Source organism: Ilyonectria robusta, assembly GCF_021365365.1.
Source record: "Ilyonectria robusta strain PMI_751 chromosome Unknown BGZ61scaffold_52, whole genome shotgun sequence".
Taxonomy (NCBI): domain Eukaryota; kingdom Fungi; phylum Ascomycota; class Sordariomycetes; order Hypocreales; family Nectriaceae; genus Ilyonectria; species Ilyonectria robusta.
In genome coordinates, this window is record NW_025764486.1 from 116,974 (window position 1) to 180,619 (window position 63,646).

The 63,646-nt window shown below is 43.8% G+C and overlaps 11 protein-coding genes and 1 pseudogene across 12 annotated transcripts; 5 read left to right on the forward strand and 7 right to left on the reverse strand.

The window, feature by feature from the left end:
• Positions 1–1,797: 1,797 nt before the first annotated feature.
• On the forward strand, positions 1,798–3,249 carry BGZ61DRAFT_434578 (uncharacterized protein; the record flags this gene model as incomplete). Its single annotated transcript, XM_046243956.1, has 6 exons — positions 1,798–1,968; positions 2,035–2,139; positions 2,195–2,285; positions 2,346–2,442; positions 2,498–2,758; positions 2,813–3,249. The coding sequence occupies 6 exons, from the start codon at positions 1,798–1,800 to the stop codon at positions 3,147–3,149; spliced, it is 1,062 nt and encodes a 353-aa protein (XP_046094805.1). The 3' UTR covers positions 3,150–3,249.
• A 232-nt stretch (positions 3,250–3,481) lies between these two features.
• On the reverse strand, positions 3,482–4,368 carry BGZ61DRAFT_466857 (uncharacterized protein). The gene is made up of 2 exons (XM_046247714.1): positions 4,078–4,368; positions 3,482–4,012 (listed from the first exon to the last, which is right to left on the reverse strand). Exons 1-2 carry the CDS (start codon positions 4,294–4,296, stop codon positions 3,677–3,679), a joined length of 555 nt encoding a protein of 184 aa, XP_046094806.1. The 5' UTR covers positions 4,297–4,368; the 3' UTR covers positions 3,482–3,676.
• A 5,176-nt stretch (positions 4,369–9,544) lies between these two features.
• BGZ61DRAFT_541031 (uncharacterized protein) lies at positions 9,545–10,907 on the reverse strand (the record flags this gene model as incomplete). Its single annotated transcript, XM_046254992.1, has 4 exons — positions 9,545–10,132; positions 10,189–10,289; positions 10,392–10,566; positions 10,629–10,907. The coding sequence occupies 4 exons, from the start codon at positions 10,905–10,907 to the stop codon at positions 9,545–9,547; spliced, it is 1,143 nt and encodes a 380-aa protein (XP_046094807.1).
• Positions 10,908–12,101: 1,194 nt separating this feature from the next.
• BGZ61DRAFT_372473 (fungal-specific transcription factor domain-containing protein) lies at positions 12,102–13,713 on the reverse strand (the record flags this gene model as incomplete). Its single annotated transcript, XM_046242176.1, has 2 exons — positions 12,102–13,340; positions 13,390–13,713. 2 exons carry the CDS (start codon positions 13,711–13,713, stop codon positions 12,102–12,104), a joined length of 1,563 nt encoding a protein of 520 aa, XP_046094808.1.
• A 2,017-nt stretch (positions 13,714–15,730) lies between these two features.
• BGZ61DRAFT_570690 (uncharacterized protein) lies at positions 15,731–17,601 on the forward strand. Its single transcript, XM_046256049.1, is given in 4 exon segments — positions 15,731–15,981; positions 16,119–16,279; positions 16,298–16,479; positions 16,540–17,601. 2 exon segments carry the CDS (start codon positions 15,927–15,929, stop codon positions 16,223–16,225), a joined length of 162 nt encoding a protein of 53 aa, XP_046094809.1. The 5' UTR covers positions 15,731–15,926; the 3' UTR covers positions 16,226–16,279; positions 16,298–16,479; positions 16,540–17,601.
• A 156-nt stretch (positions 17,602–17,757) lies between these two features.
• BGZ61DRAFT_570694 (ABC-2 type transporter-domain-containing protein) lies at positions 17,758–23,325 on the reverse strand (the record flags this gene model as incomplete). Its single annotated transcript, XM_046256050.1, has 7 exons — positions 17,758–18,705; positions 18,761–19,812; positions 19,871–20,113; positions 20,167–20,378; positions 20,437–20,711; positions 20,827–22,652; positions 23,165–23,325. 7 exons carry the CDS (start codon positions 23,323–23,325, stop codon positions 17,834–17,836), a joined length of 4,641 nt encoding a protein of 1,546 aa, XP_046094810.1. The 3' UTR covers positions 17,758–17,833.
• A 52-nt stretch (positions 23,326–23,377) lies between these two features.
• BGZ61DRAFT_466863 (uncharacterized protein) lies at positions 23,378–23,909 on the forward strand (the record flags this gene model as incomplete). The annotated part of the gene is made up of 1 exon (XM_046247715.1): positions 23,378–23,909. A coding segment is annotated over exon 1 (462 nt), but the record flags the coding sequence as incomplete, so codon positions are not given.
• Positions 23,910–30,979: 7,070 nt separating this feature from the next.
• BGZ61DRAFT_570708 (uncharacterized protein) lies at positions 30,980–33,179 on the reverse strand (the record flags this gene model as incomplete). Its single annotated transcript, XM_046256051.1, has 4 exons — positions 30,980–32,150; positions 32,220–32,376; positions 32,440–32,817; positions 32,934–33,179. The coding sequence occupies 4 exons, from the start codon at positions 33,177–33,179 to the stop codon at positions 31,180–31,182; spliced, it is 1,752 nt and encodes a 583-aa protein (XP_046094812.1). The 3' UTR covers positions 30,980–31,179.
• Positions 33,180–40,510: 7,331 nt separating this feature from the next.
• On the reverse strand, positions 40,511–40,582 carry BGZ61DRAFT_t209 (annotated as a pseudogene). Its single transcript has one exon. The product of its transcript is annotated as a tRNA-OTHER (tRNA).
• A 14,314-nt stretch (positions 40,583–54,896) lies between these two features.
• Positions 54,897–55,142, reverse strand: BGZ61DRAFT_372557 (uncharacterized protein; the record flags this gene model as incomplete). The annotated part of the gene is made up of 1 exon (XM_046242182.1): positions 54,897–55,142. A coding segment is annotated over one exon (246 nt), but the record flags the coding sequence as incomplete, so codon positions are not given.
• A 541-nt stretch (positions 55,143–55,683) lies between these two features.
• BGZ61DRAFT_570727 (uncharacterized protein) lies at positions 55,684–56,673 on the forward strand (the record flags this gene model as incomplete). The annotated part of the gene is made up of 2 exons (XM_046256052.1): positions 55,684–55,812; positions 56,119–56,673. The coding sequence occupies 2 exons, from the start codon at positions 55,684–55,686 to the stop codon at positions 56,671–56,673; spliced, it is 684 nt and encodes a 227-aa protein (XP_046094814.1).
• A 55-nt stretch (positions 56,674–56,728) lies between these two features.
• On the forward strand, positions 56,729–57,562 carry BGZ61DRAFT_190884 (uncharacterized protein). The gene has a single exon (XM_046237798.1). The coding sequence runs from the start codon at positions 56,797–56,799 to the stop codon at positions 57,316–57,318; it is 522 nt and encodes a 173-aa protein (XP_046094815.1). The 5' UTR covers positions 56,729–56,796; the 3' UTR covers positions 57,319–57,562.
• Positions 57,563–63,646: the final 6,084 nt, after the last annotated feature.

Sequence of the window (63,646 nt, forward strand, 5' to 3'; positions counted from 1 at the left end):
CTAGATGCGAGGGCTAAAGTTTGCCAAGTTTTATCCCGGCGGCGCGTTGCCATATTCGTACCTTTTAACTTAGTTCGTACCTCGTGCTTAGTATTTTACCCCGGAAATATTGCTGTGCTTGTGATCCTCGTAAGCTAGCCCGCTCAAACAAGCTTGGCTCAGACACCACCTCTTGGATCATGAGTCAGGTTGGTACCCATGGATGAGAGAACATGGCATGGCTTGATTCTCAACTGACACAGAAATTGTGACGAGAAAAGTATCACCCCGTGCCACGGCTGCTGTCTGTGCTACAAGCACCAGCACCCAACACACTGTTTCTCCAGCCTTTAATCAGAGCTAGTAGTCAGCATCCAAGCTTACCATGCTACGAGGCTACTACCATAGAACAAGAAAATGCACCATCTCTCTCGGAAGCCCTTCACGGATCTAGCTCTTGTCAAGTCACGCAAAAGAATATGCCTATATCACATCTTTATAGGCCTCAGTTTGCCACGATCCACATCATTCCATTGGGTATAAGATTCAGCGCTTTGATCAACATGCAACCTGCCAATATATGTTGCATCTCCTCATCCATCCCATATCAGACATGATTCTTCCGCCTATCGGGGTAACCGAAAGGCTCGCACCCATCCTGACCAGCGATATGGGACTGACCAAGTCTTACACAAGGCTTATTCATCCTTTGTGTAGCAGTACCAAACCCTGCCACGTACGGAGTAGTCTCCCATTCCATAAAGCCTCCAGCAGAGCGGAATGCCTTTGTCGGCTCCCCGGATGTCCCGGATCCGCATGGTTGCCCGAGCCGAGTTCGAGTTTCGGCGGTTCGGCTTCATGCTTCAGTCCGACGCCAACCACTCCTAGCTTGGACATTTCCATTGGGCTAGTAATCTCCACTAGTTTCGGCGGTTCGGCTTCATGCTTCAGTCCGATGCCAACCACTCCTAGCTTGGACATTTCCATTGGGCTAGTAATCTCCACTAGTTGGTACGCGGCACAGGGCTATTGCCAAGGTAACCCGCTAGACCAAGAAAAGAGCACGTCCTCTGTGACAGTCAGAAGTAAAGGTACATCTCAGCCTTGAGAGCTTCACCCACCACCCCTCGGGGGTCAAGGCGCATCTCCCGAGTCAGTTTGCGCTCGGAAGAGGTCACGGTCCTCTTCTCCACTCCTCTCGGCTTACCAAGTACTAAACATGCAGGCCGGGCTACCACCACCCATTTCACATGGAACGTAGGAGAAATGGCCTTCCTTCCTAGTCCACACGTCGGAGGGACTCTGAAGGGATAGAAGCATCTCAGTTGGTCTGCTAAGACTTCAATGACAAATGGAAGGTATACACAAAACTCGATTGCTTTTCGGGCCACGAGAGGAACTGGATCTCACTCGTTGTTTTCAGATGGCAGTGGAGGAATAGATGGATGTTTAAGTGTGGGCTCTATAGATGCCAAGTAGATGCATTCTCAAATCTAGTCCGCGCTGATCTTAGAGAGGAAAAGGCTCCTATCCGGCCCCTGTCCCGTGTGGAGGCTGCCAGGTAAGGGGGTGGCGGCTGATAGATCGGCCTGCAAGTACGTACCTGAATAAACTGAGATCCCTCCGTACTAAACCCGTATCATTGTCTTAGCCCCTCGTCGGCCCAATTTCACTCATGAGTGATGCACGACATTGTCCGCCTCTAGCTCGAGCAGGTTCCTCCATCGTCGACTTCCATGAAACTCTCGTGATGAAGGCGGCCTGAGAATCCAACCAGACGACACGGATGGGCTCAAGAAGCACCACAGATACGCCATCATGAGCCATACCTCAGCCCCAGAGGGAACCTCGTCACGGGGCCAGCTAATACTCGGCATCAACGCTGCCCTCATTGTCATCACATCCATTGTCGTCCTAGCGAGATTATATGTCCGGCGCTTCATGTTGAAAGCTCTCGGACTCGACGACATCATAACTACTATAGCATTCGTATGTTATGAATCTGGACAAATCGTCTAAGTCTTCCTCTGCTGACAGATATTCGTTGACCATTAGTCACTCTGCGTTGCCGGATCGGCAATAGACATCGCCCAGGTTGACCACGGATCCGGAATGCCGATGCAATACGTATCGGAAGAAGACCTGAATATCTTCTTCATGGTATAAAGTCTATCCGCCACAGTTGAATGTATTGTACTAATGCTTACAACCACAGCTGCTAGCGGTCGCCGAACTCGTGTACTTCCTCTCATCAGGTTTTGTTCGACTGTCAATCCTGGCATTCCTCCCCCGTCTATGCAGAGAAAGTATGTGACGCTCAGAAGAAGCCCGCAAGCCCATTGGCCAACCACTAACACTAGGATTAGCCTTCTTCATGCGTTGGATTTGGACCTTGGTCGCCATCATCGTCAGCACCAGTATCGCTGGCTTCTTCTTCACCCTGGCAGAATGCAAGCCCATTAGGTATGCTGCACCGACCAGTCTAATATACTAGTACTATCCATTGACCGCAGTGCAGTGACACCTTCAATTACAGAAAGCCAAACCGAAACTGCGTTGACAAAGATATAGAGACGTACGTCATGTGCACACACGCGGTCCTAGGAGTATGCATCGATATCATCCTCTTTGGCCTACCAATTTGGGTCATCCGCAGGAACATGAAGTTCAGTACAAAGGCTATTCAAGTTATCCTCGTTTTTTCCGTGGGTCTGTTCGCTATCATCACGGGCATCTTACGCTTGGCATTCGTCGCCACCATTGACTTTACAATAAACACGTTTGTCTATTACTGGATAAAATACGATGCTATAAAAACTGACCTATAACTTAGGACATACAATACTCTCCGTGTAGGTGCATGGACAACGACCGAAGTTCACGTTGGCCTCTGGTGCGCCTGCTTCCCGGCTCTCCAGCCCCTACTCCGCCTCGTCTCCTACAAGATGGGCCTTCGAAGTGGCTTGGACAGTACAGTGAAGAGTACGAAGAACAAAAACGGTGTACTCGCTCAGTCTTGCAGTGACCGGCTTGGTGCCAACGGCTACTTCAAGCAGGACAGTCGCATTGATAGAGAAGGTGATAATGGGAGCCAGACAGCCATTATTTCAGGTGGTGTTTTAACAACAGAAGACATACTGCTTGACGATATACATGGGAGAAGCAAGTGAGCTATTAAATGGGTTGGGAATTAATACACAGAAGAGAGGGAACAAATGAATGACACGTCTCAGGCATATCCCGATTAGGAACCTTCTGGTATTTAGAAAGAAACCGGAAGGTTGGGTGTAAGGTTGTAATTACACCGGGAACAGTCGTCTATGCCCAACGCTCACCCTAATAAAGTCATGTGGCTCTCACTTATCCGTCATTTCTAATCCCTGACTCTGCCGCGACATCAAATAAGGCCGATAGTGCACTATGAAAGCTTTCTCGCGTGCCAATTGGATGCAGGAACTTACTGAGAAATGGCATCACAACTCTACAACAATGAACGCATAACTTGTCGAGCTTAACTTTTCTGCCTACTAGTTTCTGAAGAAACCTCTCTATAAATCTTTCATATTATCAAATCGGGCAATTTTCCAAAAGGAGCGAGACATGACTGCGATGGCCCGCCGAGGCTGGTCAATCGTATATCAGACCTCTACGTGAAACACTGCGGGCTCAGAGCGTTACACTAATCAGTGAGAACAGCCTACAACCTTGCACCTTTCTTCATTCGTTCTTGTTTCTCCTTGTCCCTCAGTAATCGTCTCAGGACCTTGCCGCTCGCGGTTTTCGGTATCGCTTCCACAAATTCCACTCCGCCCTCCAGCCACTTGTAACGGCTTTTATGCTGTTGGACGTGCTTTATAATCTCTTCCTTGATTGCGGCATTACTCTTGTGGAGACCCAAGGCGTGCGATTTCACAACATACGCCTTTGGAACTTCGCCAGCACCATCGTCAGGTACAGGGATGACGGCGCAATCCGTGACGTGCGGATTAAGAAGGAGGTGGGCTTCTAGTTCAGCTGGGGCGACTTGAAACCCCTATACGTTTATAATCAAGTTAGTGAACGCCAGAACGCTTGGAAGAAATGAAACCATTCGCGCACCTTTACTTTGATAAGTTCCTTGATCCGATCAACGATGAAAAGATGATCATGGCCACTGGGTGCTTTCTTGATCATGGCCTCATCTCCGGTGCGCAGCCATCTGTCACCATTTCCATCCGTGACAAACGTCTCCTTATCGGCCGCATCATTACCCAAGTACCCCAACACGAGAGATGGCGACTTGACCCATAGTTCGCCTTTCTGGTCAGGGTTGGACATCTTACGAACGGGAATCGAATCGATAGATTCATTCGATGCCAAGTCTTACGAATGTCGAATCGAATTTCTTGGCGTTCGATTCGCATCGAATCAAATGGGCGCACCCCATTCGACATGCGAATCGAACATGCCACATTTCATTCGACATCGAATCGAACGGCGCTAAGCATTCGATCGATTTTCGATCGATTCGGTCGAACAGTGCTCCCGATTGCAGAAATTTTAGCGTAATTGATCGACGCGTTAAGAATCTACTGGCGCGATCTTACGTGACGACCCCAGTACGCTGCATCGTTCGCCACGAATCTGTCTTGTTGCTAAGATGGGTTAGTGAGTACGTCCATCCTCCCCGAGAGTTCTATGGCGCCATAGGTACCTTGCAACTTCACTCATCATCCCGACAACAACCCATAATTGAATGTGTCATAAAAGTTCGAAGACAATCCATTTTGTGGCGTAGAATGAGGCATCTAGTCGATTTCCATGAAGAATATACGATTTGGGGGAGATGTTGAAGTGCGAGTTATCTTGGCTGCAAATTCCAACTTGCAAAGTTAGGAGGTACTGGCACTACCATTATTACGGAGGCCAGAGCTGCAGTAGTCTCTAACGCATTTGTATAGGGTAGGTCGACACCAGTAACATGGCGGCGCACGCAAGGCCGAAATATCCCAAACATACGCCGATTTTTCAGCAGAATCAAATGAATGCAACTAAAAATTAGTGCCTCTAGATTCTCTCACCGAGAGCTTTCTATTATTGCCAATCTTGGCATGATCAGATGAATATTTCAGACTTGGACTTCATATATTGACATGTATGGGACTCATGGTCTTCCTTTGTTTATCCAATCGTCCCTCTTTTGTCTCGGAGACCTGCAAACAAACCAAGCCGTACCCGTGAACTGAAGTACCAGCGACTTCGCAGGACCCTCGCAGTGCTTTCACTTAGAACATCAACTTCAAGTGTCCACCGTTCTGCCTCACGTGTTCCAGTTTACGAAGAGCTCAAGAATCCGTTCTCAATTGACGCCAAATTAAAATGAGACCAAACGTGAAAGCCGATACGGGCAGAGACTGAACAACGAGGGGATGAGACTCTTTGAGGCGTATGCGCAGTGGCGTGAGCCAATAGGGGCCTTGGAACCAAGAGGGACAGGGAATATATGGAACCTGGCCACCGGAAGCTTGCCTTTAGCCTGGGGTCTGTGGACCTGACCAACGAGACCTGTGAATTGGTTGGTTGCGAAGCGCGGGGAGGTTTAGTAGATCAACACTTGGCAGAACCCCCCTCCGCCAATGGCTGGAACGAAGGTTGACTCCTTCGCTACGCTGGCGTCTTCACGCGCGATTGCTTCGGATTGGGACGCGCCATGTCGTCACTCGCACTGGTGGTCAATGGCTCATTCATTCTTACAAGACTCGGCAAGTTCAACGGCACTGGCGACTCGCGAATTTCGCGTTGACGACAAAATGCGCGTGATACACGCGTGTAATTGGCCTTACACACCTGTGCAGCGATGGATGGATATTACTTGACCCTCCGCACGCAGCCTCAATGGCTTCCAACAACATCATTCAGCTCACTCGACCCGTACGACCGACCTTCACGTCTAGCTAACTGTGTCACGATGTCCTCCGAAACATTCTCTTCAAACAGCCCATTCTCCGATCAGCCAGGGGCTATAGAGCGCATTGAGTTCTTTTCGTCTTCGCCGGCTGTCTCGTCGCCAGCAACGTCGTTGCCAGCGACACCATCGCCTCGTCCTCGCGGGACCGCCGCCGACTTTATCAAGGTCGATTGGACACTTTGGGGCCGCCAAGAGTGGATGAAATGGCCAGGATTCGAGCGCTATACTGGCGGCCAAGACACCAGGGCGTGGTGGCAGGAATATGGGTACCGCGTTGAAGACCATTCCACCTGTCGACAGGGCAATAAGTTGAAGTGGATCTGCGCAGACTGCTTCGCACGTGGTTTCAAGAAGAAGTCGGATTTCTGCTTCGTCTGCTCGACAGGGGCCTCTGTCAAGAAACACCTTCGCGCAGCCCACGGGATTTTGGTATGTCCCCTGGTCCGTGGCCGGTTGACATGCTGATTTAAAAGGGCCCGAACGAAGCTACCCGTCGCGGGGGAGGCTCATTGTTGCATAACCAGACTATCACTCATTTCCTCAACGCCGACTTCAATAACCCTAACGATCAGTTCCTCCTCAGCAACCTACGTGGACAATTCAACGCCAAGGGTCTCCGAGTTCTTCTTCTCGACTGGATTACGTACCACAACTTGCCGTTCGAGATAGTCAATACTGAGCGGTTCGAGCGGATCCTGCTTTACGGCAACCCACTCCTTGATAAGGCCCATATTCCCTCTGCGAAGACTCTTCTTCGCATGCTCGAATCTGAGTATAGAGGCGCCGTTGGGCCGGTCACTGAAGTATTGCGCAGTGCTCGATCCCAAATCCATTTCTCCTTCGACGGCTGGACGTCAAAATCATTCGTCTCGTTCCTTGGAATCAATGCTCAATTCGTCGATCGCGACTTCGTCCAGCACCGAATCCTCCTTGGGCTTCGACCTCTCACCGGGCGACACACCGGCGCATCGCTTGCCGACGAGGTGGCGGATACTCTTGCATTCTGGCAAATCAATGATCCTGACAAGGTTGGGTACTTCACTCTCGACAATGCAGCCAACAACAACACGTGTATTAGGGACCTTGCATTCGAATACAGCTTCTCTCCTGAAGAGCGACGGATTCGCTGCGCTTGCCACATCGTCAACCTCTGCGTGCGGGCACTGCTGTACGGTTCCAAGCGGGACAACCTGGCTGCAATTGTCGCAGCCGATGGCGACGATCAGGACGACGATGAGGAACGGGTTGATCAAGCTATCAACGAGACACTGGATGGAGAGATGGAAGACGACGAGGACGAAGAGATACAGCCTGACGTTGCTGTCAGTAGCCCTGATGAAAACTTCACGTCGTCCCACCCGGCTCCGGAAGAGATCAACAGCACCACGTTCAGGGAGTACAGCCAGAACGGCGCCCCGGGAATGCTTCACAACATCGGCCTTCACAGTGTGGCTAACAAACCGACCGTCTGACAGACCGTCTGACAGACCACCTTCAGACCGCAGACCGACCGACCGGCAATTCTCGTCAGACCGACCGACCAGAGCTGCCGGTCGGATTGGGTGGTCTGAGTCGGTCTGGGTTGGGGGTTTCCAGGGCCGCCATTGGTCGGCTCCTCCCTAAGGTACCCGTGCCACGCCCCACTTATTTTGGCACTCCCGAACTCGCTCCACAAAATAAGTGGGGCGTGGCGCAGGTAGCCATTGAGTGCACCCCTTTAACTAGCGCGGGTAGAATCTCGGCATCAGATAATCAGACCTAGACCGACCGGGCTGCTAACCCAGACCGACCTAGACCGACCGACCGGGAGCATTGACCAACCCAAACCGACAGACCGAAGGGGACGGTCTAGGTCGGTCGGTTTGTTAGCCACACTGGGCCTTCAGCTACGAGCGAGTCCACAACTGTATGAGCAGTTTCTTCAGTCTCAACGCAAGGAATCTGGCAAGGAATTAACACTCCACTGGGTCTTTAACAACGCCACTCGATGGGACTCGGACATGCGTATGATGGAAAGGGCCCTTCGCCTCCGCCCAGCACTTAACACATTCTTCAATGACGTTCAGAACCGCTGGGAAGCAAAGGGCGCCTGTGAGAATGCCAAGCCCGCAGTTCTACAGTATCGGCTAAGTGGGTACGACTGGAAGATTATCGAGATGCTGGTCAAGCTTCTGAAGCCTTTCGAGGTCGCCACTAAGCAGCTTCAGGGCAGCGGTGTTCCCGGCGTGAGATCGACTTGTGGTAGCTTCGACGAGTACTTCCCTGTCTTCGAGATGCTCCTTGACCACCTCGAAAGTGCTATCGAAGGTACAATCTACGAAGAAGTTGAGGATCCGGTGAGCAAGAGGAGGAAAGACGTCGAGGTTGCCATTTACGCGGGACTTGATAACAGAACTCGTAAATTGTTCAAGGTTTTCATCAAGCTCGGGTGGAAGAAGCTTCATAAGTACTATGCCCTTCTGACCAGTGCCGCATATGTAGGCGCCGTTGTCTTTAACCCTGCGAAGAAGTGGCGTCTCCTCGACCAATTGTGGTCTCGAGTTCCTACTCGCAAGGCGCAGGGTTGGCGAGCCGACTACGAAGAGAAGCTATTGCAGATCTGGGAGAACAGCTACAGTCAACGCGACGTTGATAACGAGGTCCTCGCTACAACTGATGAGGCCTCAATGGATTACATCGAGCGCAGGCTTGCCAGGAGTGCCGCCAGCTCGGCATTTGCCACGACTTCACCTGCCACCGCTTCCAACCTCCGCAAGACCACACGCAAGGCGAAACAGACGACCACGGCGGCAGCGATTGATGATGAATATTCCAGGTACTGCGCCGAGATATCGTCAACAGTCAGTACTACAGGAGCAGACCAATTGACTGGTGGAAGACCAATGCCTATCGGTACCCGCGGCTGTCTACCATGGCTGTTGATATGCTCAGTATCCCATCGTCGTCTGCAGAGAGTGAGAGGACGTTTAGCAGCGCAGGGCTTATGATGGCGCCGTTGAGAAATCGGTTGGGGAGGGAGATAGTGGCTATGGGTCAGTGCATTCGATCGTGGAGCAAGGCTGGGATCTACACGCCTTCGCTGCCGCTGCTTAGCCTAAGTGATGACCAATGGGTTGATGTACTTGCGTCGCTGAAGGACACGAGCGACTTCTGATCTGCCTAGTAACACCTGTTTTCCACAAATTGACTCTGTTCTGCGACGTCTCTTCCCAAATCACGATCATAATGATGATGTTTATTCCGCCCGGAGGGACATTTCCTATAGGGCCCTACCGCTATGTTACATACTCCCTCCATATGCTTCCTCGTGTTGCCTATTGCCCTTACACAAACCAGATTTGGATCACTCCATGTCAGACGGTCCTCTTATTGGCATGTCACCATTTCCTCTAACGTTCTCTACCTTCACGGGGATTAGTCATCTATTCGATCGAATTCGAATCGAAATCGATCGAATCTTGGCATCGAATCGAACGACAGGTGCTTGATTCGATATCGAATCTATGGGAGACGTGCTGGACTCGAATCGAATCATATGTGGCCACGCCCGAATCGAATGCCAAGCCATCGAATCGAATGGCAAGGCCGGGCATTCGATTCGATAGATTCGATAGATGTCTAACCCTGTTTCTGGTCATGTTCTCTGATCTCTTTGTTTTCCAAGGTGACAAGTCGGCCTTCCACACCGGTGATTAGAGAGCCAGAGGATCCCAACCAGATATCGAAATCGGCCGACGAGCTGACAACCACGCACGTCTCTGTGAGGCCATAAGCTTGTCTGATAAGCCACTTTGGAAACACTTTCCACAGTTCTTCTGCTGTCTCTTGGCCCAAAGGCGCAGCACCAGTGAAAATCGTATGGACAGAGCTGAGGTCGTACTGTCGCAGAAGATCCTGCCTCTTCGTCATGAGGATGACAATAGGCGGAACTAGAAACAAGGTGTTGATTGCGTGGTCCTGGATTGCCTGGAGACACTCTTTGAACTCAAACTTTGGCAAAATCACAACTCCGTCTCCTCTCCACACACTGCAATGCGCAATCATGACCAAGCCGTAGATATGACTTAGAGGGAGCAGACCCAGTACATTTTCCATGTATGGCTTCTGGGCTAGCCTTTCACTGGACCGTTCGCGAGATGGATTTTCAAACGTGCAAACTTGCATCGTATTCGTGATAACGTTGTGGTGCGAGATGATGACCCCTTTCTGTTACCAATCAGCCTCAAACCCTGGGAAGTCGGAGGTTGTATGAGGGTACATACCGGGAGACCCGAAGTTCCGCTCGAGTAGCAGATAAAAGCAGCTCGCCTCTTACCCTCACCCTTGTTCCATCTCAGAGCGTCAATGCTTGGCTCTTGTTTGCCTAGCATCATCAACTCAGTCACACTTCCGAACTCGAGATTCTAGGCGCCGATTGGTGGCGCATCTGGCAGCTCCAGAAGGTAAATTCTATTCCTAGCAATACCTGCATCTTTTGCGGCTTTGATGGCAGTTTGCAGAAGTGGCCAGCATGTGAACAAGCACCTCGAACCGGAGTCTTTAAGTTGATGTGCAAGATCGGAGCTTGAGTATTGAGCGTTTGCAGGGGTAACGATACCTCCGAGGCGATGGACTGCCCAAGTCAATGGAAGGTAGTCGATCTGTGCGAACATTGTCAATCAAAATGGGTCGAGTCGAAAATAGTACACGTCATATCAATTACCGTATTCAGGCTGAAAATGCCAGCGACTTTATCGAATTCTTTCCCTTCGTTTGGCTGCCATCCAAGCTCTTTTGCAAGACCTCGTGCGAGAAGTTCCACTTGTTCTTTCACGGCAAATGCAGAAGGCGCTTTGCCCGAGATGCCGCAGATAAAAGGCGCCCTAGATTCGGTGAAAGCACGACGTCCGTATTTCTCATCCAGCATGAAGTCCGCAATAGAGATCGTGTCCGGAGGGTCAATTTGAAGTTCAGGTACCCATGGCGGCGGTTTGAACGGCATCTTCGGAGCCTAAGAAGGTCTAAGAGTCCGCGAACAAGAGTGTATGCAAGTATAGCTCAACTAAAAGACGGAAGAATGAAAAGAATCATACGACGAGACAACAATCAAGGTGAATAGCTCCAAATGTCTGTTGCATTGACTCAGTGACCAGAGGGCGTCGGCACAAATGGCAAGCGGCAGAGCTCCAATAACCGCCGATACGTAATCTCAATTCTAGTCCATTAGCAATGAGAGCGAACTAAATGTAGCATTTTTCGGCCTCTCGGCAGTGACCTTGACTAGGTCCATCATCCTCGGCTTGTCATCCACGGCAAATGCTGCCGCTAAGTTGTATTTTGACTACATCCCTGGAGTCACCCGCACCTCCTGCTCCGGGGAACCATATCCAAGACTATCGTACCTGTGGAGAACGCAACCACGGGGAGGACGAAAGCCTCCACAACATCTGTACAACCAATCGGCTACTACGGCAAATGCAGCTCGCAAACAGATAACCCATCTGATAATCTGGGTTCTGAGAAAGCAGATCCTGTGGGTCATGGGCCATCAGCCAAAGCAAATATAACGGGGTGAAAAAACTATGAAGCGAATCCAAGGGCCCCACTGTGGGCATGCGCACTGGTCAATGTCAACTGTCGACATTGAGTTGTGTGAGCAAGATGTTTCGTTCGACTTGGACCATTGGATGCCTTTGCGACTTTAAACCTGACTGCCTCGCTGCGAACTATCCGTTTCAGCGGTGAGAAATTCTAACATTATTAGCCCAGTGAAAGAACCTCAGTCTACGAGATCTGGCTTATGACACCTGATGAGGTCACATGCGTCCAAGTTGGAGACAAACAATTCGTTACTAGTATGTTGCTTTGACGTAGAATGGAGAAAGTATATTCGTCCGACTTGTGGTCAAGCTGCCCCCGACGACCCGCGTTGATGCAAAGGATTAGGTTTTCAGATACTACATGGTGGCGAGAAGTCGTACTTCTTTCTCCTCACGTCGCCCACATTAGCTCACTGGTATAAGGAGTAAATACGATTCGTTCACGCTAGTTTATTAAAATTATGGGTGATTTTTGTCGTACGCATTTAAATATCTCCAGAACCCCTCCACAGGGAAGGTGTGTTGTCAGTATTTGATTTAGCAACATGCTCAGACAAAATCCAACCCCAGCTCGGAGTGTCATTCTTTACCCAATACTATGGAAAGTACCCTGCTTCGTTTACAGGTGGTACGTTGTCTGTCGCAGGTAGGGTCACATGGACAGTCGACGTCTTATTGGCAGAGCTCACCATCGTCGTCGCGGCCTCTGATTCAGTCTCCATGTCCGAGCTAGTTAACTCACGGCTGACTAAATCGAAGCCTACATGGATACGGGCAGTGTCATTGCCGGTTGCATAAGCTGCTTGTTCAATGAGGGCGATACTGTAGTCTGCGGCAAAGTACAGATCTCGCAGCTTATTCAGAGCTTGGATGCACTGGAAGAACCCGGACGATGCTGCCACCCGGATCGATTCCTCAGCTGCCTTCAGGTCCACAAGGTGGGCTGTAAGAGCTGGGAGAAGGACCGTGACTCCGGTCAGTGGCAAATATTGAACCAAGTCGGCATCATCCAGACTCTTGACAATAGTTGTGATCGCTGTCGCGGCTTGGCGAACGATTTCGCGCGACTGTTCGGTCTGCAGAAGAGCTGCAGGAGAAGCCAAAGGCCGTGGTGGAGTCTGCGACATTGCCCATGGTCTATGTAAGGTAGAAAGCGCTGCAAAGAAGATCATATGAAGTAAAGATCGATGGAGGTTGATAGACCTGTGTTCGGTGAGCGATTCCTGTCGCAGAAGATTCTCCGGTAAATTCTTTCGCCACTGATTTAGCTCCCCGTCCCAATGCCTGATGTCTGACGTCTCCCAATGCAGTTCTTTAGGTACCAGCAACGATGAGGTTCTATCAGTTGCGACACCTTGGTTCCGTTGCAAGATCAAATAATGCTTGGACAGAATACGACCAACGCAGAGGCATAGATTGACTTTGGCAATGCACATAGTCGCAAGACGCCTCTGCACCACTGGGTCTCTTGCAACTGCGCAATCTGCAGCTACACATGTAATGCGTTGCGGAATCTCAGCGACTTCGAAGTCGTCCACTGTCAACATTGGAACATTATAGTCCTCGGAGATCTGAAATGGACGGCGCATACCGAGCCCAATCATTCGATCTCGCATATATACCGACCACCAAATCCTCTTCCGTAGCTTGAAGTCCTTTGTGGCTGATTTTTCTGGTACGAGGTGCAATCCAAGCGCATACGCCTCGGAAGCTACCACGCCCATCCAGTACCACGTATCCTTCTGGTCGTCAGGAGTCTCATAATAGAATGTCAATGTGAGAAGAGCTTGAATAAGAGAAATTCGGTCCGGTTCGCAATCCAAAGTATACAAGAGCTATCTCTGTCAGCGGTATTCGATTAATCTTTGCCCGGGGATAACATACTCGAACCTTTTGAAATAGTTCTTTCTGCGCTGCCTTTCTTGTCAAATACCCAGCGGAATTGAGATGTGACATGTCCACGAATGCCGCCCCGGCGAACATGATGGCCTGGAAAAGGATTAAGCTCATGCTGCTCAGAGCCATCTCATGTCCATTTAGTACCACGAGGAAATCACACAAGTCTATGGAGGGCAGGTAAGGATACACGAACTCGATGTAGGCTTTGGCCAGTTCGTTGCGAAGACTCGTGTGGGGAATTGTTAATGCACCTTTGTTCTTCAGGTACGCAAGTTCGTCGGGCCCTATGTGCGAAGAAAGATGGCTCATCAATGACGAGACATTCTCCAGTATGGCGTAAGGAGGTTGGAAGAAACCTTTGAAGGGTTCGCCAAAAGTGAACCGGCGCTCGAGAATGACAGATGACGTGTCAGTGGTGAAACCACCAAATGAAGTACTCTGGCCGCATTCTTCAAGCCTTGACCTCTCCTCATTTATTCTATCTAGTCTTGGTGAGAATAACTCTAAGTAGCATTTTGCAAAAGACTGGAGAAACTCACCATGAAGGTTCGGAACATCTTCCTGAACGGTGAGTGAAGGTAGCCTATCGGGTAGGTGTACTCGTGACTGAGCGTGGCCTTTTCTCCTGCCTTCACTATACGAACGATTAGCCCGGGTATTTTGGAGTAGCTTCCATACAACATGTGAGGATATCTTCAAGACTTCGGGGTAGGTGAAGAGTGAGTGAAATGCTCACCTTATCGTACGTGATGCGGCGAGTACGCACTCGCGCTCATCAAGTCGACAATTCGTGCACGGCGCGCCGCACTCTGTGACATTGCATCTGACTCTACGAGTGCGACAGGACTGACATGCTACAAGCGCCCTGGTACGGATGCGGTCTCGGCCGCGACGACCATTTGATCGGGGATGAGATACTCCATTGGGACGCTGCGTCGTATATGGCTGCGCCGAGCTCTCAGCCATGGCAAACGATGGCGATTGAGGGCCGCTGCGAATGCAAGATGATGTGAGTTGGGGCATCAAAGCAGTGCCACAGCTAAACAAGTCATTTCTCGTAGCAATGCTTAGTTCAGATTTAGGAATATTGTTGGTGTGACGTACTGGTATAGGGAGTGGGAGAGCATCGTGTTTGGCCGACGTGGGTCTGTTGACATAATACCGATGCTTCACCTCTCCCAGGCGCTCGGTTTGCCACTGCTATCCATAGAGTTAGACTACGTTCTTTGGCTCAAGGCCAGGTGCATTACGTGACCTAAGAATGGCCAATCATGAAACGTGATTGTAGGTCCTCCCCCCCATGGAACTCAATACGGAACGCAATTGGTCACCAGCCCTCAATCTCCATTTCAATTCCACGGAACTGAGATCCGGGGATCTTCACAGGGGGGTCGAGACACCAGTGGTATTTGACTTGTGAGGGTGAGGCAAGGGCTCAGCTCGTATGCAAGAAATGGCCTATTCAATGCTACTGTGAGGGAACGATCATGTGACTTTCATACTTTATGAATAGTCTCACTTTATGAATATTGTGTAAATAGCTTAAGTCAGAGCTTTCCTTAGGAATCTCTTCTCTCCTTGTAAACAATCATTTTGCCCAAGTCGCACTCGACCTCGTTCGTGCTCTTGTCCCGTCACACATCCAGCGTACCGCTGGAAGTGGTTCGACTGCAAGTGGGTCGGCAACCCTGAATGGATTCGTCAAGCCAAGCGAATCGTTCACGATATATAGCACTACGAGTATCGTAAGACCAGCTTACCTCAAATAGCTGTAGATGGCGAAAAACCAGCTCCGAAACGGCGGAAGATGTACAGCAATCTATTCTAAGAATACCTTAAAGAAAACCGCTGCGCAGTACTAGCAACGTAAGGTAATAACAGCCCCGAGCTATTTGAAGACGAGTATTAATACTGGGTTTCAAACTATAAGAGTGGTAATACCCAGGTCGTGACCCTCTTACTTATTGGTATAAAAAAAGGTTTAAGTATCCACGCCTATTATAAATAGCCCTTAACTTTCTTATAATCCAGCCTATATCAGCTGAGTATAAATGCCTCTTTTCAGCAGCAGGACAGATAATAATACCTCTGCAGAGTCGGCTTGAAGTATAGATTATTAGGACCTATTAGGTCTTATATTTATAGCTTAAGGCGGGTATTATTAGAGATTTAGACCCTTTTTTTTTTATCTCAGTAGCAGAAAAGTAGGATAATCTTAAGATAACTTATATAATAGACGACAAGCTTTAAGAGTAGGTAATAGTATAGCTTAAGAATATAGCGGAGTACTACTAAGAAGAAAGTAATTAGAAATAGCTTCACCCTTTCACAACTCCAAAATACTAATATAATAGACTTATCTACTAATCTACTATATCCATTCTACGTCCACGGCCGCTTTAAATAGATCTACTATACTGGCAAGCTTCGTGGATTAAGGTCTATCTACGTTACTGCTCCCGCTCGTGGATTTAGTGGAGTGGTTTGCAACCCTGAAGGGGAGAGCTTCCCGACGCGCCAGCATGCCCAATTCGCGAAGGCTCACAGAATTAGAGGAGAAGACAATTATTGAATATTGTCAGATTAGTCAGAGGCGAAAGTTGCCACCTATTGCCACCTATTGCCACGAGGCTTAGCAATCAGCTTCTAGCTGATTCTATACAGAAGAGAAAGGGTATATAAAGCTTGCCCTGAAACCTCAAGACATGGGGGAGGGGAGAATACACAATTTTTCACCCTAATATTTGACAAATATGTCCTCGACCTAGATGCGCGATCATTTCCTCCCCCGCTTTGCGATATAGAAGATATGGCTAATTGACTGCTTGCCGACCGCGATGCGCCTCCAGTCGGCAAGTGCTGGGCCTCGAACTTTGTTAAGTAATAACTAGAGATTAAAACGCGTTTTACGCGTAGGTATAACTATCAGAGGGCCGAATATAAAGATTCCAATATTATTTGGGGCTGGTTTTAGCTTATACGGAATATAATTGCAAAATATAGTATCTAGGAGTTAGATATCTATAACTTTAATAAGACTGCTTTATAATAGGTATTATATTAACTGGAATAGTCGTTATAAGCGCCGAATAATATAGAAGACTAAAAATAGCCCAGTAAGAAAATAGAGAATAGGTTACTATAATCCAGGGCGTTAATTCCCAAGGGTGGGCGATCCCGCTGTTTATTATTATTACAGGTTAATATCACCTTGCAGCCTGGTATAATAAAAGAACTCTACTATAAGACTGGGTTATTGCAACCTCGGATAATAGCTAGACAATAAATAAGAGAGGCCTAAAATAGATCCGATATTTCGATAAGTATTTAAAGACGCATTCGTCCGGCTCATATCGTCTCCTTATCCTAGATAGGTACTAGAGCCACTATTCGACCGAATTCGAACTATTCTATAAGAATAATAATATTATTATTCTATATATGCCGCTATACTTATCTTATATCCTCCAGCTACTTGATATTAGCTGCTTTAGGCCGCTCAAGTAGGCCTACAGTTGATAAATTGAGAATATAATAAAGGCCCGAATTACGCATATTATAAAGGTTGACTTCTTTCCTGTATTTAAAGCGGCATTCCAAAGCGCAATATCGGAAAAAAATATCCAGGAAGGTTTCAGAGATACAGAACTTATTCCCTATAATCCAGAAATGTGCTTTTTCGCTTGGATATAAGGCTGCGGACTCCGTCGCCTGCGGAGGGGGATTCCGAACTGCCCAGCATCTGGGTTCCAAAGACCCCAAATAACCCAATCGAAAGGTACTTCGCAGACTGATTTTCTTAAGACTCGAATCAGCCGTTATCAGGGTAGCTCTTCGATATCGATTTTGGCTGCTATGGATTAATTTGCAAAGGGGGCGCGAGGAATAATATACCAGTTAGTATTATTGAAGGCTGAGAATAAGGACCTTCGGGAGGCAAATAGGACACTTAGCAAGCGGCGTAGAGCAAAGAAAATACGTCTTTGACTTTTAGGAAGCATGACAGTAGGTGAGGGTAAAGAGCTGCAAGATCAGAAGGAAATTGCTGAGCAGTTATATAAGGAAATACAGCAAAGTGGTAGTCGGCAGAGGCGGACGGAGATGAAGTAACGGCGATGTGGCACATGCAGGAGACCCGGCTATAATACGCGCACTTTCCAGGCTGATGTAGAAATGTCTGAGAAAGAGGATAGCGATTGATTTTAATTGATTTTATGTGTTGCTGTTGTTTTATCTTCATATTTAGGGGGGAAGGCATGGTTAGGTGTTTCACTCGCATATGTGTTTCACTTGCTTATGAACTACGTTAACTTAGTTAAAAAAGATTATAATATTAAAAAAAGAAAGAAAAAAGCAGAGTCTCTAACAAGCAAGATACAATTAATAAAAATATATACGCTAAAACCTCTTCATTCTTCCTTCCAAGAGCTTATTCCTGCTTCCTACTGAGACCTTTCTTAGGCACTCTAGTTAACCAATAGATAAAAACGGCGCCCGCCATATTAAAGACAATATATATCAAAAAGATACCAAAGTTTCTCCAGCGTTCGCTGTAATATGTCCTAGACTCTGCGAGATAATTGTTTGTATCCCCGACAGTGCAGAATGCACAAATATCTGTTGCGTCAGGGTTTTCAATATACCCGCCTGCCTTTAGGATGTACTCGCTCAGGTACTCCCCGCAGGTTTGGCCTGTCGGGGTTGCAAACTTGACAAGCTCGTTAGCAGCGCACACCACGTTGGTGTTCGCAACGGCCGCAGACATCATCGCCGTTGTCATATAGGTGAATGGTGAGACCCGATACATGAAGATCCAGAAGCCGGGGAGAGAATCAGGATTCGCCAGAATACCACAAAACATCAAACACATCATGAAGAGCATATTCGCTACATTAGCACCAGCTTCGGTAGTGTTAAAACCCGCTATAATGAAATCCGTGAAGGTGCAAGTAAACATAAGGAAAGCCCATAGGAGGAGGAACATCAGGGCACCTCTCTCAGTAACCTGATCTGCTGGCTTCGCGTTTTCGTTTAACCCGATCGGATAGTAGAAGCAGACAAACATCAAGACTGCCATGAGGGTATTCCAGGGAATTTCGACGATAATTTGGCCGCACATGAAGACCTTCCATGAGTAGACCTTGGATGGGCGCTCGCGAACTTCGTACAGGGAACGCTGGACGACGAAATAAGGCATTGTCTGTTGTACAAGTTGACCGAAGATTGTTAGGAGGTTGAAGATTGCAAAGGTCTGGTTCTGTAAGCCCTGTAGAGTATTCGGCGCACCGAAAAAAGAGAATCCTAGACTCGGGTCAATAACCCAGCTGTTTCAGTGAACATGGACGAGGGTACGAACCGATGAAGGCTGAGATGAGGATGCAAAGAGAAGCTTTCGAGTAGATATAGGATGGCGTACGCCAGTACTGCTGGAATACACGATGCGTGACTTCCCGGAGCTGTTCGAAGAAGGGAGCGGCGAATTCAGAGTCAAAGCTAGCCCTGTCCTGGGTCCGTGTCCGTACGAGTGTTAGGCCTTCTTCGAGGCGATGTAGTTCGGCCAGAACCGCCTCTTGTTCAGAGCTCTCCCGCCAGGTCGTAGGCCAGTCAATCTCGCTAGTTGAACCAGGGGCTGCGCCAATCGCTTCAAGCATCCATTCAGCAGGGTTGGCATCAGGAGGGCAGGCGGGTGCACCATGGCGTTCGAAGTATGCTGTCATGACCTCGGAATTCTTGCCGACATCTCCGAAGTAAACTGTTTTCCCTCCTTTAGCCAAGAGAAGCAGTCGGTCAAAACGTTGAAAGAGCATTGCGGACGGTTGGTGGATGGTGCATAGGACGGCTTGCCCATTCTTAGTGAGCTTTTCGAGAAGGTCGAGAATTGCCCAGGACGTCTGACTGTCGAGGCCAGATGTAGGTTCATCAACGAAGACTAACAAGGGAGGCTTGGCAGCCAGTTCCACCCCAATAGTCAGTCTTTTTCGCTGCTCCACGTTTAAGCCCACACCAGGTACACCAACCACGGCGTCGGCGTACTCTTGCATGCCGAGCAGCGCGATTACCTTATCCACGTACGCGAGCTTTTCTTGTCGCGGGATATGCTCTGGTTGACGGAGGAGGGCGCTAAAATTAAGGGCTTCCCGCACGGTTGTGGTTTCCAGATGTAGATCTTGTTGCTGCACATATCCGGTCTTCCGCTGGAATGAAGCATCACGTGGCTTCCCATTGACAAGCATTTCGCCGGCGATGACGCCTACCGCTGCTCGGTCAGCCAGGCAGTCGAGGAGGGTAGTTTTCCCTGCACCAGATACCCCCATTAGGGCCGTGAGCGTGCCAGGCTTGACCCATCCGTCAACATGATCGAGGATACGGCGAGTTTCACTCTTGATCTTGACATCATAGCAGACATTCCTGCCGGGGCCACATTAGTGAACACTACCCTTGACATCACGAGTATGGTAGGGCTTACCTCCAATGAAAAACACTGGCGGTCTCAGTGATACAGCCAGCGTCATCATCCAAAGTTTTCTCTTCATCTGTCTGCGCAGTAATTGCCCTGGCGCCTGCAGAGATCTGGACGCCAGCCTCCGCATCACTTTTCCCCTCTTTGAACTGGGCGGGCTTGTAACCGCGGCGGAAGACAAGAACTTCACCTTTGGATTTTTTGGCGCGGACGATCTCGGTCAGCACCACGTACAAGGCGTTGAAGAAGCTGTACCCTGTTAGTGAATGTAAGAGCGAGGCGGAAACCTGGGGTTTGCGTACACGGTGAATCCGATGATAATTCCGACATTGCGCCACTTGTGTGATGGATAATATTGAAATGCAGATGTGATGTAGTCCGTCCCAGCCACCGTGTCCTTTCCAGGCTCGCTTCCAACAGAAGAGCATGCGCGATTTTCGATACCAACGTTTTCATATCCAGAAACGGCCGGGTTGGGGACGTATGCCGTGCAGAGATAGTCACGACCGGCAAACTGTTCCATGTTAGCTTCTTATCAGGTGCGGTCAACAATTGCCAACGAGGAACAGTACCTCGTTAATCATGAGACTCTCAAATGCATAGGCGACAGGGTCGATATAGTTCATCCATCTAGACCACCCGAGCATATAATCGATGGGGATGACAAATCCAGTGTACATCACGAGGGCTAGGATCAAGAGCGCTGCAGGTACCATGGCTTGCGATAGAGTGCGAGATGCTGAAGCAATGGATCGGAAGATGCCGGACATGACTAGAACCGTAAGGAATGATACCAACAGGAAGTAGAAAAAGGCGCCAGGTTCGCGGCGAAGGTTGGTCATGAAGTCTATCGTTTGCAATCAGCATCCGTTCTCCACGCGTATTATACAGGCGGAGCTCGGCGGAAATGTGCTTAGACAGCGTTGGGGGCCAGGTAAACTTCCAGTCGGACAGCGACTTACAAAGAACTAGAGAGAACAGAATTGTGTTGAGGATCTTGTAGGGCATGTCCATCAATGCAGATGCCACGGCCTCGGCTGAAGGGTGGTAAAATGCGTATCGGTCATGCTTTTCGACTATGGACCGTTGGGCGTATAAGGTTAGAATCTCCAAGGCAGAGCTGAATGCGTTCATGAGGACGGCGAAGAACAAGAGAGCGCCTCGTTGGTAGAAGCTATCTGTCGTGAGTTCTAGGTCGTAGAAGACGGAAGCGATAATCAATCCCATGATGACGTTGCCGATGAGCTGGCCCACTGTGACAGACGGGTCACCGGCTAGACGCCAGTACGCACGCACAAGGCAAAGGTGGATCTGCTGGCCATAGGACAACATGAACGGAGACTTGGCGCGCTGCCCACGGGCTTGCTGAGCCTGCTTGTGAGCACGGAAGGTGTCTGCGTCGGGCCCGTTGATGGGATGTGCGATTTTGTACTCTTCAATTTTCGACTGCAGTATCTTATAGTGGTCACTCGTCTTCCACGCCGTCGCGAATTCGTCCGGAGTCCTAGGTGCCCTTGTCTCAAAGCCGGAGCGCACGATGCGTTCCTTGGGACTTGTTATAGAAGTAAGGAAGTCCGGCGTTGTCTGGCGGGCCGCACATTCATACCCCAGATCGATGAAGTACTGCTTTGCGGTGTCTGCTGGGCCAAAAAAGATCTGCCGGCCTTCATAGATAAGGACAACTTTATCAAAGAGATCATATGCAGCCTGGGGTGCCTGGTAGATAGAGACGGCACAAGTAGTGCGGAAAAGCTCCGTCTGGAGTCGGAGAGTCTTGCAGAATTCAATGGCGTTTGCGCTATCCAGTCCTCGAGTAGAGTTGTCCCAACATTGCAGTGGCGCACCGGATAGGGCAGCTTCGGAAATGGTGACTCGCTTCCTCTCGCCGCCAGATACGCCCCGGACGTACTCATTTCCGACTCTTGTATTCTTGGTATGGCTAATGCCAAACATGGCCATCACGACATCTCTCAGGTGATCGGTATAGGTTGAAGGCATCACCCCTTCGGGCAATTGTCGCGGGATACGAGCGCGGGATGCAAAGGTAAGCGTTTCGCCGACCGTGAGCATGGGGAAATGGACGTCCACTTCAGCCGTGTAGATGGCTTCGCCTCGATGTGCTGTGAACATCTCCTTGGAACTCAAGCCTTGATAGTTCAGGTAGGCCTGGTCGTCGACGTGAATACCGTTCGTCTCACCGGAAATGGCCTTGAGAAAGGTGCTGCAACCGGATCCGGGAGGACCCAAGACGACAAGCATCTCTCCATTGTTAAGCACGCCGTCGAAATTCCGTAGGATGTCGATGCGGTTCTTCCCGTGTCCAAACACCTTGCGGGCGAGGCCAGCCACCTCAAGCCACACGTTCGCAACATCCTTCTGATAGTCTGTGCCGGCGCCGAATCCAAAGACATTCAGATTCTGATAGCAGATACCACTTGTTCGGAACGAAGAACCCTCGCCGGCCATCATCTTGACGATTTCCTTTGCCCAAGCTCGAGCCTTGAACTTAGGGCTCTGGGGGTTCCAAGGAGACTCGGGGTCGTCCTGTGCCAGGAACACACTACCCTGTGGATGTACCACACCGGAAGTGTGACTCTGAGAGGTATAGGCTGTCGCGAGAGCCTGGACTATGCTGTTCCTTCGTCCTTCCTCCGGGTCGTCGGCTTCGTCTCCGCCGTTGGCGTCGACTGCTGACCACTCGCCGTTCTGACGCGTGCTTGCGGAAGAGTACGCAACGTTCACCTGGGTGCCGGATGTATCACGTGTAACCGCAATATCAGGAGAGTGCCTGTGAAGCGGGGACCCGGAGCCAGCAGTCGCAATTAAGTGGGCCAGATCCCCGAGTTTCCCATCCGGAGCCTTGCAGGCAGATTCGCCCGAGCCATGGTTGTCGAGTGACATGGTCGCAAGATCGGGGCGTCCGATAGCCCAAATTATGATTATGGGAGAGAATGTGTAGATTGTCGGTCTCGTGGCAACGAATTAGCCACACGCCTCGTTCACTGCAGCCCCCGAGGGATGTTGGTGCGATAGTGGGATGAATTCAGCGTGGCTGATTTCTAAGGGACAACAACAAAAAGAAGGATGGAAATACATGTCGAGCAACGCAAGCCACGTGTCACATATTTATCTAAGTTTGGCTCATGCCTTGGGAAAGTGACCGCGCTCAGCGTACGTAGTAGGTACTGATTAAGCGGAGACACAGCTGCACCGCTGGCTAAAACTTGAGCTCGGCTTGACAAAGGAGCTGCCGAGAACACGGGCTGGGCGACGTTCCCGCAGTCCGTCTACATATCATACATAGGCAATTCGGACATGAGACAGAACCCATGGCGTTGCTCACGTGTGCCCGGTTGTGTGTCTGTCGGACTCCTATGGTCTCCGTTGATCGCCGCTGACAAAGCAAACAATCGTCGGTCCCTGGGGCCGGAAGCTCCAGCCCCACCTGCCACCACATCCATGGCAGGATAGGCAGAAGTACTGCTGCGGACGGTACATAGTTCTCACAAGACACTCTTTACACTCTTTACACTCTTCTAGGCGAAAGAACGGGTTGGCGCTGCCGTGAGCGTGGCACCGGGAGATGGACGCGACCGCCGAGGAGATCCTGGTCGCGGGTGGGGATTCGGTGACCGCGACGCGTCGCTCGTCGAGACCCGTGAAACCAACCGCGAAAGCCCAAAAAATTTGGCAAGTAGCCTCAAGCCAGGCCGGAACATCGAAGAATGCCGGCACAAAGCAAGTGGCAGCAGGCGACAACGACTGGGACAATGCGGACGAGAGACTGCAGGCCGTGGATGGCGCGGCCCGCAGCGATTCATCGCTAATGCAGATGATGTTCCAGACGACGCTCCAGACGATGCTCCAGGAAACGTCGAGCCATCTCATGGACAAGCAGAAACAGATGCTGGAGAGGCTCTGGGATGCTTTGATGGAGAACCAGCGAAAAGCGGCAAAGGGAACGAGCGATCAGCTGGAGATAATCCGACAACCGCAGCAGGAGATACGGACGGTCAGGGCCGAGGCGGCTGACGACCGGAAAAAGGCCGAGGAAACCAGAAGCATGCAGGAACAGACAGCACGTGAGATGAAACAGATGCGCGAGCAGCTGAGTGAACAGCTCAGGCAGGTGAGGGAACAAGCGGCAGAAGAAACAAAGCAGTTGCGAGAGCAGCTAGACGCGATGGCCAAAAGTATTCAGGCCAACAGCGCCCAGACGAGCCCGCACCCATCGTATGCAGACGTAGCCCGTACCCCGCCGTCAAGCCAGCCAAGCAACGTTCAAACGCTCTCGTCGATACAAACAACACCGTCCACGCTTACCGATACTCTCTTCTGCACTATCGACACATCACGTGTCAACGAGGAGGAAAAGGGCAAAGCGCAAGTGGGAGGAATTCGACAGGCCATTGAGGAGGAGATGCGAAAGAAGGAGGGCCGACAGGACTGGAGGTGTGCAGCCGTGGTGAGGAATGCAAAGAACGCAGACCGTATTAAGGTGATCTGCCGAGACGAGTCGGAGATGAAGCTCGTCAAGGAAGCGGCGGAGAAGACAGCAGTCACGGGCGCAAGAGTCCTCAGGGACCAACTATATCCGGTCAAAATTGACGGTGCAAACAGGGCAGCGGTACTGGGCTCAGCTGGCAACGTGCTGCCAGGCGCGGCGGAGGCGTTGGGAAAGGAGAACCGAGTGACGATTGCCAAGATGCACTGGCTCAGCGACAAGGAGAATAGGAAATCCTACGGCTCGATGGTGATCTACGTTACGAAGGTGAGCGATGCGCAACGCTTGCTGGAAGAGAGATACTTTCACCTCGCTGGGGAGTCGGCCAGCACCAACGTTTTCGAGCAACGCCAAGGCCCGGTCCAATGCTACAACTGTTGGGAGCTTGGTCACAAGGCCTTCACCTGTAACAGGCCCCAGCGATGTGGCAAATGTGCAGAAACGGGACACCGCCACACACAGTGCCAGGCGATCGAGCCGAAGTGCGCTCTCTGCGGAGGGCCACACGAATCGCTCAGTCGCAACTGCCGAGTGCGACAAATGCATAGCAACAATGTGTACTAACCTCCAGATCCTCCAGCTCAACGTGGGGAAGAGGGATGCAGTGCAACTGAGCATGATGAACGACGGAGACTTGCGGGACTACGCGGTGCTGGCAGTAGCCGAACCATACGTATTGAACATTGATGGTGCGGTGGTGACAGCACCGAACAACCACAGAAACTGGACGAGATTTATACCGACGAAGAAACATGAGATGCGATGGCCGATCCGCAGCATGCTCTGGATCCGCAGGGATCTAGAGGCGGAGCAGGTGCCGATACCCTCAGCCGACCTGACGGGAGCAATAATACGACTGCCCGACCGGGACGTCCTGGTGGTATCGGTGTATGTGGAAGGGAGGAATGAGAATGCTCTACGCACGGCAATGGAGCAACTGCACAGGGTGATGACTGGCTTCCGCAACAGCACAGGGAAAAGAACGGATGTGATCTTGGCAGGCGACCTCAACCGCCACGACCAACTATGGGGAGGTGACGAGGTGACAGGCAGACGCCAAGGGGAGGCAGATCCAATTATCGACCTCATGGACGAGCATGGCCTCCTCAGTCTCCTCCGCAGAGGGACAAAGACGTGGGAGAGGGGTGGTGCGGAGAGCACGATCGACCTGATGCTCGCGTCGTCCGAACTGGCAGAAGAGATGGTTCACTGCGGCATACACCCAACCGAACACGGGTCGGACCATAGGGCAATCCGGACAGAGTTTGACCTCACGACGCCGGAGAGGACGGCGAGTCCGAGACTGCTCTTCAAGAACGCACCGTGGAATGCGATCAAGGAGAGAGTGAAAGACCAGCTAGCACCCCTCCCATGGGACGGCGGGGTTCAGACCCAGACGGACAGGCTGATGGAGGCGGCCCTCGGCGCAATCCACGCACTGGTCCCGCGAGCGAAGCCATCGCCATATGCCAAGAGATGGTGGACAACTGACCTTACTCGACTCCGGAAAGCCTACACGTACTGGAGAAACCTGGCGAGGTCACAGCGGCGGGCAGGCCATAGACAGGAAAACCTAGAGAGCCGGGCGAAGGTAGCATCCAAAGAGTACCACGACACCATCAGAAGACAGAAGAAGGCCCACTGGGACGACTTCCTCGCAGACAGGGCCAATATCTGGCAAGCGGCCAAATACCTCAAACCCGGTGGCGACATGGTCGGCGACAAAATCCCCCGGCTGAAAAGGGCGGACGGGACGACAACGCAGGACAAGGCGGAACAGGCAGAAGTACTGCTGACGACATTCTTCCCGCCGCTACCAGCAACCATCGAAGACGAAGGTCCACGACCGCGGCGGAGAGAAGTGGCCATGCCGGATTTGACGTTGGAGGAGGTGGAGGAGAAAGTCATGGCAGCCAAAGCGTGGAAAGCACCCGGGGAAGACGGCCTGCCGGCGATGGTGTGGAAGCAACTGTGGCCGGTGGTCAAAGAACGCGTGATGCATCTGTTCCGCACCTCACTGAATGAAGGACAGCTACCAGACCAGTGGAGGAGCGCCAAGATCATCCCGCTCAAGAAGCCGGACAAGGCCGACTACGCGGTCGCAAAGGCATGGAGACCGATCTCGCTGTTGTCGACGCTGGGCAAAGTGCTCGAAGCAGTGGTGGCGGACAGGATCTCGTACGTCGCCGAGACGTTTGGGCTCCTGCCCACAAACCACTTTGGGGCAAGGAAGCGGCGGTCGGCAGAGCAGGCCTTGCTGCTCTTCCAAGAACATGTGTACAAAGCGTGGCGGAACCGCAGGGTGGTCAGCCTAGTCAGCTTCGACATCAAGGGCGCGTACAACGGCGTATTCAAGGACAGACTGCTACAGAGGCTGGAAGCAAGAGGCATCCCCAAGAAGCTGGTGCAATGGATAAGCGCGTTCTGCTCAAAGCGCACGGCCAGCATCGTGGTGAACGACTACACGTCAGAGCAACGGGAGCTGCCGCAAGCCGGCCTTCCCCAAGGATCGCCGCTTTCGCCTGTGCTTTTCCTATTCTTCAACGCAGACCTTGTGCAAAGCAAGATTGACTCCAAAGGCGGTTCGATAGCCTTTGTCGATAACTACTCAGCCTGGGTCACGGGACCGACGGCGGAGGCGAACAGGGACGACATACAAGCCATCATCGACCGGGCACTGGCGTGGGGGAGGCGTAGTGGAGCGACATTTGAACATGAAAAGACAACAATTGTCCACTTCACGCGCGTACCTGAACGTACCAGCGAGATGCCATTCATGATCAATGGTGAGGAAGTCAAGCCGAAGGCGAAGGCCAAGCTCCTGGGCGTGGCCATGGACACGGAGCTCAGGTTCAAGGAACACATGGCCAAGGCCGCCACTAAAGGTCTCTCGGCAGCCATGTGTCTAAGAAGACTCAGGATGCTGCCACCACAAGCTGCCAGACAACTCTTCGTCGCAACCGTTGCCCCAGCCATGGACTACGCGTCTGTCGTATGGGCGCATGCGCGCGGCGAAAGGGAATTGAAAGAGTTCAACAGGGCACAAAAAATAGGAGCGCGGGCCATCACGGGAGCCTTCCAGACGGTGGCGAGGGCAGTAGCTGAAGCAGAAGCCAACATCCAAACAGTACACGAGCGACATGCTCTGGCTGGAATGAAGTTGTACATCAATATGCACACGCTGCCAAAGAAGCACCCGCTAGCGACACTCAAAGTATCAGTGAGTCGAAGGTACATCTCGCCGATGAAGAGACTGGCGCTTGCCCTCGGCGAGAGCGGAATCGGGCGGATGGAAACAATCGAAGCCTATGCAGCACCACCATGGCACGCCCGCGTGTCGCTGGTGTGTGAGGCAGATCGGAAGGTGGCGATAGCGGCAGCCAACAGTGTCGAAGACATCACCATCGCGACCAGCGCTTCCGACAGAGGAGGAATGACGGGCATGGGAGGCATCATCAGCCACAAAGCAGCAGGGCAAGAGAATAGGGTCATGGCCAGGTGCTCGGTCACTCTCGGCTCGCGAGACGACCAGAACCCCTACACAGCCGAGCTAGGGGCGATAGCGATGGCATTGCGATGCATGCCTGACGGATTACGGGACCGAAGGCTTACCATACTGTCAAGCGGCCAGTCAGCACTGAAGGCGATCGCGCGACCACGACAACAATCGGGACAGTGCGCCATCCGAGAAATCTACAACCACATCCGACGGCTAAGAAAAGGCAACAACAGGGTCAAGATGATTTGGGTACCCTCTCGGGATGATGCGTTCCCCTTGGGGCCTAAGGCGAAGAGACAGGCGCAGAGAGCAACTGAATCGGGGCGCATGCCAGAGACACAGCCGTACCAAGCCCGATCGACGCGGATAAGACTAGCGAGAAAGCAGCTACAACAGCACCAGACACTACCGGACAGAGTGGGCGGCTTCTCCAAGAGGGTTGACAAAGCGCTACCAGGCATACACACAAAGGTTTTATACGGCGGACTGAAGAGACGCGAAGCAGATACGCTTTCGCAGTTGCGCACGGGAATGGCGAGGATTAACAGCTACCTGTCGAGGATCGGTGCAGTGGAATCAGACTTGTGCGACTGTGGAAGGGCAGTCGAGACGATGGAACATTTTCTCTTTCGCTGCAGCAAGTGGGATGCACAACGCGAAGGCATGCGGCGAATCGGACAAAGCGAGATGGGAAACCTCTCATTCTTTCTGGGAGGAAAGTCGGCATCGGACGGACCGAAGTGGTCACCTAACCTACAGGCGGTGGGAGCAACGATCAAATTTGCGATGAAGACAGGAAGGTTGGGAGTGAAGTAGGAGAATGGGACATACTAACAGCCGGAACCAGGAAACAGTGGCACAATACTAACACAATACAGCCTCATTTTGACAGACCACGCTTCAGCTGCTGAGGATAGGATGCTGAACACTTGGAGAAATTGGCCTTCAAGCAGGCCTGTCAGAGAGAGTCAAGCGAGGCCAAGCGAAAGCGATCCAGGGAGAGAAAGTGGGGCTTTACTTGTGGTCAGGATTGAAGGTGGCAGAAATGTAAATAGCATAGCGTATTCCATGGCCCTATGAGATCCGTTCTCCCGGGCGTAATAAATCTACTACTACTACTACTACTACCTAGGCGCTCCCCGCCGTAGGGCACAAAATCTTGGAACCGCCACAAAAAATTGGAACGCGTCGCAATTCTCAACCCTTTGAATACGTAAAATCACACATTTCATCGACAACACTTGGTCAAATACATGCCAAATTGGATCATCATGATTTTTCCCGATACCGCTAAGCAGATCCAAGCCAAAAAAAAAAGCCGCTAGGGCGATACTTGCCAACAGAGGCCACCACGCGCGCATTCGGGCTGCTGAAACGCCTCTATCTCTTCGCGCCGCCTCACGCGTTTATAACATCAGTACGAGTGAAATACATAGGTAATTGAAGAAGTTGGAAAGCGGCTCTTTCGATACATCCCGGCCGCAGGGTCGTCCACGCTCGTTGTCGGACGCAGAAGACGCAGCAATTGCAGCATATATTGTATGGATGGAACGCGCCGGCTTCCCCGCCTCCAAGGTCCACGTTGAGGAAGCTGCGAATGCCCTCCGGCAAGAAAGGGACCCGGAATTGAGTCCTCTATCGAAGGCATGGTATGCCCGGTTTCGTGCAGACCACCCAGAGCTCCGAACGACGTTCCTGAAGGCGGTCGAGAAGTCCCGGAAGTCATTCGAATCCTCTGATATCACTGACATCGCCACATTCTATGATAACCTCAAAGACCTCATCAAAACCCACAGAATTGGCGCCTCAGAAATGTGGAACGAGGACGAAGCCGGCATCCGAATTGGCTGTCTTCGAGAGACTATTCAAGTCATCATAGTCTGTACAACGCGTACAACGCGTACCACCGTCCTGAAGTCCTAGATCCCGCCAACCGTGAATCTTGCACCCTCATCGGCGCAGGAAATGCATTGGGAGATTCTATTCCTCCCTGGCTTATATTCAAGACGTTTCATTCAGAGAATTTTGCCTCCATCGAGGCTGATGAGAACATGCGCTTCGTACAGTCAGACACCGCGTTCAGCAACGCCGAGGTCAGCTAGGACTGGCTTCACGAATTTAACCGGGTTTCCTGGACGAAGTCAGCAAAAGCTTCGAGGCTCGAAGTCACTCTAAATGACTGGTTTGGATGTGATGAATGGATGTGTGTTAACGGCATCCGTGGGCTGAGGGTTACAGAGCCTCCGAATCATCATTCTAAAGATGAGAAGATATGGCGGCTTCTAGTTATCGACGGCTTCACAGGGCACACATCCTTCCACTTCATCGAATACTGTATTCAATTTGATACCCTGATCGTCATGCTGCCACCGCATTCAACACATATCATGCAGCCGATGGATGTTGGAGTATTTCAGCCGTTGAAAAATGCACACCAAGCCGCACTTCGGCAGTCCCTTCGTGTTGGAGATCACAAATGTGAGGCGACCAAGTCGGTGGCAAGGTGTGGAAGAAGGTGGAACATTCCACAGAGATCGTGCCTGTACATAAATAGCAGTTCTCCTACTGTTCATTTAGGATGAATAAAGCAACTTGAATCTTCTCATTTCAACACTTCGAGAGGGCAACCTCGCCTTCACCCGCCTCGATTTCGTCTCTGCCTTCCAAAAGATCTTCGATGCCGGCGTCAGCGTACGTAACATCATGTCAGGGTTCGAGAAAACCGGTCTCTTCCCGCCGAACAGCGTGCCGGTGATCACAAAGATGGTGTTAGCACAGAGAAAGCAGCGCGAGGCCGTGAACCCTGCCTTCGAGTCACTTCTTCCAAGGGCAACCCGGTTCCAAGGCGCCTCTGACATTATGCAACATATATCTTCTAAATACAGTGAGGTGTTGAGTTCGCCCACCCGTGCTGCCCTTCCGCAAGTCTGATCAGTTCTCACAGAAGCCGCAGTCCTCAATAAACAAAGCGACGCCTTCTGCATCAGCCGCACGCAACGCATCGATAAATTGTCACGAATTTGTCGCCGCGGAAAGACCGTCAAACCCGGTGGCCTCTTTCGCACCAGCTCCAGCTTTGCCGAGATACGGAAACAACACCAGAAAACCCTCGAGGAAGAGGCAGAGAAGAGTCACCGCCGCGAGCTACGAGCGCACCGCGCCACACTGAAGAAAGAGATGGACAAGCTGAGGGAAAAGTGGCGATCGTCAAATAAAGAGCTCTTGTCCCGTCACACTATCGTCCACAAGAAGTGAGGGGTTTTGAGTCATTGACGAGCTGAGATCCTTGGCAAACAGTTATGCAACCTTCCGTTAATGTTCGCAGAAATTCCATCCCACCTCTCTTAGCTTACCGTCCGAATCCTCCTGCAGTGCGGTCCGTTCGGCCATTAGTTCATCGCGGAGGCTTTTGGCCTCAGTCTCATCAATTGGGAAATCGACATTGCTGAGAATCATCTCGTTTAGCTCTCGAGGTAGTGAACTGCTCATAATGTGCTGTTCGCCGAGCCACCAGTGCCTTTGTTGAGGAGGGACGTTAGCTGTAGAGATGATAGGGATTGATGGATCGACTAGGAAGAGGGCAAGGATCTTTCGATGACATGGGCGGGAGCGGTCGGCGAGGCGGAAGGGGTGGACACGGTGTTGGTATAGGTTTGGGAAAAAGATAGCCCGACATTCGCGTGTAAAAATAGACCCTATCTCCTGAATATTGTCATCGGGGGTCCGGGGGCGAATAGCGAATGTGCGCTCGATAGAATAGTAGTCATTTTGGTCGTACCGCAGCCCCATACGTAAGTCTTCAGCGTTGGCGGACGTACGGAAAGCAAGTCGAGATTCCGTAATATTATCATTGTCGTAGTAGAATAGGGCAGTGGCGCAAATATGTTCGTTCAGTTGGCCCTCCACGTGCCATGAACCGCCACGATAATAAGGTTTCTCTGGCGTTAAGTGAATATTAGCGAGTTTGACAATAACCTGAATGCGAGAAGCGCCATTGAAAAATCCCCTTTCCTTAATGTGGCTTGCGGAGAGATTAAATGTGCTGCTAGCAGGGAGTCTGTAATATCGAGAACTGGATCTGCTACGACCGTGCGCCGCTGATGCTTCATCCGGCTCTGGAACAGGAACGGGATGAGTTTTGTGAAACCAGGCACTATCAAGCTCTGCACGCTCAGATCCCTCATAGTCCGGATTGTCTTCTTCATCCTGGAGGCGTGGAGGCTCGCCATCACCGAGTGGTCGATTCGATTGAGAACAGCCCCAATCGGAGCTTGTACAGATGTCTTAAGCTTTGCATACGTATTGAGCATCGTCTGTTGAGAGGCGTTGAACACGAAACTCCGTCGGCCAACGATACACTAGATCCCACGCTGGCAGAGCCTTCGCAATAAAGCGCTCAATAAGGGGATACAGTTGAGCGTGTTTGATCGGATGCAGGTTATTGATATAGCTGTCAATCTTGACGCCACCGTCGTTATCGAGAACGACGTCACAGGGCAACCATTGAAACTTTGGGGAAAGGAATGGCACACTGCGGTCTGGTGGTGGCAGATGCAAGCCCCAGATACGCACCGCATTCGTTCGAGGTCCTCTAGTGGTCTCTTTGATGAGCTCAGAGCAATCTGGTATCGGAATGACTTGGCCAAGACCGCAGTAATCAAGGCAGTCCTGGACACCAATACGCTTATCCAACAGGATCCGAGAGCGCCCATAGACAAGGGGACAAAGGGAAGGATGAACTAGGTTGAGAACCTGTTTGTTGCTTCCAGGATGCCAGTCCTTCTCTTCTTCTGGGACGTTTTCAAGAGCTTCAACCGCCGCGATAAGTTCGTGTCGGAGTTCCTCTGTGATGAGTTTGTCCGACTTAATAATGCAGGCCGAATAATCAAGCACAGGAACAAGGCCGGTCTGCTCGTAGATATCAGCCTTTATGCGAATTTCGTTGATACACTGAATCACATAATGTTAGCGGACCTGAAATGTGGTTTCGGGGGTGCCGCAGCGTCCAGGACGGACAAGCGTCCCGACAACAAAGAATTGGTTGTGCGGTTCATGTATGTACTCACACAGTCCGCCATAGCAAGCGTGAAGTCACCATGGCGTACGTAGCTAGCCCAGTCAATCTCGAGTGCCTCCTTCTTCCACTTCGCGGCGATGTTGGGCTCTCGAATCTTTTTCCACCATTCGGATTTGTTTGTGATCTCTTCAACCAGCTTCAGCATGCAGACCTCTCGGATGAGGAGTGTAGCAGCGGCCCAATCTTGTTCCGGGTCTCCGATCAAAATAGGGAAGCGATCTTGCTTAGCTGGCATATGGGCAAGTGGTAAGCCAAAGCCTGGGAGTTCCAAGGAGCCAGTGACGCCAGAATCTCTCTGCAAGATATAACTTTAGCTAGGGTGTGCCTAGAGAGTGCTTCCTCCTCTCTGGACGTTATGCGGTACCTACCTTGCATCCTAGCTGATTTGCGGTCACGGAAAAGGCGTCAGCCAGCAGAAGCAAGACTTCAATCGCCGGTACACTTAGCCCAAAGTTCTTGTCGAGCCAATTGATGCCATCAGTTGATGCGAAAGCAGCAAATAGGCGAAGGAGGTGACGGCACACTGACGTCTCCTCACAGACGGTGGCACCACGACTGATACTTATGCCCCTGGATGCAGCTAGGAGACGCGGGCCCATGTACGATGTCCGGCTCTTCATCTCGCTGCTGTGGTTGCTTTGCAGCTCTGCTGGGATCATTGCGCAGTAGCCTTCGAAACCCCACGAACGGGAAGAGGAAAAAAAGGAGGGCCGTCCCTTTCGATAGAAAAGTCCGTCGGGCCTTCGTCCTGTGTTGGGAAATGCGCTCCTCAACCGCTCCCGTCTCAGCATCCCGACGGAGAATATGACACAACTTGATTTAAAATACTTCGAACACCCGTTAAGTTGCCAAGGCAAGGGACTTAACGGCTGAATATCCAGCCCGAATGGTAAATACCGTATACCTGCTATTAAACTCTCCTGGGGGAACTGCCTAGATCCCCCTTTCGACTGCGGCGGTAACCAGCTGTTAAAACCACTTCAAACCTGTAGTAAGGGAATTGACTGATAGTCATAGGGGTCCCTCTACCGCTTCCTGACAGGCCCAATCAACTATATACCGGTTATGGAATTTCCCCGTTCCCCGTATCTTATAGGAAAACGTCATTTAGTCAATGTAGCGTGGTGGATACGGCGGATCGGCCAGCTGTTGAGCCTGACGGCGTTGTTGGTCAGCAAGGCGCATCTTCATCCCTGCCTTATAGTTAGCCACAAACGCAGTACGTAGGAAACGCAGGCGTATAAACCTTCCGTGGGCGTGTGGTTATAGAGGCTCTGACGATCGAAAGGCGCCTCAAGGAGTAGGCCTTGCAGCGCGGTAACTCGTGAGACAGCAACATAACTAATACCGGCCTGGAAGTCGCGTGTAGCGAGGTCAGTAACTATCTGATCCTTCGTTAGGCTCTGGCATTTGTGAACAGTGATAGCAAACGCCACGATCAGGGGAAACTGCGTGCGAGCGCAAGTCTCGTTGCCCACTAGGAAATCACGCGTGACTGGGAGGATGGGTAAGATTTTCCTGCCCTCGTTCGTTGTTAGATACGGCGGCCCGTCGTAGCTATCGAAATCCGCCATAATAACCGCCGGGGGTTCTTCCCATGGGTTGGTGCCTGCGTTCCAGGCGATGTCGTATACAGTACCCTGGGCACCGTTAACTAGGCCAGCTGGCTGCCATAGGTTAGTCGTAAGCATCACTCTGGCGCCTTTAGCAACAGGGAACCTGTTAGATAGGTTGCCAGCGTTGTCACTTGGCGCCTGCCCTGCGCCGTTGCCCCGATTCTTTGCCTCCACCTGTACTGCCGGGTCGTTGAGGTGCACCATATGCTCGTAATTGTACTCGTTGACCCGGGCCTTTGTAGAATACACCCGCAAAGCGGCCCTGAAGCTGTCAATCTCGCTCTGTGTTAGCTTGGCCTGTACCCGATTACTAAGGAGGTTCCATGACGGTATAGATAACTTAACTTCACGCAGTTCCTGCAATGCCTGACGGAACTGGGCCTGATCATTGCCAGCCTGGCGCTGTACCGTGGTCAGGAAGATGGTGCGGTCAAATAACCGGTAGGCCACCTGTCCTCTCCTTTCCAACGAAGACAGGCTGGTGCTAGTCGAATACAGGGGCTTTTGCCGGACTGGTGGTAACTGGAAGAAATCACCCACAAGCAAGACGCTCACACCACCAAAGAACTCGAGGCTACGCTGTGGAAAGGCCTGCCGCAGGCGGGAATCGATCCGCGCGAGTTGCTCAAGCCCTAGCATGCTCTTTTCATCGATAACGAGGTATTTGACGTGCTGTAGGCGAGACTGAAGGGCGGCTGCGTCGGTTGGAGGAAGGTCGGTAAAAGCACCACCTACTGGGAGGCGTAGCAACGAATGAATGGTGCTGCCCTGTATCTGGTTACTCGCAACGCCTGTTGGCGCTACGCGGCAAATAGGGCTAGGATTCGGTAGGGCAGCTGCCTGAAGATGGGAGGAAAGCACCTTGATAAGGAAGGACTTGCCTGTACCACCACCACCGTCAACGTGGAGAAGGATTTGAGTAGGATTTTGCGCCTGGAAGTGGCCCATGAAGGTGTCGTACACGAGCCGTTGTTGTGGGTTCAGCTGATCACGCCAGTGAGGGCCAAGGACCTCCACATCGTTGGCTATAGGGTGGCTGGCGATAAGTTCTTTCCAGTAGCCGTCTCGAAGTTCCGGATAAGTACCTACATGCTGTGTCCAGTCGTAATTAACGTCGATATCGCGGCGGCCAAGTAGGTCAAGACCTTCCTGGGTAAGGGGGTTGTCGGGTAAAAGGGCGGCGAGGCGGATCCAGTCTTCGTCATCAAATTCCTCCTCCACAGGCAGAGTCTCGTACTGATCCTCTTGAGGTTGTAATCGAGCCTCTTTTGGCCGGCCGTAATGGTCATCACCATGACTGTGGTGCTGCCAACAATAGGAGAAGGCCTTGGCGTGAGAACTAAAACGCTGGCCGTCAAATGTGAGGAGCTCATCAAGCCGGCGATGTGGGTGGTTCAATGTTAGCTTTACACGGCAGTAATCTGGCCACTGTTGACCTTCTGGATCAGCATGATAGCGAGGAAAGTAGACCAATACACGAGGCCTGCCGTTAACATTGCTTGGCTGCCATTGCTTCCACATGGAAGGGTTCCTAGAGAGGAAATTCCAGTATTTGAGAAAGGAAACGTAGGTCAGGTCCTCTAGGGTCTCTGGGCGTCGACAGTACTTTTCATAGACGTTGGGGGCCTCGTCAACCTCATCGCCGTCGATCCGTAGGGAGCGGGAATGCCTGTCAGGATTACGGCAATCAACGTATAGGCAGGTTCGTGAGCCCTCTTGTAACGGCAGGCCGAGGAGCAAGTGGCTAACCTCCTGCTTCGAGTAGTCTCGCTCAGCAACTAGCTGATTTAGGAGCTTTGACGTGAAGGAAATCAGGGGGTTGTGGTCCTTGACCCGGGGCATCAGGGCCTTCCCAATCTGGGCAAAAGACTCGCTCTTCTTTTCCGACTTGGAGCAGTATTTGGCTGCGTAATCGATCACCTGCTGCAGGCTCGTGCAGGGCGAGACATCTGTATTGGCTAGCCACGCAACGGTAAGCAAGCGGTTGTAGTGATTGACCTGGCCATCGTTGCGCTCGCCCCTGAAGCTCCAGTGCTTAGAATGAGGAACCTTGTCAAGGGAGGCTAGGAGGCGCTGCTCGTGAGGAAATCCAAAGCGGCACTCTACCTGCTTGGTATGCTTATTGAGCTGCATACAGTAGTTGTTGCAGCGATGGCGTTGCACGCAGTTGACTTCCATTGATAGGAACTGAACGGTAAGGGGATGCTCCAATAGATTACTGATCAGGGGATTCCCTTCCCCAGGCGCCTGTATCCTCTGAGGCTCTGGGTTAACAGCAGATACGTGATATCCCCAGATTCGGGCAAATCGCTCTCGGGACTGACCATTATCAGGATCTAGGTCTGGGTGACCACTTAGCCAATATAGGCCATGGTGGTGACTGGAACCCCTGCCCTGCCACTCGTAGCGACCCCAAAAGTCCGTTAGGTTAAACTTCTGCTTCAGGACAATAGTCCTAAAGAGCGTATAACGCTTATGGAAGTGATAAGCGGCAATGTGGGCGTTGTCTCGCAGTAATTGCCGGGACAGAGCCATCCGCGCCGCCTCAGGAGCTGCTTTCCACTCTTGGAATCGAGGCATATGACGATATAGGGACTCCCAGTGGTAATCAGCCGCACTTGCGGTAACGAAAAGGCCAGGCCTGCCTAGATTGTAGGCATATGCCTCCAATTCCTTCCTTTGCTTATACCAATATGGACGGGTGCCCCTAATTACAGCGGCTTGGCGCGTGATCGACTGGATCAGAGCCTGAGCCTCTGGCTCGTCAGGCTCAGCCATCGCTTCCTCTAGGTCAGCGCGTGTAAGGGCTTGACGGCGGCCTTCGTGTTGCTTGACGAAGTAGTTGCTTCGCTTTCGGACCTGCGCACGTAACAGCGTGTTGAGGGCGACGAAGGGCCACGTCTTATGGCGGGCAAAACGTCCGTCTTGCCATCTCATCGCATGGGCAAGGTAGTCCTGGTACGTGATGCTCCGTAGGCGAGGCTCCACGAAGTCCGCCTTGCCGTCAGGGTAGAGAGTAGGGAACGCGAGCGTTAACAGTGGCTGGGAACGGTTGAATTCATTCATAGGAGTTCTGCGAATGGAAGGCAGTGGCATCTGGTGCTGAGCCTGCGCGCTAGGCGGCATATGCTCAAGATCAGCCATACGCTCAGGGCCAGGGGTACCATGAAGGAATCGGGACTGCAGGGCGTTTAATTCGGTATCGGTAACCTGCAAATTCGGGATCGCCGATGCGTCTGCATCGCTAGGATCCTCTTCTACAGCCTCCTCAACCGGGCCTTGGGGGACCTCGCCGTCAGGTATGTCAGCCACTTGGCATGCAATGGAAGCAACTATGCTGCCGTCAAGAGGAAGCCGTTGCAAGCGATCCTGCCTCACAACGATATCGCGATAGCCCGGGTGGTGGCGCTGTAAGTAATGCAGCCAAATCAACAGGCATGAGCGGCGTACCCGGAAATCGCGAGCAAACTGCTGCTGGAAGCGAGGGTCGCCCTCCATATTAGGAGGCCGCAGGAGTACGATATCTAGCTCTTCAGGTAGGACTGGGAGCTCTTCAAATAGCCTACCAACGTTGCGAAGAAAGTGGACAACGTGGCCGCGGTATTTATATTGAGCGCCACGTACCTGTAGGACCTTTACGTGTACGTGAATCCTAGCAATAAGCATCTCCTCAACCATCGTTAGATCAGGTAGATTGCCGGGGACTTCCCCAAAGTCAAGGTTATTCGTAGCGCTAAAGAAGTAGGGCTCGTCAGGAGCTCTTTTCTTGTCTCGACTAATGCAGCGGCTGCAGATTTGCAAGCTATTTCGCTTCATATCGAACCAATGCTCCCGGCAGCGAATGCAACTATGCATCTTGTCGTCGTTCAGGGCAGTATAGAACTCCCGCACAAGGGCCTGATCCTCCTCACTAAGGGCGGGCAAGTTAAGGTCTCCTGTAAATGGTGGATCAACTATCTGATCAAACTGTCCCTCTTGAGGCTCTGGCCGTGGCCGTGGGCTAAAGGTGGCTTGACGTGTATAGCGGCCGCGGCAATGACCCTGTGGCAGTGATGAAGGTGTGGTAGGGAACGATTCCTGTGGTATAGGCGTGCCTAGCACAACAGGAGCCGTTGGAAGAGTGCCTTGAGGAATTGGCGTTTGAGGAATCGGCGTGCCCAGAACTACTGTTGGCAGGCTAAGGGTAGGAGGGATAGGGGAAGGTCCCTCTACCGCGCTTGGGGTAGATGGCCCCAGCAGAGGTCTAGGCAGTCCCTGGAGTGCGGGCGCCAGGCCACGGAATAAAGCAGACGTGGCAGGAGGTTGTGAGCCGTGCACAGGCGCAGGCGTTGGCGCAGTCCGCCTTGTAGGCGTCAGGTTAGCTACAGAATCGGTCCTTTTCGTGGCTCTGCGTGGCGATAGCCTCAAGGCGATATTCCGCATGGCGGCAACGGCGGCTCGGGATTCGGCTACACGTTCCCTTCGGCGTGCCCTACAGCTAGCACAGTCTCCTGTAAACTTCGTAGGGTCCTTGACGCTTCGAAATTCGACTTCGGGTAGGTCTTGCTTGCAGGTGTGGCAGTTTCGAACTGCCTGGGGTATATCGTCCTCCATCTGGCCGTATATGTATCCACCTCTTACCCACCTAGACTGCTGGATATCGCTCGGGCAGGGGGCTTTGCGACGGCTTACGTCTAATACCGTAATAGATCTCGATGGAGAGGCTGTCTTTGAGGTAGTTAGATCAGGTCTGAATGATCAGGGAGGAAACTGCACTGCTTCCCGGAGGCAGGGTAACCGGGGAATCTTGAGAGGTAGGCTGGCTGCGGAGGTAATATGTCAACCTAGATACCGTTAGCAACCTGATGGGTTTGATAGATTTGACAGAAAAGGGAAGCAGCCGCCATGTAGGTTAGTGGAAGGAGTAAGGGGCACGGGGGTTATTCAGTCAGGATCGTGCTTAGCAACCCAACAAATTGATTGTATGGAAGAAAAGAAGAACTGAAAGCTCTTGGAGAGTTTGCCAAGCTAGCTAGTTATTACCTAGTCAACGCTCAGGGGGTGGTTTCTGGCGAGGCCTTCATTTGGTGGCGTTAACAGCCGACCAATTCGCGCACGAGTTGAGCAAGGCCAGGCCAATTAGCCAATCAGAGGAGGTTTTATGCTCAATTCTTTCTGACTGAGTAAAACGCCCTTCGGGCTGAATAAATAGATATTTAATTCTATATAATCTGGTTTAACTCTTTTATTATAATTATTATAATCTATATATAACTTAAGGGTCTTAGAGTAGTTGAAACTGGTAGTAATATAGTACCTACAAATTTTATTCAGTTAGATATAAATTGCATAATTTACAATACCTTGCAATCCACACAGTATATAGACATTTATTTAGTACTTTTATAGATAGATAGCCTTACTAGCTATTAATATATTTAGCTATATTAAATCTACTATTTTACTATTATTAGACTGTAATTTATATTTATTTATTTATTTAGTATACGCTATTTTACCTTTATCAAGGCCTATAGAACTCCTACTACTTTATCGGATAGGGAAAAACCGTATGCCTAAACATTGGATGAAAACCCTACCCCTTCCTTCTATTTCTACCACTCTATGTACCCATAAGGTCACTGTAGAGCATACAATGCAACTTCGAGTCTGTAACTGGTAACAACACCTCAAGCTATTCCTCGCCATTAACACCTCAACCTTCTAGTCTTCCAACCTTCCTATTTTCTCTGGGTAGAGGGGGGGTTACCTATTTATAAGCGCAGGAATGCGCTGTAGTTAGCCTCTTATAGTGGGTTGGCCAGTCCACTTCCTAAAGGCAAGCTAGGGACCAATTAGCTTGCTACCTTAGGCCCGGTTAGCGAGTCGGATCCTCGGGTTCAATCCCTGTACAGGCTGACTTTTCTGCTAGGGGACGAGGCTAGCAGTCACAGCACAATTACAAGGATTGTGCCCTGGGCTGGATTCGAACCAACAACCTCTTGAAAAAGGTCCCAAGCTCTTAACCACTGAGCCCCAGGGTATTTATACTGTATTAATTAAATTAATATTAATTTAATAATTAAAAATTAAAATTAATTAAAAATTAATTAAAAATTAATTTACTTTAAAATTAACTTAATTTTAAAGCTAAATAACTTAGTATATAAAATATATTAAATAACAATTTTAATGCTATTTAAAAGCTAATTTTTTAAGCTATTTAATAGTATATTTATTATCTAAATATTATGGCTAAATTTAGAAAAATTACTTATAAAAAGCTTAGAATCTTTAAGCTATTTTTAACTTAAGATTCTAATTATTATATACTATAATATACTATTTTATACTATTATAATAGGCAGTTAGAGATACTTAAGCTAGCTAGTTGCTAGTGGGGATATCTCTAGAGTAGTCTAGATTAGGATAAAAGGGAGAAAAGAAACCTATACTAGAGAACAAGATTGGTTTTCAGTTCTTTAGAAATTCAAGCTAGACATTAAAGAGGCCGGTAGGCCTCTAAATAGCTAGGGAGTCTGCTTTTTCTTTGCCTTTAATTTTAAGAGATTTATTTGAGCCTATTCTTACTATTACTATAATCTTTATCTAACTTCTATCTTTAACCTCCTTTAGATATTAAGCTGCTGTAGGCCTAATTAATGTCTTGCTAGTAAACTTTTCTACAACTAACTTAATATTTAATTTTATAAGATACTTTTCAACTAGGAGATATAAGCTTTAGATTATTCCAATCTTATATATATAATCTAGTGTAGCTTTAGGCTAATTAGCTAAGATGTTTATATAATAACTTTTTATATAAATCCTCTAGAGTAAGTTAATAAGTTAAATGTTATTTTTGTTTCTTTTTGCTGCTAAATTATTTATCTTTTATAAATTTTTTTTTTTATATATTTTTATAAGAATACTTTTTTTATTATTATATTAATTTATTATTTTTATTTTACTACTTCATAATTTTTTAATATTAACTACTAATATAAAAACAGTAAAATATATTATTAATATTAAAAAGAAAATAAGTTTTTTATTACTTTTAATTATATTTATTAAAGTTAATATTAAAGTATTTAAAATATAAATTCTCTAATAATAAAAAAGAGTATAAAAAGCTATATAAATATATTTAATACTTAAATTATTATTATATTAATAATTTAAAAACTTATAAACCTATTTTCTTATTTTATTTTTAATAATAAACTTAGTTTTATATTATTAAATAATCTTATATATAAAGTTAAATAAATATTTAATTTAAATATTAATATAAAAATATAAATATTATAATTTATATAATATAAATTATTACTCTATAATATATATTACTCTATAGCATACTTTTCCCACTACTATTACCTTTAATTTTAAAATATATTTTTTTTACTAAATTAATATAGAATCTCTTAAAAGAGTAATAAATACTACTAGCAATTAATATAATTTAATCCAACTTATATTTTAGTATCTATTATATTATAAAATTCTATAATATTTCTATAACTATAATCTAATAAAGAATAGCTAGCAAGCCTTTAAAAGCTAACAAAACTAATAGCAAGCTAACTTTAATAATTACTAAAAAAAATACTATTATTTAATATATACTTAATCTAAATTTAAGAGGATTTTTACCCTAGAGGGCTAATATATAAAATATAGCTAATCTTCTAATAGCTAAATATAGCATATAATATATTAGAAAATACTAAATTAACTACTTTATTATATAATAACTAGAGCTCTATATATATTTCTCTTATTTTTATAACTATTAAAAAGCCTTATAAGAAGATTTCTATATATTAAATATATAGTTTTATTTAGTAATTAATATATATATACAATATAATATCTAAAATTGCAATTTCTATAACTTTAATAAAACTAGCTTTATTTAGTTTTTTTATAATCTTACTTAATATTATTAAATAAATCAAAGCTATATAGTAATCTTAAATAATAGAAATAAATAATAAGAATATATCTAGTACTAAAGAAATAATAGCTAAATAATAAGATTATTACCTACTAATTTCTACTTAAAGCTTCTATTTAACCCCTCTAACTTTAATTTATTATTTATAATTAATAACCTTACTATTATAGTTAATAACCTTAAGATAGTAATCTTATTTTAAGTAAAGAATATAAGAAAGATATTTCTATTATTAAAAAGCTAACTTCTCTTTTAATACTTATTTCTTATCTTATAATAACTAACTTTAAATATAGTAAATTTTATTTAAAAAGCCCTTACTACTAATAACTATTATATCTATATTATATAAATAATATCTAATATAATTTTAAATTCTCTTAGAATCTAAAAATAAATTAAAAAGATAAAATAAATTTCCTTTAAGCTTTCTTAAAAAGAAAATCTATTTAAGCTATTACTATATTATTTATAATACCTAAATAAAAATAATAAATTATATTAGCTATTTTTAGATACTATTTACTTTTTTATAATAAAAATAGAATTAATAAGTAAGAAAATTAAATTCTTAGTAGCAATTTATTTTATATATTTAAATAGAAATAGCTATACTTTATAATTTAGCGAAAAATATTAATAATACTAATCCAAGGAGTTAAGTCTTCTCTAGAATATTACCGGGGCTTAATATAACCCCTAATTCTAGGAGCTATTATATTATGTTAGGTTAGTATAGATGCTAGCTATATAAGATACTAGCTAGAGGGGGATTTAAATAACTTAAATCTCGGGGTATTAGATTAGGTTGTGGGAGTTTTTAGTATATTTATTAAGGTTAGACTAGTTGAAAAAGTTAGATAGGATTTAATAGAGAAGAAAAAAGCAGCTTAAAACTCAAAACTTAGGCCTTAATAACTATAATATATATATAATAAAAATGCAGTAAATTTAAATACTAGGTTTCCTTATTAAGAAAAGACTAGCTTTATAATAGGTATAATTTATATAGGAATAGTTATTATATACTTAAAGTAAATTAATAGGTTAAAGGCTATTTAGCCTAGTAATTAAGAATAGATAATAGTAATTTATAATATTATAGCTAATAGCTATATAATACTATCTTTTCTTTATATTATAGGCTGATTTTACCTTATTACTTAATATTTTAGTAGCTATATTTTAAATAACTAAGTTATTAAAATAACTTAAAATAGCTAAACTAATTATAATATAGGCCTTAAATAGCTTTAATACTTTAATTAGTATATAAAGAGCTATTAAAAGAGTTAATATTAAATACTTATACTTAATAGCTATAAGAGTTATATTAACGCTAAATTTAATAAATACTATAAAGCTAATAATATTATACTACTCTATTTGCTATTTTATTTTTTATACTTAACCTAGCTGCTTAATATTAGTATTTTTAGCTTTTTAAAAAAGATATATAGCATCTAGATTTATTTCTTACTCAAGCTAATATTATATATATTACTAAAAATAACTTCTTCTTTATATTTTAAGCTGTTTTTAAAGTAGTTTTTATAAAATAAAATATTAAAAACAGCTTTTAAGAAGCTAGTTTAGTTTCTTTTAACTTAAATACTATAATTTTAAAGCTAGATATTAAGTTATAGATACTAATACCTTCTAGAATCTTTAATAGCCTACCTTAACCTTAAGTTTTCTAAATACCCTAAATTACTACTAAAATTATTTTACAGTTAACTCTTATTAAAAATTAGATAATTAAATACTAAAAAAGCTCTCTAATATTAATTTTAAACTTTATTAACTAGTTAATAAAAGCTGTAGTTATAAATAGCCTCTAGTAACTATATTCTAGCTATTTAGTCTAGAATGCTATTTATATTAAAAATAAAAATAAAATAAAGAAATTCCTAAGTACCTCTAAGCTATAAAATAATTTCCCATTTTAGTATATATAAGCTAAGTATATCTTATAGTATAGCTATAAGAATATAAGCTCTAGCTTGTAATATTACCCCCCTCCCTTCTAGAAGAAGAAGTTAAGAGCTATTTATAGCTTCTCTTATAGTTCTTATACTAAAACTTCTACTAAGTAGTAGCTTATAGGTTATTAATAAATTTCTATATAGACTTAAAGTAACTAATTACTTTATTAAAGTCTTCTTATACTTTATATCTTTCTTAATTTTTACTACTTATTTAAAATATATTCTACCTATTACTTCTTCTTACTATTAATTAAATAGATATTAGTTATATATTATTAATCTCTATAAAATAAGTAGTCTATTAGTACTAGATATAATAAGTTAATATAAAAAACTAGATAAATTCTATTAGATATATCTAATTAATAGAAATAAGAGTTAACTTTTTAAATTACTTAGTACTTAATATATAGTAATTTAGCTTTTTTAATAATTTTATAGTTTTTATATTTTTTAAATTTAAATAGATTTAATTATTAGCTTATATTTTAAAGTTATTATATAAAACTTATTAGTAAACTATTTCTATTTTTTTAGTTATAGTAATAGCTATTTATATCTATTTTATAATATCTTATAATTATCTTATAAAGTTTTAGTAAGAGTTTTACTCTTTTTTATTTTTCTTAGTTATATAATTTACTATTAAGTAAATTAATTTATTATAATAGCTATATATAAAGAAAAATAGGCTTAATCTATTAAGAATATTTTTAGTTATTTATATTTATTATTATAATTAATAAGAAGTTTAGCTAGTTATTTTAAGTATAAATAGCATAAATTTATATAATCTTTTTAATCTCCTAATTTATATATTTTATAATACTATTAATCTAAAAGTAATATTCTATTAAAAGCTATTATTTAATTTTAAGAAGTTTATAAAAGTACTTTTATAAATTACTTATAAATTATAGCCTTCTATTACTAGTTATTGCTATTAATATACTATAAATTCAATAATAATATTTAAAAAGTCTCTTTATAATTACTTTAAATCCCTTAATAAGAAAACCTAGTATTTAAATTTACTGCATTTTTATTACATATATATTACAGTTACTAAAACCTAAGTTTTAAGTTTTAAGCTACTTTTTTCTTCTCTACTAAAATCCTATCTAACTTTTTCAACTCTAACCTTAATAAATATACTAAAAACTCCCACAACCTAACCTCTAGAATACCCCAAGATCTTTAATGCCTATAATAACCTATTTAAGTAATTTAAATCCCCCCTCTAGCTAGCACCCTATATAGCTAGTATCTATACTAACTTAATACAATATAATAGCTTCTAGAATTAGAGGTTGTATTAAGCTCTAGTAATATTCTAGAAGAAGATTTAACTTCTTAAATTAATATTATTAATATTTTTTACTAAATTATAAAATATAGCTATTTCTATTTAGATATATAGAATAAAATTGCTACTAAGAATTTAATTTCCTTACTTATTAATTTTATTTTTATTATAAAGAAGTAAATAATATTTAAAAATAGCTAATATAATTTATTATCTTTTATTTAGATATTATAAATAATATAATAATAGCTTAAATAGATTTTTTTTTTAAAAAAAGCTTAAAAGAAAATTTAGTTTTTATTTTTTTAATTTATTTTTTAAATTTTAAGAGAATTTAAAATTATATTAAATATTATTTATATAATATAAATATAATAAGTTACTAGTAGTAAAAGCTTTTTAAATAAAATTTACTATATTTAAAGTTAGTTATTATAAAATAAAAGATAAGTATTAAAAGAGAAATTAGTTTTTTAATAATAGAAGATATCTTTTTTATATTTTTTTATTTAAAATAAGATTACTATTTTAAAGTTATTAATTGTAAATAGTAAGGTTATTAATTATAGATAATAAAGTTAAAGTTAGAGGGGTTAAATAGAAATTTTAAATAGAGATTAATAAGTAATAATCTTATTATTTAATTACTATTTCTTCTAGTACTAAATATAGCTTTTATTATTTATTTCTACTATTGTGATAGGCGGTTAGGGACACTTGGGCTAGCTGGTCGCTAGCGGGAATGTCTCTAGGGTGACCCGGATGGGGTTAAAAGGGGAGGTCAGTGCCGTCACTAGGGGAAATCATCGTTTTTCCTTTCATCAGAGATTCTTCCTAGAAGTCAGAGAGGCCGGAAGGGCTCGAGGCTGCTAGGGAGTCTATTAATTGATTGCCTTCATTTTTGAGAGATTTATTTGAGCCTTCTTGCCATCACTACGTTCCCTGTCCAACCTCCATCTTCAACCTCCCTTAGATATCGGTCTGCCGCAGGCCCCATTGATGCCTTGCCAGCGAACTTTCCTGCGACCGACCCGATATACAATCTCATGAGATGCTTCCCTATCAGGAGACATAAGCCTCAGGTTGATCCGACCTTATACGCGTAATCTGGTGCAGCTTCGGGCTGACCGGCCAAGACGCCTATGCGACGACTCTCTATGCATTTCCCCTAGAGAAGGTTAATGAGTTGGATGTTATTTTCCGTCCCTTCCTGCTGCTAAATTGGAGGTCACGGTAGGGCAGCAAATCAATTAATCTTGCTCATCAGAGGGATCAATTGATACACTTCCACGCTGCAAGCCGCCGGACTTGAAAAGAGCAAGAAGGAAAGGAAAGGAAAGACAGGGGGATCGAGACCTCCCCGAATTTCCCATAAGCTAAGGGAGCCCAGGAAGCCCGATCAAACCGATGAGGAGCCAGGTATCCTATCTAAGATACTTCCTACGAGGGAGGATGTCTGCGATGATCTAGACTCCAGGCCATACCAACTACAACTACGCTAACTCTTTGACTTTAAAGACTAGACTGAAAAGAAAAGCACAATCAGCTTAGAAAGCATCTCATGAAATAATACCTCTAGATAATCATGCCCATAAGAGGTCTATTCAAGACCCAGACTGCCAATTCTATTCGGTAAGCTATCAGCTAAATAAGAATGCGTAGGGGTTAGTTAAATAGGAAGGCATTACTGTAATGATTGTGACTTAGTATCTTACAAAAGACTAAAGTCTAGTCACACTAGCTTTGCTATCTATCTACAGTATCGGGATCCTAAAGCTTAGGGGGAAAGGTATAAGAGGGGGAGTTTTAACCCCAGGAGCGGAGGAAGAAGATAGAGAGATTAGCAGCACCCAGGAAGAGAGTTATCATCACAACGATCGCCCTATAGAGAGAGATTTCGCTAGGAAGTACAGAAGGACGCCAAGTAAAGACCTTAATTATCGGTAGCAATTCCCCTCTATCACTCCTGGCCTATTTTTAAGAGATTTTTACAACTATTACAACCCATACCTACTCGAGACAGATACTCAACCCTCCTTTGACTTTCTTTTATTCTTTATTTATAAATTCTTTTTAGCTATATATTTCTCTATATAGAAGGAATACCATTGCAGTTAGATGTTTATTTTAGTGTAATTAGCTAAGGCTATATTACAAGAAAAGGATTATTCTCCAAGAAACTAAGATTTCTCTAACTATACTTACAATTCTAATACCACTACCAAGATAAAAAGGAGGAAGAAGAAGAGGAAAGTATCAAATAAGATGCTTGAGAACGCAACTAGCCACCCCCCAACCCAATACATCAAACTAGCTCAGTCACAGCTTACTACTCTCCTAGCCGGTACAGAGTCATATTCACAAGACCGGACCCCTCCGGAGTCAAGCACCCATTCCAAGATGAATCCGAACAACAAGAGCCACTTAGAAGCCAATGGGGACGATAAATTGGGATCCCTCATCCCTATTCACATATTCAAATGCAAATTCAAAGGGACTAATATCACCAGCTTTATGCAGTTATTCGAGAACCACATTAGAGGCAGGGTTCATACCGACGAAAAAAAGAAGATGCTATTGACCTATTTTTCTCATAAGGACGTCAGGACGAAGGTAGAAAAGGCCTATAAATGTAATACCTAGGAGGAAGTTAAAATAAAGCTTCTAGAGGACTTTAAAAGGGAGGATAAGGAACAACAGCTCCAACTCCTTAAAAGGATCCTAAAGATAAACTCCCTATCTATGAGAAAAGCAACTGATCTTGAGATACTCAACTAGCTCAAGACCCATCAAGAGCTGTGCGAGGCTCTCCAGGATGGAGGGAAATTCAAGAAAGGCAATTCCTACGCCATTTTCCATACTCTTCCCCAGAAGGTCATTATTCAGGTATACAGATAGAAGAATATCTCAGTCCAGGAGCTACAAGCAAAAACCTATAACAACATAGTCAATCTCATAATATCCTTACTCAAACGGGACCAGGAATTCAAAGACCTAATTGAGGAACCTTAGGAGAGAGAATTTATATCAGATAAGAGGCCCTTAGAGAAGAATATAGAACGTTCCTTTCCGCCGCCAAGTCAACCAAAGACCAACCAAGCTATCGACTCCCTTACCAAGATAGTCCAAGAGTTAAGCATCAATGCAGCTCGTCAACAGGAAGACATAGAAGCTAGGTTGGTAGCCATAGTCCAGAATACTATAGACAAGCAAAGGCTCTTCAATCAGCCTCATTACAATTACAACCCGGCTCCCAGAGGACCTCATGGGGACAACCAGGACTTTATCATCAATACCAACTATAGTCAGAGGCAGATCAAATGCTTCTACTACTATGTTCCTGGTTATTTTCCCAATCAATACTACGAGCTGCAGAGAGACAGGGATGCTGGCTACTGTGATTTCAACTCGGAAGCTGGTATGGCCTGGGTAGGTCGAAGGGAAGCTGATATCCCCTCGAAGCTAGTCTAGAAGATGGGACTTCTTGGCGGTGTTAAGAAGCTGGTTATTCTATGGATCCGAAAGTTCCTAAAATCCCCAGCTGCCAGTTTCTTAGAAGGTCTGATGTCCGGCTCTGCAATCCGAAACTGGTCTCCCAACCAGGAGGAACAAGACCTAGTAACGGACTTTATAAAAAGAAACCAGAACCTGCTATTTGAGGACCTAATTATCAATAAGATTAGCAGCAGGACTAAAAAGCCCACTAACAGTCAGGATGACAAGCCTATTACCAACATCATCCTTATTAATAAAAAAGATAATAGCAAGCCTCCTGTGATCCTGAATAATAATGTCACCTTCGATACTGCTATTACTAAGAGGGCTAGGGTTAAAGAACTACTAGAAGAAGCTAAGAGAGATTATCCAATCCCTCTAGTAGTTACGCCAAGGATTCTTCTGCCGACTAAACCAGAGGACCGGAAGCTAGTAGAAGCTATTAACAAGAATGCCTCTAATGGAGATACCTATCACACCATTTTAATCGAGAATAGAACTTCCCTGAGATAAAAAGTCCTAAATACAAAGATCCCAGTCTCAATCCCTTAGATAATCTATTACGACCCGGAATTTGGCTGTTTAATAGTAAAGGAATTGGTCGATATAGCTAACAGCATTACCAATACTATCTGGCTAGACCCTACTTCTTCCTATAAGAAAAGGCTGCCAGGGAATGTCAAAATAAACATTCTTAAGGGACGGAAAGAGCCAGAGCTTGTAATATAGGACGGCCCGCTATTCTCTAAGACCTACTTCGACAATTTGGCTTGGCAATATGGAGTTCTTACAGTTATAATTAGCTAGGAAAAAGACCCTCTAACTTCCCAGGGCGATTCTATTCTTACTCCAGGAGACTATATTATAATAAACGATAAAACTACAAAGAAGGTCTCCTATAGGAAGGAATTGAGGAAGTCTAACTATAAAGCACCTAATAAGATAATAATAAAGGCTTTTACAAATCTTATCTAGAATATTAATATATAGCTATAGTTAATATGTTAAGACCTCCCGAGGCTTTAGGTGAGACTTAGGTATCTTAATGGTTATATTTAAGAAGCTATTTTAGATATAGGTGTTAAAGATAATATTATCTTAGACTATATTATTAAAACCAGCCAGCTCCTATTTACACCTAGCTTAGCCAAGACTATATTCTTCTTAAAAAACTTAATTTCAATAGCTGGAATTGTTACCACTAATATCTATATAGGCAACATTTTTATAGAATAGAAGATGTATATAGCCCCTATATTAGTAGTTTCTATCCCCTTTATCCTAGGAATGCCTTTCTTTTAAAGTACAAAGGTTACCTTTAATTATAGTACTATTTCTAGAGAGATATTAATAAGCTACAAGCTAGGGACTATCAACCTAATATCTCCAGTTACAGGCGGAATATAAAGAGTTAACCCGGTTATTAATGAAGCAACACCAGGGGGGTTATTATAAGCATACCGGAACCCTCTAAACCGGCTATCAATAACATCTACAGTTTAGAGGAGGATGACGTTAAGTATCTCATTAGATATATCAACAAAAAGACAGCATAAAAAATCTTTAAGATTATTCTTAAAAACTAGATAAAAAAAAATAATTTAATGCAGTCTAAAGTTAAGAAAACTCACACTCCAGATAGCAGCCAAGAGAATATAATAGTCTGGGTTAATACTATATACAAAAGGAAGGCTAATAAGATCTAGCCCAGGGATAACATCCCTTCTAATGGATCTACGCCTAAAGGGGATCCGTTCTGGCGTGATAAGAAATGGGATGAGGTTAAAGGAAACCTAGAAAAGGACTCCTCTTTTTCTAATTATATTACTCCCAAATTCTTAAAGATTAAGAAGGGATTAAGGCTCTTTAGCGAGAAATTAGACGCTCTAATGGGGCAGACTAAGAATACCCTTAATAATATTAAGAGGGAAATCTTCCGTTAAATTATCTTTAATTGGAAAGAAGCCCTAGCTTGGATTTTCAAGGAAAAGGGGGAACTTGACCCTAGAATCGCTCCCCCATAGGTCATCAAAATCACACCCCATACAGCCTGGTAGTGTGGTAATGTGATTATCCCTCATAAAACTAAAGCTAAGGTTATTAAGCTACTAAAGAAAAGACTAAAGAATAAGATTATTAAAGAAAATTATACTTCCTATAGGAATTAGTAGATACTTATAGCTAAGAAAGATAGAGGTTTGTATCTTATTAACTTAGCTAAGAGGTATAATGTCTATACCATTAGGGATGGAATAATTCCTTCTAGGATTGAAGACTTCTCTACTGAATTTGGGATGTATTAGATCCTTTTAGTCCTTGACTTCTTTTCTAGATATAATTAGATCGCCCTGGACGTAAAAAGCAGGGACTTAACGACCTTTTAAATGCCAATTGGTCTATTTAGGCTATGTACCCTTCCTTAGGGAGCCATAAACTTAGTAGCCCAATTTACTAGGATCATAACGAGGATTCTTTTCGATCTAATGCCTAATATAGCTAGAGCTTTTCTAGACAATATTAGTATCAAGAGCCCTATTAAGGACTATAAAGGGGAGGAGTCCCTTCCTAGTATCAGATAGTATGTCCTAGAGTATCTAATAAACCTCAATACTATTCTAGTTAATGTAAAGCTTTTAGGCTATTTAATTGCTGCAAAGAAGTCATTCTTCTGCTAAAAGGCCGCTCCTTTAGTGGGATATCTTTATGGGACTTATAGTCGCAAACCTATAGAGGACAAGATTTTAAAAATCATTAAATGGGAAGATTACTTTAATTAGACTGGAGTTAGAATCTTTCTAGGCATCTCAGGATACTATAGAATCTAGATTGAAAAGTATACTTAGATTGCTAAGCTCCTTATCAAGCTACTAAAGAAGAATATCCCCTAGAAGTGGGAAGATAACAGGAGGAAAGTAATAAGGATATTAAAGAAGAGGATTATTACAGCTTCTATCCTTATCTCTCTCGACCTATCTAAAGAAGCTAAAGAGGTTATTCTAATAATTAATGCCAGCATCCTAGACTAGGGAGCTGTCCTAATGCAGATAATAGATAGAAAACATCACCTTATAAGATTTAAATCTAATATCTAGTTAGATGCTAAGAAGAGGTATAATATAACAAAGCTAGAGTGTAAGAGAGCTCTTTATGCTATTAGATGTATGAGGATGTAGATCTATAGATATCCCTTTACTTTAGAGACCAACTTAAGGGTTCTTATTAATTAGATTAATAATAAGGCTAATAATATACCAGAATCGATAGTCGTCTGTTGGATTAGCTACCTCTTGCTCTTTGACTTTACTATTAGATATATTCTAGGAAAGAAAAATGCAGTAGCCGACGGTCTTTTGAGGAAAGGGGAGGGACCTTCTGACCTTCTAGATTGAGAAGCTAAAGGCAATATTAAGGATGAGATTGACACCCGCCTCAACCTTATTTTTTTTAGCCCTAAAGATAAGAAACTGGAAGATAGCTACATAGGTGAATGGCTAGTCCTAGGGAACTATTTAACTTCCCTAAAGCAGCTGGAGGGACTCTTAGTAAGAGACTTCTTACAACTAAGGAAAAAGGCAATATAATTCTATATCTACGGAGGTTACATCTAGAGACGAGCACTAAGCCTAGGAGATAACCCTATACTTATTATTAATGATGAGGAGCTTTAGAAGCATCTCATTATAACCTCCTACTATTATAGGGGTTATAAAGACAGAGAGGCGACTATCTATATTGTTTCCCGCTGCTATTTCTAGTGAGGCATCAGATATAAGGTGGAGTTAATTATCAAGACTTATCCAATTTATTAGATTTACGCTGCCCAGAGACTAGCAGAAATTGCTAAGCCTATTACTTCTTGGTATCCTATAATGAAGATCTATATCGACGGACAATACCTTTCTAATAATAATAGAATGAAGTTCCTATTAGAAGCTAGATGCAATCTAATGGGATGGATTGAAGCTATATCTTATAAGGCCCTAAATGCAGCAAATATCTAGAAGTTTATTAAAAGAATCCTCTATTGCTATGGTATGCCTATAAAGATTATTACTAATAATAAAAGCAAGCTAGCAAAAGGAATCCCTAATAAGCTAGATAACCTGGGTATTACGATGGCTAAGATCTCCTTCTATAATTCCAAGTTAAATAGGCTAATTAAAGTTAGTTATATATTCTTAGTTAATTATTTTAAGAAGCTCGGCCGGCTAGGGAAGTAGATTGGGTTAGTAGACCAGGCTCTATTTATAGATAGGTCTACAATCTATAGGTCCTATAGATGCTTACCCTTTTAGCTTCTTTATAGATAGGAACCTATCCTCCCTATAGAAGTCAAAATCCCAACCTAAAGACTTATTAATTGGGATGAGGTCCATACTAGGGAAGATATTATCTTAGCTCGAATCCAGATCCTAAAAAGACAATAAGAAGATCGAGAAGCTACCAGATAGAAGGTTAAGGAATATTAGAAGAACCTAGTGAGAAAAACAACTACTTCTAATGTCTTTAAGCTAAGAAAAAAGCCACTATTACTAGGGGACCTTATCCTTCTCTATAATATTAAAAACTACTATGATCTTTCTACTGCAGCCAAGCTCAAGCCAAAATGGCAAGGACCCTACAGGATCCGAGAGGCTCTAGCGGAGACTAGAACCTATATTCTTAAGACCCTAGATGGTATAAAAATAGCTAGAACCTGCTATGGGGACCGGATCAAGGCCTTTATAAAGGATAATTAAGGGTGGTAGGCTAGTTTAATAATATAGAGGTTTGGGGACCTCCTACTAAAGATAAGGATGAAGAATCTAAAGAAGAACTATCTTATGATAAGATATATCAACTTAGTAAGATAGAGGATTTATTAGATAAGGCCTATTTATGTCTATCCTTTGTCTATAGAGGGAATCTAGGAGGGACTTCTAGGTTTGCATCCCAGAGATAAGTAAGGAGGCTAGAAACCAGTATAAAGTAGTCTAGAATATCTCATTAGATATTTGGGGATATAGCTTTGGCTGGGGATAGTAGTATTGCTATATAGGGAGGCGGATAGAGGAGGCAAGATATAGGGTTACTAGAGAGACTTGGACGTAAAGAGTCTAGACAGCCAAGACCCAACAAAATAACTATCTAGAAGGAGTCTAGCTGCTATAAACAATACCTTACAACAAAGAGGAACAGTATAGAGGAAATCTATCTAGAAGAGATAAGGGTAGTGCTAACTAAGTAGTAATATCATTCCCTAGGCATTTGCTATTAACTACCTATTCTATAAGAATGGAAAAAAGGAACTGTTTTTTTTTTCCCTTTAATAGAGAAAGAAACCCATTAAGACCACCTAAAGAGCCCGGTACCTATTGCAAAGAGCCTAAGCAGAGACCTAGAAAGCCCGACGATAAATCTCAAGGTCAGATGCACTGCCAGCCTTAGAGGGATATTCGCTAATAATCCAAGGGTAAGAATGAGGGTTAAAGATATTAGAAGCATAAGAGGTCGATATATTTGGGTTTATAGCTCGACTACCAAGAGGAAATTTCCAAGAACCTTCCTAACAACCTAAAGCTATATATTCATAGAGGCATTTCCAGTTACAATCAGTCCGGTTATGCTAAAGGCAATTAGCATACACCCTATTTATATATCCCGGGACTAAAATATAGGCATGGAAAGGGGTTAGAATATATTTGTTAAAGTGGATGGTTGTCAAGAGATAGCTACAGATATAATAGTAACATATAACTGGATTGATAACCCCAACAAAAGCAACAATAAGAGCCTTAATAAGATATAAATAGGAAAGAAGATTTATAAAGAAGTATCCTCTAGGATAAGCCCAGTCTGCCGGAATAAAGACCTGCTAGAGAGTACAGATAACTAAAAGTCCTATTCCTGCTGTAATAGATGAGTCTCAAAAAGGAAGCTGCTTGAGGAACTAGACGAGGAAGGCCTCTCTAGAGCCGGTAGCAGGAAATTGGACATCTAACTCGACGTATAGAGGGCAGCCCAGTCGGTCGAGGGCCTGGAAACCACAAATCCAAACCCAGAATGACTTCAGGACCTGGAAAAGCATCTCATTAGATAACCTGAACTGACAGAAGGGAGACAAGGGACCTTACCAAGGCTGGAGTCAAATCAAGCTTCGATAAAGAAAAGGGGCAAAGGAGAACGGCGTCTCGACCCTTCCAAAAGGTACCAGACCGTCGCGAGAACTCATCGGCCTTGACTCCACACTCAGCCAGATAACGAACATCAGGAAGCTTCTCTCGAGGGAGGCCGGAAAGAATGATTAGCTTGTCTTGAAGAGATGCCATTGCAGAGGCTATCCCGATGTCGCAATGACAGAAAAAGAAGGGAAGTCTGCGGCAGGATGAGGCTAAAATCCTAATATTGGTGATATGGAAGAGAAAGAGGCTTCGAGCTCAAAGGACCCTACCTTAGGGCTAATCTGGCAGGGCTTTATTACAAAGCATAAGAATTACAAGAAGCAGGTATCCTTATTTGCCATAACTTACAAAGGAAAATCAGTAAGAAGGTCTAGAAAACAACAACTGCTATCTCTATGATTCACCGTCACAAAGAGAATCAAGCCCCATAGCACAAAAGACCCTTAAATACTCAGTCTCTCGAAAACACCAACACCCATACACTCTTCTTACACTCCAGCTGCTATAGAAATCAACGCCATAACTCGCACCTCCACGCCGCAATTCTTTTCCTATCAAGCCCAAACCTCGACTACTATCTCATTAGTTGCTTTTCTTCCTACCAACCGACTTTTGAATCCATTGCTACACCATAAAACTCAGCATACAATAGCTACCTCCAATAAGGCTGTGAAGGAGAAGGTGCAATTCTACCGCAGTACGAAATTACTAACTCTCTACAAAGAAACTATCCAAGGGGAAGGTGGAAAAGGGAGCTTCCTCCACTACAAAGAGAACCTTACGAAGATATCACTAACCGAAAAAGTCGGCCAACAACCAACTCTCTATCCTTCCCGCCTGGATTGGTCCCATTGGGACGAGGAAAAGACCGAACGCCCTGTCCTAGGGGATGAGAAATCAATCAAAGCTTGGGCTAAGACTGTCAGACCGCACCCCGACTTCAGCGAGACTAACTTTGGGACTTGGGAAGGTCACTGTGGCGATCTCTGGGGCCTCCAGTATAAGCTTCAGTACGAGGATCTCTCTGCCAACTTTGGTCTCATCGCTTTCCTACGAACCATGACCTACGGAATAAGGGATGTTGTAGCTATTGCACCTTTCAGCCTTGACCTCGAAACCCATATCCTCCGAGCCAATAAATGGGGGAAAGAGACCTTCTCGACCAAGCTCCTAAAAGAAGGCATTCTGGTTACGAAGAACCGTCCTACAGTAAGCTTCTAACCGATTCAAGAGACCATATTCAACTGCAGCTATCTTATTGGCATCATCAACTTTACCAATAAATGTCATTGGATTGGCTATATCTGGGATGCTAGGGCAAAGCAACTCTCCCTCTTCGATACGATGGACCTTCAAAGGAAGGAACGATTCAGGGCTGCTGGGGTTGCCTGGAGGGAGATCATGACTGTCAATGGTGCCCCATTCGACTTCTCTGTCTACGGTATGCCAGCCTCTGCCCAGTCCTACGGTTGGGAGTGTGGCTTTCTTGCGGTCTTCCTCATAACTTTAACCATTCGCGGTATGGTTGGCCTGGACAAGCAGCAGATGCAGGGAGGGATCCCAATGGAGAGACTAGTCTTCGACGACCCGAACGACAAGCCGGCAAGTGTCCCTTTTGAGCTACGATTTCGCGACTGGAAGCTCGGCGCCGTCAAGCCAAAGCCCCCGCCCCAGCCAAAGAAGAAGGGGAAAGCCGCCAAGAAGAAGGAGACTGTGGACCAGGACTTGGATCTGGAGCGCGTCAGAAGCTTCATTGGGTGCGCCATCATGGAGGAGCTTGGGATCCGGGACCTGATGTACAGCGAGGGTACGGACGAGGTCTGCCGAAAAATCGACCTCTCCACGACTGTGAGCATGGGTTCATAACTACCGACCAGAAACTCAGGACATCAGATCTCTACACCAACCTTGGTGGGTTCTCCCCAGTAGCTGGAAGAGTCTTGACCTAAGAAGCTCCCCGATGCCTATCGAATTGTCCCTCATCCTGCTGTCCCTTTTGGTCAGACGTTCCGCTCTACAACGATGTACAGATCAGACTACCGAAAGGTCAACTTCACTATGGCCGACAACCTCGTCAAGATGTTCAAGGAGAGAGGATTTGAGGTTCAGAAGGGGATCCCTAAGCTACCTGGGACTACGGGAGGGAGTGTTATCTCTCTGGGCTCGACTGTCCCAGAGAAATCGCCAACAGCTCCTAAGCCTGCGTCTGAGACCGTACCTGTGGTACCCTCTGGGGGTATCGAGGAGATGGAAATGATATTCGGCAGAACTTCCTCTTCTCCTAGGCCCTCTGGACGTTCTGAAGGGACAGGGAGAGGAGCGGTATCTTCCCTGATGGAAGGGGTCAGGGATATCAGGGCCTCGCCATCGCCACCTCCAAAGTCGCCGGCAGTATCCCAAATTGAGAGGGATATCCGAAGCCCAAGTCCTCGTTAGCCTGCTGGGTCGGATGTGTCGATGAGAGACGTTCGTGGAATGTCCGCCAGGAGTGACGTCTCAATGAGGGATCCATCGCCCAGCCCACCACGTCGTCAAGCTGCCAGATCCCACAGGACCCGACTGTTTCTGCTATCCAATTCATCGATGGAGCCGTCCTTCGCTACTTCGACGATAATACTATTCTTAAAGGACGAAGCGAGTACGACAACATCTCTATCGGTGAGGGTGCGAAGAAGATGACTATCGACACTGACCGAATGAACCTTCCTCGTATTTTCAAACGACCTACGCTGTTCATGCCCAAGTCCGAGTCCTACGCGACTTATATCCCGGAAGGTCTGATTTCTCTTTCCCAGTGGGAGGAGCTGATTGACGCCGCCTACACGGATGTCATCCCTCCCGCTATTGCAAAGATCAGTCGGGAGGAACGTTACCGTCAGCGTGAGGCTCGCAAGTGATGGTTGTTTGGTGTGCTATTCTGCTTTCTCCGGTGGATTGGAATGGTGATGGATAGGGAAGCTCGTGGTGAAGGGAGTCGCCCTCAATGGAGGAAGTTGGTCTTCAGAAGCTTCTAATGAGATGCTTCTCTAATGTTTGCTATGTTTCTTTGGTCGGAATCTTGAATGGGGAGGCTGTTGTGTTGTGCGCGTTCCTGGCCTGATTGGGGACAATCATCGGATCGCGGGGGAGGGATGTGACAGGCGGTTAGGGACACTTGGGCTAGCTGGTCGCTAGCGGGGATGTCTCTAGGGTGACCCGGATGGGGTTAAAAGGGGAGGTCAGTGCCGTCACTGGGGGAAATCATCGTTTTTCCTTTCATCAGAGATTCTTCCTAGAAGTCAGAGAGGCCGGAAGGGCTCGAGGCTGCTAGGGAGTCTATTAATTGATTGCCTTCATTTTTGAGAGATTTATTTGAGCCTTCTTGCCATCACTACGTTCCCTGTCCAACCTCCGTCTTCAACCTCCCTCAGATATCGGTCTGCCGCAGGCCCCATTGATGCCTTGCCAGCGAACTTTCCTGCGACCGACCCGATATACAATCTCATGAGATGCTTCCCTATCAGGAGACATAAGCCTCAGGTTGATCCGACCTCATACGCGTAATCTGGTGCAGCTTCGGGCTGACCGGCCAAGACGCCTGTGCGACGACTCTCTGTGCATTTCCCCTAGGGAAGGTTAATGAGTTGGGTGTTGTTTTCCGTCCCTTCCTGCTGCTAAACTATGTAATAATTCTTTATATAAATTCCCTAGAGTAAGTTAATAAGTTGAGTGTTGTTTTTATCTCTTTTTACTGTTAAAGTAACTTTTAAATTTAGTTATTTTACTTGTAGTTAATATAATATTATAGGTATTACTTAATTATTTAGTTAAGTTTTTTTATTTAGCTATTTACTTATAGTCTTTAAGTTATTATAAGCTTGTACTTTAATTTTATTTAAGTTATTAATTCTTATTAGAATTTAGATATAAAAATTATTTCTTTATTAAATATAATTTCTCTTAGTAATTTATATATATTAATAATATTTCTTAAGAATATATAAGAAAGTTATTTTATATTAGTAGACTTTTAATAGAGTAAAAAATATATAAATTTTATAAGTTTATTTATAATAATAAATATATTATTATAAAGTATTCTAATTATTAAATCTTTAAATAATAGAAGCTTAATAATATAATTTATAATAATAAATTTTTAAGATTATTATATTATTAATAGTAGTTATAGTTATTTATAAAACTTATATTATAGTAATTTTAATTTTTTATATAGGTTATAATCTTTAATAATATTTAAAATAACTTTCTTTATTTAAAGAAATAAGTATATTATTCTTAATTTATTAAGAATTTTATTAATATTCTAGTATTTATATAAAGGATATTTATATATTTCCCATACTAGCTATTCTTATAATTTATTTAAAATTTATAATTAGTTTATTTATTCTTCTTTAAGAAGTATATTATTATACTTCTAGATTTTCTTTAATAGTAAGTTTTTCTATTTTACTATATATATTACTATAAGAATTTATTTATTAAGTTTATTAATAATTATACTTTTTTTATTAAATTAATATTATATATTTAATTTATCTTATTATACTTTATATATACTATCTATAGTAGTTATCATTCTTAGATATTATATAATTATAATAGAATATTATATAAGCTTAGCTTTTTATAAGCTTCTTAATTTAGTAGTATTTTATTCTTTCTTTTAAAAAGCTAAATATTAATTTCTAAGATATAAATACCTATTTTAATATATTAAATTCTATAATAATAATTAAATTTATTAGGGAATATTCTATTATTATTATTATAAAATAAGTATTCTTAGTAAATCTTTTTTTACTATTTTTTATTAAGTATCTTATATATATTATATTATTTCTCTAGATATTTTTAAAAATATATAATATACTTCTATTTAAAATATTCTTTTTAAAATTAGCTTAAGAAGTTATTTATTTTCTTAAGAATACTAGTATTAAAGTTAGGTTATTAACTAATAATATTAACTTTATTATTTTTAATTTCTTCTTATAAATAATAATATAATTAAATTCTAATAAATATTTTATATAATAAAATTACTTATTATTAAGCTTCTAAATAATAGTAAAATATAAAAATATTCTTATTTAGTTTTTTTTTTTAACTTTACTTAATATTATTAAATAAATTAAAGTTATATAATAATCTTAAATAATAAAAATAAATAATAAATACTTATCTAATATTAAAAGAAATAATAATTAAATAATAAGATTATTACCTATTAATCTCTACTTAAAGCTTTTATTTAATTCCTCTAACTTTAATTTTATTATTTATAATTAACAATCTTACTATCTATAATTAATAACCTTAAAATAATAATCTTATTTTAAGTAATAAAATATAAGAAAGATATCTTCTATTATTAAGAAATTAACTTTTCTTTTAATACTTATCTTATTATAACTAATTTTTAATATAATAAATTTCACTTAAATAGCTCTTTCTAGAAATAACTTATTATATCTATATTATAAATCCCAACTTCAATATAATCTTAAATTCTCTTAAAATCTAGAAGATAAATTAAAAAGATAAAAGCTAAATTTCCTCTTAAGCTTTTTTAAGAAAGAAAATCTATTTAAGCTATTACTATACCATTTATAATATCTAAATAGAAGCTAATAAATTGCATTAGCTATTTTTAGATGCTATTTACTTCTTAATAATAAGACTAGAGTTAATAAGCAAGAAAATCAAATTCTTATTTGCAATCTTATTCTATATATCCAAATAGAAATAATTATACTTTATAACTTGGTCAAAAATATTAATAATTCTGATTTAAGGGGTTAAGTTTTCCTTTAGGATATTGCCGGGGCCTAATATAACTCCTGGTTTTAGGAGCTGTTATATTGTATTGAGTTGGTATGGATGCTAGCTATATAGAGTGCTAGCTAGAGGGGGGATTTAAATAACTTAAATAGGTTATTATTGGTATTGGGGATCTTGAGGTATTTTAGTTATAAGTTGGGTTGTGGGAGTTTATAGTGTATTTATTAAGATTAGAGTTAAAAAAGTTAAATAGGATTTTAATAAAGAAGAGAAAAAGCAGCTTAAAAACTTAAAACTTAGGCCTTAGTAATTATAATATATATAATAAAAATATAGTAAATTTAAATACTAGATTTTCTTATTAAGGAATAAAATATTTTTATAATTAATATAAATCTTAATTTTATACTTACTTTTTAAGAGATAATATTAGAATTTCTTAAATAAGTTAATTATAATAAGGAATTTTTTATTATAAATAGAGTAGTTAAGTTTACTTTATATAATTTATATAAGTAAAAGGCAATTAGATGCAGTTTTTCTATTAATATTTCTTTATTTAATTTAGAATTCTAAATTAAAATTAAAAGAGTTTTTTTAAGCTTAACTTCTTTTTCTAAATTAAATATAATTAAGATTAATTTACTAAGAATTGCTTTCTTAATATTATTAAAAGCTTTTTATATTTTATAATATTCTATTTAAATTTTACTTTTTTTTATAAATTCTATAAGAATATTTAATATTTTAAAATTACAAATAAACTTTTAATAGTAATTAGTAAATTCTAAGAAGCTTTATACTTTTTTAATATTTTTAAATTTTAATTAATCTTTAATAACTTTAATTTTTTTTAATTTATATAAATCTTATTTAAATAAATAATATATTTAAGAAAGTTTACTTTATTTATATAAAACTTGCTTTTTTCTAGTTTAATAAGAAGGTTTATATTCTATAGTTTTTTAAGTATTATATAGATATATTTTATATATTCTTCTTCTATATTAAAAAGATAAGAATATTATTAAGATAATATATAATAAAGATATTAAGATACTTTTATAATATTAGTAATTATCTATTAGAAGGTTATTAATATATTAGTAAGTTTAAAAGATATAATTAGATATTTAAAAAGTCTATACTTTATATAAAAGATAGTCTTTTATTTATCTTCTAGCTTAATATAAATAAGATTATTAGCTCTTTTAAGATTAAGAACTATAAATTACTTCTTATTATATAATTAATCTTTTAATTTATTAATAAGTAGTAATAATATCTAGTTCTTAATAGTAATATTATTAAGCTATTTATAATTTATTACTGGTTATAATTTTCTATTTTTTTTAGAAATAAATATAATTAGATATTTTATAGAAGACTTTAATATTTAATAAATCCCTTTTTTAATATATCTTTAAATATTTTTTTAATATATAGAGTTAAACTTTATTAAGATTATAAATCTTATAAAACTTAGCTATAATTTTATTTTTAAATATTATCTTATTAATTCTTAACTATACTAGAATAAATCTATTTTTATTTTTTAATAAATAGCTTTTTATAAATATAATAAGTAGGTAGTATATTCTTAAAATTATTATTTGCTTTCTATATTTCTTTATTTCTTATAATTCTTTATTAAACTTTATAAATTATACTTATATATATAAATAATAGTATATCTTATTATTTTAGGTATTATAATATTTATATTAGTATCTTAGATAGCAAAATATCTATTATATTATTATATGCTTTACTAGTATTATTATTAATTAAAGTTTAAGTTTTATATTATTATCTAAATTCTATTTATAGAAGGAATAATTATTAATATTATTAAAGGTTATTTAGCTAGTTCTCTAATTAATTAGTAAGTTTACTTATTATAGCTATAAATAGCTTAAATTAAATTAAATTATATTAAGAAAATAATATTAAAAGAGATATCTTTTATTGTATTTATTTATAAAAACCTTAAGATAATTAATCTTTTTAGTAATATATCTATTATTATAACTAAAACTTATTTCTTTAAGATTCTATATTAGTATAGATTTAATTTATCTTTTTATAGTAACTTTAGCTTATTATTACTTTTAGATAAAGGTAGTTAAGTTTTATATTACTATTATGTATAATATAGTATCTCTTAATTTATATCTAGATTTCTAAGTAATTTATTCTATACTTTCTATATATAGAGCTCTTATTAGAAGTCTACTTCTTTAGCTCCTAATTTATTTTATTACTTTATTATAGGGGTAAGAATAGTTTTTTTTATCTATATTTAAACTACCTTATATTATTCTTAGTCTAACTTATCTATTAATTTATTATTAAAAGTTAAATCTTTTTTATATTTTCCTTAAAAGTAATTATGAAATAATCTTCT

What these genes read in the sequence shown, in the direction of transcription:
- BGZ61DRAFT_466857 (XM_046247714.1), bottom strand. Translation starts at nt 4,296, where the DNA reads ATGTCCAACCCTGACCAGAAAGGCGAACTATGGGTCAAGTCGCCATCT. An exon ending in AGGAACTTATCAAAGTAAAG is followed by an intron (nt 4,013 to 4,077) that starts GTGCGCGAATGG and finishes ATAAACGTATAG; the next exon opens with GGGTTTCAAGTCGCCCCAGC.
- BGZ61DRAFT_570690 (XM_046256049.1), top strand. Translation starts at nt 15,927, where the DNA reads ATGCCCAATTCGCGAAGGCTCACAGAATTAGAGGAGAAGACAATTATT. An exon ending in GAAGACAATTATTGAATATT is followed by an intron (nt 15,982 to 16,118) that starts GTCAGATTAGTC and finishes GACATGGGGGAG; the next exon opens with GGGAGAATACACAATTTTTC.
- BGZ61DRAFT_190884 (XM_046237798.1), top strand. Translation starts at nt 56,797, where the DNA reads ATGGACCTTCAAAGGAAGGAACGATTCAGGGCTGCTGGGGTTGCCTGG.